Source organism: Lolium perenne, chromosome 4 (genome assembly GCF_019359855.2).
Source record: "Lolium perenne isolate Kyuss_39 chromosome 4, Kyuss_2.0, whole genome shotgun sequence".
Lineage (NCBI taxonomy): Eukaryota > Viridiplantae > Streptophyta > Magnoliopsida > Poales > Poaceae > Lolium > Lolium perenne.
The window spans coordinates 175,099,324-175,170,702 of record NC_067247.2 but is presented as its reverse complement, the minus strand read 5'-3'; the positions used below and the strand labels follow the sequence as shown (position 1 = coordinate 175,170,702).

At 46.6% G+C, this 71,379-nt stretch overlaps 4 protein-coding genes across 4 annotated transcripts; 1 reads left to right on the top strand and 3 right to left on the bottom strand.

Annotated features, from left to right (window-relative positions):
* The first annotated feature begins 6,648 nt into the window (after positions 1-6,648).
* Positions 6,649-9,106, top strand: LOC127294623 (uncharacterized). The gene is made up of 4 exons (XM_051324475.2): positions 6,649-7,104; positions 8,293-8,389; positions 8,503-8,562; positions 8,772-9,106. The coding sequence occupies exons 1-4, from the start codon at positions 6,713-6,715 to the stop codon at positions 8,850-8,852; spliced, it is 630 nt and encodes a 209-aa protein (XP_051180435.1). The 5' UTR covers positions 6,649-6,712; the 3' UTR covers positions 8,853-9,106.
* A 10,919-nt stretch (positions 9,107-20,025) lies between these two features.
* LOC127348775 (uncharacterized) lies at positions 20,026-22,688 on the bottom strand. The gene is made up of 7 exons (XM_051374684.2): positions 22,327-22,688; positions 21,395-21,661; positions 21,082-21,259; positions 20,770-20,968; positions 20,444-20,586; positions 20,321-20,359; positions 20,026-20,234 (listed from the first exon to the last, which is right to left on the bottom strand). Exons 1-7 carry the CDS (start codon positions 22,590-22,592, stop codon positions 20,187-20,189), a joined length of 1,140 nt encoding a protein of 379 aa, XP_051230644.1. The 5' UTR covers positions 22,593-22,688; the 3' UTR covers positions 20,026-20,186.
* Positions 22,689-30,671: 7,983 nt separating this feature from the next.
* LOC139838780 (uncharacterized) lies at positions 30,672-31,877 on the bottom strand. Its single transcript, XM_071828828.1, has 2 exons — positions 31,166-31,877; positions 30,672-31,091 (listed from the first exon to the last, which is right to left on the bottom strand). Exons 1-2 carry the CDS (start codon positions 31,382-31,384, stop codon positions 30,711-30,713), a joined length of 600 nt encoding a protein of 199 aa, XP_071684929.1. The 5' UTR covers positions 31,385-31,877; the 3' UTR covers positions 30,672-30,710.
* A 17,327-nt stretch (positions 31,878-49,204) lies between these two features.
* LOC127294624 (uncharacterized) lies at positions 49,205-52,365 on the bottom strand. The gene is made up of 7 exons (XM_051324476.2): positions 51,997-52,365; positions 51,335-51,631; positions 51,069-51,246; positions 50,125-50,320; positions 49,671-49,813; positions 49,548-49,586; positions 49,205-49,460 (listed from the first exon to the last, which is right to left on the bottom strand). The coding sequence occupies exons 1-7, from the start codon at positions 52,266-52,268 to the stop codon at positions 49,392-49,394; spliced, it is 1,194 nt and encodes a 397-aa protein (XP_051180436.1). The 5' UTR covers positions 52,269-52,365; the 3' UTR covers positions 49,205-49,391.
* Positions 52,366-71,379: the final 19,014 nt, after the last annotated feature.

Genomic DNA, 71,379 nt, shown 5'->3' with positions numbered 1-71,379 from the left:
TGACAAATAAAGAGGGCATGACCATGCACATACATGATATGATGAGTATTGTGAGATTTAATTGGGCATTACGACAAAGTACATAGACCGCTATCCAGCATGCATCTATGCCTAAAAAGTCCACCTTCAGGTTATCATCCGAACCCCTTCCAGTATTAAGTTGAAAACAACAGACAATTGCATTAAGTATGGTGCGTAATGTAATCAATAACTACATCCTCGGACATAGCATCGATGTTTTATCCCTAGTGGCAACAGCACATCCACAACCTTAGAACTTTCTGTCACTGTCCCAGATTTAATGGAGGCATGAACCCACTATCGAGTATAAATACTCCCTCTTGGAGTTAAGAGTAAAAACTTGGCCAGAGCCTCTACTAATAACGGAGAGCATGCAAGATCATAAACAACACATAGGTAATAGATTGATAATCAACATAGCATAGTATTCTCTATCCATCAGATCCCAACAAACACAACATATAGCATTACAGATAGATGATCTTGATCATGTTAGGCAGCTCACAAGACCCGACAATGAAGCATAATTAGGAGAAGACGACCATCTAGCTACTGCTATGGACCCATAGTCCAGGGGTGCACTACTCACTCATCACTCCGGAGGCGACCATGGCGGTGAAGAGTCCTCCGGGAGATGATTCCCCTCTCCGGCAGGGTGCCGGAGGCGATCTCCTGAATCCCCCGAGATGGGATTGGCGGCGGCGGCGTCTCTGGAAGGTTTTCCGTATCGTGGCTCTCGGTACTGGGGGTTTCGCGACGAAGGCTATTTGTAGGCGGAAGGGCAGGTCAGGGGGCCACACGAGGGGCCCAGGAGACAGGCCGGCGCGGCCAGGGCTTGGGCCGCGCCGCCCTACCTCCTGGCCACCTCGTGGCCCCACTTCGTTGACTCTTCGGTCTTCTGGAAGCTTCGTGTGAAAATAGGCCCCTAGGCGTTGATTTCGTCCAATTCCGAGAATATTTCCTTACTAGGATTTCTGAAACCCAAAACAGTAGAAAACAGCAACTGGCTCTTCGGCATCTTGTTAATAGGTTAGTTCCAGAAAATGTATAAATATGATGTAAAGTATGCATAAAACATGTAGATATCATCAATAATGTGGCATGGAACATAAGAAATTATCGATACGTCGGAGACGTATCACTAGTTACGGTACCTGGGCGGTGCCGTGAGCGGTACTACCGCTCCAGGTACTGCAGAGGTACCGCAACTCGTATTCTGGGTCAATATCAGCGCATAACTCAGAGCGATACCGTGGGGCGGTACCTATAGGGGTAGCGGTACTACCGCTACAGGTACCGGTAGTACCGGTCTGGATAAAACTGGTTTTCTCCCCTTTTTCTCTCCAGCCATGTCACCTCGCGATACACACACAAAATCAGAAAACCTATAAACTACGCTTCAGTCTTCCGATCTTGACGTGTCCAGCGAGGTCACCGTGCACTTGCAAATCTAACAATGATACTTCAAGGCACACGGTGAGATTACTCAAGTGTTGTCATCAAACACACAAAACCCGGGGTTTATACTTTGCTCTTTCACCAACACTTCTGAACATTACCCAAGGCTACTGAAAGTTAATGGAGCAAAGAAATCCATTCAAACACAGTAAAAGAGGCAATGTGAAATAAAAGGCAGAATCTGTCAAAACAGAACAGTCCGTAAAGAAGAATTTTTTCGAGGCACTTAACATGCTCATATGAAGAAGCTCAAATTGAATGAAAGTTGCGTACATATCTGAGAATCACTCATGAATTTTCTCAGATTTTTCTGAGTTTCCTACAGAGAGACCTACTCAAATTCGTGACAGCTAGAAATCTGTTTCTGCGCAGAAATCCAAATCTAGTATCAACCTTATTACCAAAGACTTTACTTGGCACAACAATGCAATAAAGTAAAGATAAGGAGAGGTTGCTACAGTAGTAACAACTTTCAAGACACAAATATAAAACAAAAATTGCAGAAGTAAAATAATGGGTTGTCTCCCATAAGCGCTTTTCTTTAACGCCTTTCAGCTAGGTGCAGAAAGTGTAAATCAAGTATTATCAAGAGATGAAGCATCAACATAGGAGTTTGGAGTTTTCTCAACTATGCATTGTATCTTATCTATGTAAGAAACTCCTCTTTCATTACTCTTAGGCTTACTATCCTCCTCAAACAAATTTTCAGGAACAATCCAAGCAAAATTCTTTTCTAGTGCCTCATGCATTCCTAAGAGTTTATTAGGTCTTGGTATTTTAATCTCCCCCTCACAATTGACTTTATTAGTGTATTTTAGCATATCTTTTCCATCTTTTCAAGGGTATTTGCAAAATTGGTATAAAAGCCAAGCCTCTTATGTTTAATAAAGACTTTCCTAGCTTCTCTAGCTACGTCACCAAATTCTCTAAGAAGGGTTTCTAAAATAAAATCTTTCTTTTCTCCTTCTTCCATATCACAAAGTGTAAGAAACATATGTTGAATTATAGGATTAAAATTAACAAATCTAGCTTCCAACATGTGTACTAAAGAGGCAGTAGCAATTTCATAAGTAGGAGCAAGTTCTACCAAGTGTCCATCTTCAAAATCTTTAACTGTACTAACATGAGTGAAAAATTCTTCTATATTATCTCTTCCAATGATAGACCCATGCCCTACTGATATATCTTTCAAAGTGAACTTAGGGGGAAACATGATGAAATAAACAAAAAGTAAATAAAGTAAATGCAAGTAACTATTTTTTTTGTTTTTTATATGAAGAAAGCAAACAAGACAGAGAATAAAATAAAATAAAGCAAGAGAATAAACAAAGTAAAGAGATTGGATGTGAAAGACTCCCCTTGCAGCGTGTCTTGATCTCCCCAGCAACGGCGCCAGAAAACAGTCTTGATGGCGTGTGATGCACACGTCCGTTGGGAACCCCAAGAGGAAGGTGTGATGCGCACATCAGCAAGTTTTACCTCAGAAAGAAACCAAGGTTATCGAACCAGTAGGAGATGAAGGCCACGTGAAGGTTGTTGGTGACGGAGTGTAGTGCGGCGCAACACCAGGGATTCCGGCGCTAATGTGGAACCTGCACAACACAATCAAAATACTTTGCCCCAACTTAACAGTGAGGTTGTCAATCTCACCGGCTTGCTGTAAACAAAGGATTAAACGTATGGTGTGGAGAATGATGTTTGTTTGCAAAGAACAGCAGAGAACAATGATTGCAGTAGATTGTATTTCAGATGTAAAAGAATGGACCGGGTCCACAGTTCACTAGTGGTGTCTCTCCAATAAGATAAATAGCATGTTGGGTGAACAAATTACAGTTGGGCAATTGACAAATAGAGAGGGCATAGCAATGCACATACATATCATGATGACTAATATGAGATTACTTAGGGCATTACGACAAAGAACATAGACCACTATCCAGCATGCATCTATGCCTAAAAAGTCCACCTTCGGGTTAGCATCCATACCCCTTCCAGTATTAAGTTGCAAACAACAGATAATTGCATTAAGTACTGTGTGTAATGTAAACAATACAATATCCTTAGACAAAGCATTGTTGTTTTTATCCCTAGTGGCAATAACACATCCATAACCTTAGAACTTTCTGTCACTGTCCCAGATTCAATGGAGGCATGAACCCACTATCGAGCATAAATACTCCCTCTTGGAGTCACAAGTATCAACTTGGCCAGAGCCTCTACTAGCAACGGAGAGCATGCAAGATCATAAACAACACATATATGATAGATCAATAATCAACTTGACATAGTATTCCATATTCATCGGATCCCAACAAACACAACATGTAGCATTACAAATAGATGATCTTGATCATGATAGGCAGCTCACAAGATCTAAACATGATAGCACAAGAGGAGAAGACAACCATCTAGCTACTGCTATGGACCCATAGTCCAAGGATGAACTACTCACGCATCAGTCCGGAGGCGGGCATGATGATGTAGAGTCCTCCGGTGATGATTCCCCTCTCCGGCAGGGTGCCGGAGGCGATCTCCTGAATCCCCCGAGATGGGATTGGTAGCGGCGGCGTCTCTGGAACTTTTCTCGTATCGTGGCTCTCGGTCATAGGGTTTTCGCGATGGAGAGAATATATAGGCGAAGGGGCAGAGTCGGGGGACGCTCGAGGGGCCCACCCCATAGGGCGGCGCGGCCAGGGGTGGGGCCGCGCCCCCTAGGGTGTGGCCGCCTCGTCGCCCCTCTTCGTCACCTCTTCGGACTTCTGGAAGGCTCCGTGGAAAATAAGACCGTGGGCTTTTGTTTCGTCCAATTCCGAGAATATTTCCTGTGTAGAATTTCTAAAACCAAAAACAGCAGAAAACAGGAACTGGCGCTTCGGCATCTTGTTAATAGGTTAGTGCCGGAAAATGCATCAAAATGATATAAAGTGTATATAAAACATGTGAGTATTGTCATAAAACTAGCATGGAACATAAGAAATTATAGATACGTTTGAGACGTATCAACCTCCGGGAGCATTTGCTGATCATCGCATCCCTCCAGGACATGCTTGACGCCGAGGCAGAGAAGAGGAAGAGGCCGCGCTGCGGAGGATCAAGGCTGGGGAGAAAGAAGTCGAAACCCCGACAGAGGAAGGAGGGGCATACCATGCTGCACAACGACTACTTCGCAGATGACGCGGCATCGGTATAGGATGAGCAAGGGTCTGTTGATGAATATCCTCCACGGTGTTCGAGAGTTCGACCCCCTACTTCAAGCTCAAGCACGACGCTGTAGGCGTTGTCGGGTTCTCATCGATTCAGAAGTGCATCGTCGTCATGATGATGCTTGCATACGGAGCACCTGCCGATACACATGAAGACTACCTTCGCATGAGTGAGTCTACTGCCGTTGAGTGCATGTATAAGTTTTGCCAAGTTGTGGTGGGAAAGTTTGGCAAATACTACTTGAGAGGGCCAATTGAGGAAGAGTCTGCAAGGATCATGTCACAAAATGCTGCCAGAGGATTACCTGGAATGCTTGGAAGCATCGATTGCATGCACTGGTCATGGAAGAAGTGCCTGTTTGCTTAGCAAGGTATATACAAAGGGCGTCATGGATATTGCAGTGTGGTGCTTGCAGCTGTGGCAGATTATGACTTGTGGATTTAGCATTCTTTCTTTGGCATGGCGGGATCACACAATGACATCAACGTGTTGCACCAGTCTCCAGTGTTCAACAGACTAGTGGAAGGGCTGCTCCACCATGCAACTATGAGATCAATGGCCGCCAATATACCAAAGGCTATTATCTAGCCGATGGTATATATCCAAAATGGTCCACTTTTATCAAAACAATCTCGAATCCATCAGGTCAAAAGAATTTCCACTTTGCTACGCGACAGGAGGCTTGCAGGAAGGATGTCGAGCGGTCATTTGGTGTGCTTCAAGCTCAATTTGCAATTGTCCGGTACCCTGCTCTAAGCTGGTCTCACGACCAAATATGAGAGGTGATGCAGACTTGTGTGATCATGCACAACATGATCATCAAGGATGACCGCAAGAATCATGGCAGGAGACATGTTGGTCCCTATGAGTGCGAGGGTCCTCTTGGGGATTTTACTGATTTCCTCCCCATGCACGCATAGATCCGTGATAGCAATGTTCATGATCAACTTCAAGCTGATCTCGTTGAGCATTTGTGGAGGATCAAAGGATTATCAACAAATGCGGCGACACCTTTATCTAGCCCTATTTATTACATTTGTTTAGTTGTTTTATTGTTTGTTGTATTTTAATTTGAAAACAATTTCCGCAAACATATTTATTTGTATGCTATATTTGATAAATGGTTGTGTTTTCAAAAATCCTTATTTAGTGTTTGGGGGCGGCGTTTGGGGGATGCGACTGGGGAGCGACGTCCCCCAAACGCAGCACAAACAAAACACGTCCCTCAAACGCTCAATCCGACGCCGTTTGGGGGACGATTTGGAGGACGTTACTGGAGATGCTCTTACAATACCTAAACAACAATCGAGATCTTTATATTTCTCCTCCCTTTCCATGCTTTCTCAGACTACATAAAGCAAACATTTTTTTCCTTTTATTGAAAGTAGCAACACACTTCCTAGCCTTGTCGTGGGCACTGTCAGGTCCTTGAGCATGATCATTGAAAGTTTCAAGACCCCCTCTCCAATTAACATAACCATATTTAGTGAATTTATAATTTCCGATCCTAGATGTTCAAAGAGAGAACAATAGAAAGAATAAGCTACATCTCTCCTTGCACACTATAGTATAGCAAATCAAATCTTCCAAACTATGCTTTTTATAAATCCCCTCATCCAACCCACTTGCAATTTCCCAATGTGTCTTCTTCTCTATGGAAATTTATCGAAGTATTTGTTTACAAAATTTAAACACTTTCTTGGGCGACTTTTTTTTATCTGCTATTCACTGGACATTGTGTTTTGTTTTGAGAATCATTCATGCGGCATTGCTTAACACACATAAGTAGTACAACGTGGGTTGTGGAGAGAAATAGGCCCACGTATGCTCCTTCATCTCCCGCCGCCTCAAAAGTCTAAAACCCAATAGGCGGGAAACGCTCTTCCTATCCCGCCCTTTTCGCAATCTTCTCCTAGAAGATTCTCATTTTCTGTAGGCCAATCTTCTCCTATAAGATACTCCAATCTTTCCCCTTCCCGGAAACCGACGAGCCGAAACCAAAGGACACCACCCCCAACCACAACCAGCGATGGCTCCCAAGCGCAAGTCCCCAGCGGCGGCGGCGGCACCCGCGATGCCGTCGAGGATCACCAGGAGCATGGCAGCCGGGAAGCAGGCCGCGGACGCGCCGCCCAAGAAGGAGGAGGCTGAGGCGGTGCCGGTTCCGCCTGCGGCCCCCGCCGGCCAGAAGGGGAGGAAGAAGGCCAAGAAGGAGGAGGTTGTGGAGGAGGTGGAGGCGGTGCTGTCGCCTCCGCCGGCGGCCAAGGGGAAGGGGAAGGGCAGGAAGAACGCCAAGAAGGAGGTGGCGCCCGCTCCTGCGCCGGCACCGGCGCCGGCGAAGGAGGAAGAGGAGGAGGCGGAGGAGGAGGTGGATGACAGCCCTTTCGTCGAAGACGGGAAGCGCGTCGTCGTCGAGGCATGGTGAGTATGCTGCGCCCCTGCACGTGCACGTGACGGTTAGGGTTTTCCCATCTGGGTCCAGCAAGATTTTGACTAGTTTAAGGACAGATTTTTGCGGTGTTTATGATTAATGGATGAGAAAGATCGAGTTTTTAGATTAGTATTTCTGGTCTAGATCAGGATTAACTTATTTTCGAGGTGAGATGGCCTGACAGATATTCAGCTGACATCTTCGTTTCGATCTTGTTACTAGTTTACTCTGCTTGCGTAGTAAATATCCTAGTATCTCTGGGTCTATTGATTGATTCGTTAAGGAACCAAAAGGAATCATAAGTCGTTCCACCTGTATTGAATTGTATCACCTTTTCAATCTACTCCAGAAATAAATTAACCTGTTTGCTTATTTCTGAGATGTATTGATTCATGATCAGTTAGGTGTATAAATAAATACAGGAGTCACAAGCCTAAATATATCAAGTTACTCTTCTAAAACTTAATTATGTGTGTGCAAACATAAACTGAAAAAATAACCTTCCTCATGCAGTTGCCATCTTCACCACTGTCAGATCATTATGTTGGAACCAATATTTCCATTAAACTGGCCTGGAAAATCACATATTTTCACAAAACACTTACTAACTTGTTGAATACAGGTTTTAACCATAACTTGTTGAATGGTTAGTACCAAAAGACGAGTGAGCCATTTACTTTTCTGGTTCTCAATATTGCTCTCATTGGATGGCTGTTCTATAGCAGGGTGTTTTCCCAATTTAAGTCGAAGATTAAATTCTTTCGGATAACAAAAGCTGTATCAACTCATTCCTGTTTTTAGTGGAACCTTGTTTGCTTCATTGCTGTTCTACAGAAGGGAACTAGAAGCAAAAGATGCTTTTTATTGCTTCTTGGACATAGCGAACCACAAGCAGAACCTCTTTATTGCTTACTGGAGATGTACCCTTTTCTTATGATTTCTTATGTAGGAATCTTGTAGTTTTTAGTAGAGGGATGCAACCATTGTTTTGTACTGTACTCAAAATATTTCTGCCTTGATTACATTTCATCCAAACTTGTCTGTCCATATACTCAAAACTCCTTGGCCAATTCAATGCTCTTGCAAGTCTCAACTCAATATGATTTTGTATTCAATTTGGTAATGCTGGTTGCACTTCTCTTATGCTCTTACCTCTTGCTTCTTTGTTGAACTCTCAGCACGCAGTGCCAACAGTTTAAGAAGAGAGCTGTGAAGGTGAAGGAAGATCTGGAAAGTGCTGTACCTGGTGTATCCGTGACAATCAACCCTGAAAAGGTATTTCACCATGTTACATCTTCTTAATCATCATAAACTTTGTTACATGTTGCTGGCCTTTATTGTGTGCATCTTGCCTTTCTTGACTGGCATCCTGTTTGTTTAATTCTCAGCCACGCCGTGGGTGCCTTGAGATCCGTGAGGAAGGTGGCGAAGTCTTCCTTTCGCTGCGGGTAATTTGGTTAACTGTCGGAGTTTATATCTGTATCATATTAAACTGCTCAGTTAACTGTAAACCTTGTTTTCATTTGAAAGCTGGCTAGTGACAGTTCATGCAAAAGTGCACAACTAGACCTGCTGCACAGATTAATGCCATTCTAAATACATTTATGATTTACGATATTGGTTATGATTGACCATAATGTTGAAAATTGACATGCAGGACATGAAGCGGCCTTTCAACCCAATGAGGGAGCTTGACATGGACAAGGTCATCCACGACATCGTCAAGAAAATCTCTTGAAGCTGATCTGGCCTTAATGTAAGGATGGGCCCCTATTGCAATGAAAAACTTCAGGGGTAGTTTTGGGTAGGAAGTTGATATGGCAGTGGCCATAGAAGTTGGATTGCCGTTCTGTTCCGTGTCCTATGTAGCTAAGACATGCTGAATTAATCGTTGTGGCAATGGTGTAATTGCTGTCATCTGGTGCTTCGTTTTGTGTGCTTTCTGTGCTGAATCCTTGAGTGCTCGCTGATATTGCATTACCTGAATTGTTCTATGATTTCATCTGATCGCAATGCTGAATTTGCTTTAGTGGTAGGAGGCTATTGGCACTTCTAAATTTCAGATTCAGCCACTTCATTCTGTTAATCCTGTGGTATGAAGTCTCTCTTCCCTTAATGGAAGGAAGAAATGATGAAATAAAAGTACAATTGCAGGGCGGGCTCTGCCTTCACGTGTTTAATTGGTGTTACAGATTCTTACGTGATAATGATCGGGATGACTTGTTCCTCTTCTGCATCCACTTGGCTGACTAAACAAATGAACGCCTAGGATCAAAGGGATCAACTTTGTTTTAATGGATCCTAAATCCCATAGGCTTGTAGAACAAAATCTTATATTGACTCTACTTTGGTGTTTGTTGCCACTAGCAGGAAACTTTGCTTGTGTATCGCCATGTAGAGAGATACCAATGTGCATGGAGAGAAGACATGATAGGATTAAGTATAGGGGACTTCTGAAAGGAGTTCATCATGATCTTCTCCAAGTTGCACACACGAGTGTAGCAACAATAAGACCATCTCAAAAAGGCGCACGCTAAAAACTTTTACAGTGCCTGATTTGCCTTTTTTTTTTAAAGGAGCGCTTCACCAAGCACGTTAAGAGCATCTTCACCGGCAGCCCTCAAATAGTCACCGCCTCACCGGCAGGGCACCGACACTGCTGTATGGGGGGTGTCGGCACTGCATCCTCCATTTAGGGACGCCGTTCCCACACCAGCGCCTCCCAAACTCCCAAACGGCGACCCCCAATTTTTTTTATTTTTTTTACAATATTTTGAAACAACATATTAATCACATTTTATTCATACAATCACATAATTAGAATTAAATTATTCATGCAATCAAACAAATAGTACTTAAATTATTCATACAATCAATCAAACAAATAGTACTTAAATTATTTATACAACCAAACAAACAAATAGTACTTAAATTATCATACGACCAAACAAATAGAAATAAAATAATGTATTGTTGACGGCTCCTCTCCTCGCCCAAAAATGCGCAGCTAGATCCGCCTTCAGCTGTGCATGGACATCTGCATCTCGAATTTCATTGTGCATATGAAGAAAAAGCGGCAAATTCTTGGGGTACATGCTCTACCTCATCGAGTGGCCCTTGATAATCAAATGGTTGCGCTCGCTCTTAATGATCATGTTGTGCATGATCACACAGATGTTCATCACCTCCCACATCTGAGACTCAGACTAAGTGAGAGCAGGGTACCTGACAATGGCGAAACACTACTGAAGCACCCCAAAAGCACGCTCAACATCCTTGCGTGCTGCTTCTTGGCATGTTGCAAAATAAGCTTCCATATCGTTTTCCGGAGAGGGAATTGTCTTCACAAATGTAGCAGACGTCGGATAGATACCATCAGCTAGATAATACCCCTTGTTGTATGCGTGGCCGTTTACCTTAAAGTTCACGGCAGGAGCTTGTCCCTCAGCTAGCCTGGCAAACACCGGAGAGCGCTGCAACACGTTGATATAATTGTTTGTTCCTGCCATGCCAAAAAATGCATGCCAAATCCAAAGCTCATGGTCTGCCGCCTCAAGAATGACAGTGCACTCACCAGTATGGCCCTTGTAGATCCCCTGCCAAGCAAAAGGGCAATTCTTCTAGCCCAATGCATACAGTCAATGCTTCCGAGCATCCTAGGAAACCCTCTTGCTGCATTCTTTTGCAAGATCCGAGCTATATCATCTTCTCTTGGTGCTATCAAACAGTATTTTACCAAACACCGCTATGACGGCTCGGCAAAACCTGTAGAGAGTCTCTGTACATGTCGACTCTGCCATCCGTAGGTAGTCATTGGTTGTATCTGGAGGAGCTCCTTATGTAAGACAACACATTGCAACAGTGCACTTCTGAATTGAGGTGAAGCCCCACAAACCTGTGCAATATTGCTTGGCCATGAAGTACTTGTCGTACTCCCTGACGCCGTGGATAATCTTCAAGAACAGATCCTTGTTCATCCTAAACTGGCGCCGAAATTCCTTCGGCGAATGAGTCGTGTCGTCGTTGAAATAGTCGGCGTCAAGCAGCATTGCGCCGGCTTGATGATGCCGGTTGATGTTCCTCCTCTTGCCTGACTTTGAGCCGTCCCGCCGAGGCACGACGAAGAAAGGCTGGCGAACGCGCAACATGTTCACCAGAATCAACTGCTGCTGTTGCCGCCGAACAGCCTGATCGTTCTGCTCCTCCGTGAACAGCTGCACCATCATCAAGTCGTCGCTGTCCATCGCGGCAATCAGACGAACACCTTGCGGGCGGGGCGGTTGTGCCGCGGTGGCGGTGAGCTCTGTTCCGGGCGAAACAGCGGCCGCCGGTCGAGGGGGTGGCGGTCGTGTCGATGGACGTCGGTTCCTAGACAGGCGGCGATGTCTATTGCAAGCAGGGGCACGGCAGCGACAACGACGGTGGCGACCTAGAGGGGTGGGAGTCGGCTCGGGCGCGGGTAGGAGGTGGGAAATCGGTGTGTCTGGTTGCCAGGTGGAGCCCACACTCGTTTTCAGACGTGCCGCGAGGCGCCGGCGCGTCCGATTCGTGCCTTGGTGAAGGGACCAGCACGGGGTTGCCGACGATTCTATTGAGCTCGAAGATTGGCTGGCGCTGTTTCGCTGCTAGCCCCCAAAACGCTATCGGAGCCGTGGTGGAGATGCTCTAAAATACAACGCCACAAACAAAATTTTCAAACAAACATCAAAGGGATACAAATGTAATAAACTTAAACAGTGAAATATGATAATCTAAAACCTAAAACATCTAATCGTCGAACTTGATGTCGGAGTCTGACGAACTCGGCACGGTGGACGAATACAGATCCACCCACCGAGGATCGTCGCCATCGGTGGTGCTCAGGCCTTCCATGGATGAACGCCTTGTGCGCTCGTTTTGCTTGCCTCGCGGCCTTGTGCTCCGCCCGCTGCTGCTTGAAGAACTCATTCTCGTCGACGAGGTCTTCGGGGAAGTTCTCATGCCACGCTGCATGGAATGCTCGTCCTCCGCTGCACTAGCGGTGTCGCTGCCTCTTCTCGTTGGTGACAAGGCGCGGTGGGGGATCCAATATCTCCGCTTGAGCGGCGGAGTTGATGTCGTGGAAGTTGAGGTCGCCGTGCGGACGGCCGAGCCGCCACACGGTAGGTGCGCGTGGCCTTGTGCCCGGTCTCAAACGTCCTGAGGGTCAGGCGGTAGCCAACGACATGGATCTCGGCATAGAAGTTGCCCGCCGGCCAGGCATGCACACCACGGTAGCCGGAGGAGCGGCAGCGAGGAGGCATGGCGGCGTGGAGGGGGGAGACTTGGAGCGGCACGATTCGATGGTGGAGCGGTGGAGCCGTTGGTGTGCGCACACGAACCTCCGACACTGTAAATTTAGCGCGTGGTTTGCTGCTTTTTGCCGCACACGGAAACATTTTCCTGCGTGCTCTACTTTCGCAGGTGAGTGTGTCGAAAAACGGAGTAGTTTTTTCGGTGCGGGTGTGTTTTTCCGTGGCACGTTGGAGTTGCTCTAAGGCTTGGTTGTGTCATGTACTCATGTGTGTAAAGTGTATAACCAAAGTAATCAATTAGCCGCGCCCCAGGTTACACGCAATTCGAGCTACTGAGGCCGAGACTGTTGGAAGATCTCTTTTAGTTTTTTCAGAAAGACCAAGATTTTCCATCAGCGCGTTAGGTTAGGTTAGCCCCGCTCCTCCTCGCCCCGCGCCGCCGCCCTCACGGCGCCGGCGTCCCTCCCCTCCTCGCTGCCTCCGGTAGCCGCCATGGACAGCCACGTTGTCCTCTCGGACTCGGACCTGAGCATGGACTCGGTCACCTCGCGCGCACCTGCACCTGCCGCTGCCCCTGCACCTGCGCCTCTCCTCCGCTCCATGGTCGTTGCCCCTGCGGGCCTGGGGCTGGGGTCGAGAGGCTGGGACGCAGGCGCCGGCCCTAGCCGTCCGGCGCCGGCGCCGGTTGTGGGTGCCCCTCCGGCCGCCCAGGACTCCGTGCCGGGGGCTTGGCAGACGAGGGTGAGTCGCCATGCTCGCCGTGCTCGTGCACGTGAGCAACCTCGCCATTCTGTGGCCCGCCGGGCCGAGCCGTTGCCGCCGCGGCGTATCTTGCCGACCGCCAGACCGCCGGTAGGCCGCATTCCGGCGGCGCTGCATGGGTGCTGCTACAACTGCGGGGAGGAGGATCACATTGCCTCCCAATGCAAGAATGACACCGTTTGTGTGAGGTGCGGAGGCACGCAACACATCTCCAAGGACTGCAAGCGGCCCCGCAGTAGCTCCGGCTCGCCGCCGATGCGTGCCGACGCTCCTGCTGCTCGCGTCCAGCGCGGTGCGGCCCAGGCACCTGCGGATGCTCCGCCGCCAGCGGCGCCCGTGCTGCCTGTGGCCGGCGGTGGCCGCTCTTGGCGTGACATCGTCAGCTCCGGCGGGTCGCGCGGCTGCCCGTCGGATCCTGTGGACTTCTCCGCGCCGTTCGCTTCATCATCGCCGGCGCCTTCCGTGGATGAACCTCCTGCGCGGCCAGCCTCTCCCGGCGTGGAGGATGTGTGCTACCTCATGCCTTCCGCGGGGAACGTGCAGCTTGAGGCGGACCTGGAGCGTGCGGTCATGGTCACGATCGTCGGCACCAGGCCGGAGGTGTCGCTGGATGAGGCTGCTGCGGCCATCCATGCCCAGCTTCGGCTCTCCTCGCTGGACTTCTCCATCCGCGCCTTCCACCCTGCGGATTTTCTCATCCTTTGCCGCGACATGGTGGTGCGTGACCAGTTGGTGGCTGCCGGCTTGGTGACCTCCCCGCGCTGCTCCCTCAAGCTAGCGCCGTGGTCGAGGCGCGCTGGCGCGCTGCTGCGGGAAGCCCCGTTCTTGGCCGAGGTGGACATTACTGGCATCCCTGCGCATGCATGGGCGGAACGCACTGCCGTGAAGCTGTTCGACGGGAGCGGCATGGTGGATGCGGTTGATCCGGAGACGGCCAACCGGAATGACATGTCGCGCTTTCGTGTCTCTGTTTGGACGCATGATGTTGCGGCCCTTCCTGCGGCTCGCTGGCTCGCGGTGCCGGAGCCGGGGCACGGTGACCGGCTCATTGTGGCGGATGGCCGGCGCCGCCCACGCACGGACGCTCCCAGGGTCCTGTGGTACCGCATCAGGTTCTGGGTCTCCAGTTGGCTGATCGGCGACGTTGATAGCCCAGCCGACGACCCTGGCCGCCGCGGGCCGCCGCGCCCCGATGAAGCTCCGGATGCTTCGATGGATGGCGGCGCTGGGGGCTTGGATGGTGCGGGTGGCCCTGCCCGCAGGAGACGCCGTCGTCGGGCGCCAAGAAGGAGGAGGGCGCGTGCCGCCCATGTGTCTGCGGCCGAGGATGCGGCCCCGGAGCCGCTTGCTGCGGCCCATCTCCAGCCTGCGGCGCTGGCCCCTGTGGATCGGCTCGAGCGATGGTCGCCGGAGTGCAGCGTCGCCGGTGTTGGGGAAGGAGGTGCCCGGGGTGACGTCCGTGTGATCGTCAGCCCTAGCAGGGCTGGTATCCTGCTGGTGGGTCCGCCTGCCGCGACTTCGATCCTCTCGCCGCGCGTGACCGCCAGTATGGGCTCGGCCTGCTCTGTGGTTTGGCCGGTGCGGCCGCCCATGTCCTGTGCTGCGGGTTTTACGTCGCCCTTGGGGCCTTCCCGTGGTGCCCTGCCCGACAGTCAACGGCTTGCTTCGGTGGGGTCTTCATGCAGCAGCGTCGCAGCAGGTTCCGCCGCGTCTGCTTTCCTCCGGGGAAACGCTGCTGCGATCGAGGCGGCCGAGTCCTTTCTGTCGGAGAGGAGAGTCTCCTGCGGGCCGGCGGTCGAGGCTCTGGGCTTTCCCCTTCAGGGAGGCACGAGCGCTGGTGGGTCAGCTGATGGGCACGCCGCGCTGGGGCATGTCTCTGCCACACCGCGTGGCTCCGCTGACCTCGCATGTCGGAGCCCGCTGGCTTCAGGTTCACGGGAGCGGTTTCAGGCCGGTGCAGTGCATGTGGGGGCAGGATCGCAGCCGCCCGTTTCGCATGCAGCGACCCTGGTTGCTCCTGACCAGCCCCTTGTGCATGAGGAGCTCGGTGGGAGTTCGCTGACGCTCAGTGCGCTGCTGCGCCAGTTTCGGCAGCGCTTGGATGATCCTTTGCTTGCGTTGCCGGACCCTAAGCTGGTCAGGAGAAGGCTCTTCCACGTCCAACCATCTGCTAGGCGCAGCAGGCGGCTGGCGGCGAAAGGAATCTGCACGCCCGCAATCAAGCGTGCCCAGCGTATTCTTATGGAGAAGCTCGGTGTCTGCCGCGCGGAAGAGCAATTGTCCGCGGCGCAGCTCAAGGAGTATGCCGCCATCTTCGCATCACCGCTGGGGCCTGAGCAGGTCTCTGCCATTGCTTCCCTTTTTGGGTTGGCATGTGGTTCTGGAGATGAGGATGCTCTTGTGGAGGCCGCGGAGGTCTAGGTGGTGTCTTCGTGGCTGTAGGTGGGTCTGCCCAATGGATATACAAACTAAGAACCTTAATGTGGAGGTGTGGAACGTGAGGGGTCTCAACTCCCATGCTCGTAGAGCTGCTGCTAGGATCGCCGTTTCTGAGGCGGGTGCCTCCGTTGTATGCGTCTCCGAGTCAAAGCTCGATGTTGTAACCCCTTTCATCATAGTGGAATCTTTCGGGTCCGGCTTCGACCGGTTCGCGTACTTGCCCTCCCTTGGTACGGCTGGTGGGGTTATTGTTGCGTGGAAAGCTGAGGACGTCTCCGTGCTCGCGCAGAGGGTGGATCAATTTTCCGTATCCGTTCTTTTGTCGCAGCCGGGTGGTGGTGAGCCTTGGTGGCTTACGGCTGTCTATGGCCCTAGCACCGTGGAGCTGAAGCCTGCGTTCCTCCTTGAGCTTCGGATGCTCCGTGCCGCCCTCACGGGGCCATGGGCAATCGCCGGGGATTTCAACTTAATCCTTGAAGCGAGGGATAAAAACAATGGCAACGTTAATCGGCGATCTATGGCCGCCTTCCGTCGTCTCGTTAATGACCTTGAGCTCAAGGATTCTCCACTCCTTGGCCGGCGTTTTACGTGGAGTAATGAACGAGCTGCACCAACCCTCGAGCGGATCGACAGGTGGTTGTGCTCCGTTGAGTGGGACGCGTTGCATCCGTCTGCTTCACTCTCGGCGCTCTCGTCCTCGCTCTCTGACCATGCCCCTCTCCTCATGTCGACCGCGGTTGGCTTCCCTACCAAGCGGCGTTTCAGGTTCGAGAGGTTTTGGGTCAAGCTGGGCGGGTTCCAACAAGCCGTCGTGGAGTCCTGGGAGCGTGATGTGCCCGCGCGCTTCGGCCCGCTCGAGCGGCTCGATCATAAGCTCAAGCGTGTGGCGCGCGATCTTCAGCGTTGGAGCTCCCTTCGTGTGGGCAATATTCGGGATCAGCTCCTGGTGGCTAATGAAGTCATTCTGCAGCTCGACAAGGCCCAGGAGGCCCGGCAGCTTGATCCTGTCGAGCTCGCGCTCCGACGAGGGCTCAAGCGCCGCGTGTTAGGCCTCGCTTCTCTCCAGAGGACCATTGCCCGACAACGAGCGAGGGTCGATGGGGTCAAGGACACGGATGCGTCTGTTCAGTTCTTTCGCATCCAAGCCTCTAAGCGGCGGCGGCGCAATCACATTGCAGTCCTCAAAGACGGAGTGACGGCAGCGTTTGAGCAGCACGACAAGGAGGCGATGGCCACTAGTTTCTACGTGGATTTGGTGGGACGCCCGCTCCCTAGGGTGCATGATCTCGATCTGGCTGGCATTGGGCTAAACCCCGTCGACTTGGCCGGGCTCGAGGCCCAATTTACCGAGGAGGAGGTCTGGTGCGCCGTCAAGGCGATGCCTGCGAACAAGTCGCCCGGGCCGGATGGGCTGACCTAGGAGTTTTTTCGCGCGTGTTGGCCTGTGATCAAGGCGGATATCATGGCTGCTGTTCTGGCTGTGTTCCTCGGTAGGGACCGTGCTTTTGATCTCCTCAATTCTGCCCTCATCACGTTGCTGCCAAAGAAAGTGGATGCTGTGGATATCCGGGACTTCCGGCCAATTAGCCTTGTGCATAGCTTTGCTAAGCTAGTCACCAAAGTGATGGCTCTTCGGTTGGCGCCGCGGATGGTCGAGCTTGTGGGGTGCAACCAAAGTGCTTTCATTCGCGGAAGATGTATTCACGACAACTTTGTCCTTGTTCAGCAGTCCGCCCTTCTACTGCATCGCAAGAAGGTGCCGGCGCTCCTCCTCAAGCTGGACGTGGCTAGAGCCTTCGATAGCGTATCTTGGTCCTTTCTCCTGAGTGTGCTGCGGCAGCGGGGGTTCGGCCCCAGGTGGATCGGGTGGCTTATGTTGTTGCTTCGGACGGCGTCCACGAGTGTGCTTGTCAATGGCGCAGCCGGACCAGCCTTCTTTCACGGTCGAGGTCTCCGTCAAGGGGATCCGCTGTCCCCGCTACTGTTCGTCCTGGTCATGGATGTTTTGGACGCTATGTTCCGCGCGGCCGAGCGTGCCGGGGTTCTGGTGGACTTGGCGGTGGATGGGCTGAAGCATCGCGTATCTCTGTATGCCGATGATGTTGTGGTTTTTGCCAGGCCTGAGGAGCGGGAGTTGACTGCCGTGAAGGAGATCCTCGCATGCTTCGGGGCTGCTTCTGGCCTCCTCGTAAACTATGGCAAAAGCGCAGCTGTTCCGATCAGATGCGATGAAGCTTCACGGCTCGCTGTTGCTCCGTTCCTTGATTGTCAGTTCCAGGAGCTGCCATTGAAGTATTTAGGGCTGCCTATGTCGCTTCGTAAGCCCTCCAAGGCCGATCTCCAGCCCGTGATTGACAAGCTCGCCAACAAGCTGGCGTTTTGGAAGGCTAGGCTCATGTCACGCGATGGCAGGGTGGCGTATGTGCGTGCGGTTATGGCTGCATCGGTGGTGTACCAACTGCTGGCTCTTGACGTCGATCCCTGGTTCCTCCAGGCGGTGGACAAGCTTCGGCGCGGCTTCTTGTGGGCCGGTAAGAATGAGGCGCATGGCGGCAATTGCTTGGTCGCTTGGGATGCCGTGTGTGCACCTAAGCATCTGGGAGGACTTGGCCTTCCGAATTTACGGTGGATGCATGCGGCGCTGCGCGCTCGCTGGATGTGGTTGCAACGCACAGATCTCACCAAGTCTTGGACAGGGTTTAGGTTCGCCGTTCGGGCGGATGCTGCTGCCATGTTCAATGCTTCGGTGGTCATCTCTGTTGGCTCCGGCGCTAGCCTCTTGTTTTGGGAGGACCCCTGGATCCAAGGCCTCTCTGTCGCAGCTGTGGCTCCGGAGGTGCTCAAGCTTGTTAGGCCGGGTGTCGTCAAGCGAAGATCTGTGCGGGATTGGCTCCTCAACCATGCATGGGCGGCTGATATTGGGGGAGAGTTGTCGGTCGATGCAGTTGTGCAGTATCTACGGCTCTGGGCCGCCGTTGCTGCCGTCCCCATCAACGGCGGGGCTGACACTTTCCGGTGGAAGTGGACGGAAGACGGCACTTTCACGGTGCGGTCCGCGTATCGTATGTTCTTTCACGGCACGACCACCCTCCCCGGTGCGGTGCATGTCTGGAATTCCTTCGCGCCGTACAAATTCCGCTTCCATGCGTGGCTTTCTCTTCGTGGGAGGTGTTGGACGGCGGACCGTCGGCTTCGGCGAGGCCTTCCCTCTCACGTATTGTGTCCCCTCTGCTCCGTCGCCGCGGAGACGGCGGACCATCTTTCTCTGCACTGTCCCTTCGCTAGATTGGTTTGGGATGGCTTCTCGAGGCGCGCTGGAGTGCAGATTCCGGCGCCTACGGCCGGCAGTAGGTTGCCGGCATGGTGGTCGAGTGCGGTGGAGGGGCTGCCTAAGGCAGATGCTAGAGTCACCAACTCCGCTATCATGCTCATCCTGAGATCCCTGTGGCTCGAGCGGAACGCCAGAGTCTTCGAGGATACTGCCTCTACGGTCGATCATGTTATCGATGTAGTTTGCCAGGATTGGGGCTTGTGGCTTTCTTGTAGGCGTGGGCTAGCGAGAGGAGTAGTGTAGGTGTTGTCCGCCGCTTTTATGCGGCATGGTGGATGTTCTGAGCCCATGGTTCGGGTGTAATCGTTTTCCCCCTTAATCTTAATGAAATGACGCGCAGATCTCCTGCGGGTTCTCGAAAAAAAAAAAGTTTTTTCAGAAAGTCTGGATAATATTGATTCATAAAGAGATTTTTCCAATCCCTATGTTCATGGTAGGATGGAGACTTGGGTACTTGGTGCATGATATTCTCGTGTTCCACTGAAGCTCTATATCGCCTTATTTCCATTTTAGGCAGGTAACTATATGTTGTTTAAAGATCACATTTATCAAGATTTGAAGTGTCGCCCAGATTTAACTGATTTCGAGAGTGAACCGGATCTGAATGTTGTTGTACGATATTGAGAGAGAGAGAGAGAGAGAGAGAGAGAGAGCCAACACTGAATGAGCTGGGAAGGCTCGCTGAAATGGGTGTTTACATTGGGCCTTTCTGTAAGATGTTCAAGGAAGAGTCTTTGGCATTGCTGAAATGGGTGTTTACATTGGGTTCTCTGCTGGATTATGCTGATTCTTTAGCGGTTATGGGGACGTTCCTGGGCCGAAGCATTCAATGGAATACATCTGAATGAGCTGGGAAGGCTCGCAACTGTTCATGATCACACCTTCCACTCAGCTGCTCGGCTAATGTGGTGGGGGCTGGTAATGCCGATCTGGGAGTGGATTCAGTTGATGTTTCGGCCCAAGTTTTGATAGCTCTGTTTTGAAATTTCGATCTACAGTCTGATCAGTCGAGTAGTTCTCTCGAATCCCAGGAGGAAGGATTCATCACATGCGAATGTCACGAAAACACAAACACAAAATTTATGGCCAAATATACATGTCACACCCTTCAACTTTTCCCCTATCTCTTTTTCTCATTGTTACAATCTTACATCCGGAGCTGTTTATATTTTTTTCTTTCGAAAATTCAAATTAGTTGTGATGTATAATGTCGGTGGGACTTCTCACTGCTCTACTTCAGAGGTCCTCTTAGGTCTTCAATGTAGCTTCAAGAGTAAGGGAAGTGCTCCGCCATAAAACTTGGGTCATCAAAGCACTAAAAATACACAAAAACTTAATCAAGTAACCAAAATCATGTTGCTAATTTAAATGGTACGAGATACCATATATGCCATTATTTACCTCATATTGACTTCTTAGCCGTTCCTCTTCGTCTTCAACCTGTAGATGAGGGTAAACATATATATCATAGTTAACCACAAAAAAAGTATGAAACACATTTTGCTAGAAAAAAGATCACCGTACACTTTCAGTTAAGTAGCTTTGCTCTATATGATATCCACCCAAGCAGGGCATATATTCATCAACTTGTCCACGACAATATGCATTAGCTTTGTTTGGGTGCTTCATATCAACTGCTCCATTATTCTGACAGCCATAGCAGCGACCTTCATTAAAGAGAGAGGGGCAATTATCACTTAACTGACACATAACGTATAAGGCACAAATATGTAATAGTAGTAGAATCATTGTAAGGTAAAAAATGCACCGAATACACATTATCATAGGTAAAAAAATGGGGTGAATTGAACGATACTTAGAGTAAAACAGAGACTTTAGAGGGAAAATACCATTATCATTAGGTTTAACAACGCAGAAACAGCTGACCACAATTTCCTCATGCTCTCCGTCGTCTGTACATTGGACTTCAGCAAAGAAAGAATCAATAACTCCCTCAGTCCTTGCAGTGAAATTGAAATGGTTGTACGTATTGCCCTTAGAAAAAAAGAACCGCTCCCGCTGGACATCCTTGAGTTGAAGTGCATGATTCTAAAACACAGAGAATGGATCATATCAGCAACCATTACAAGAGTAAGACAACAAGACATAGCACAACCCTGGTTAAAGAGATGGGAGTGAGGGCAGAAGGAGAGAGAGCAAACCCCCAAAAGATTGTGATCCTCGTTATACTGATCCACTAAAGCTTCAAGCAGCAGGTGAACTTCATCTTCGCTTTCGTCTGGCGGTTCCAAACATTTCTTCCTAGTGCCATCAGGCCAGTAGAGAGATTCTCGCACGGCACGCTCCTTTAGGGAAAGCTTGTCTAATGAGTCACTGGACCTAGATTAGATGAAAGCATTGTATATCATTAGTATATGTTCTGGGAAGATATGTACACAATTATGTTTGAATCGTTGATCCGAAAAAATATATGCTTTTTTTGCGGGTATAAAAAAGTTTGAATCAGAGCCATACATTTTTGGATCCTCGAGGTCATGAAGGTGGCGATCGATAGCATTGTCAGCTTCCTGTAAGGTCTTGAATGGCCCGTGCACATCAGGATATGTATGGTAAAATCCTTGGAGATCGGTCCTGATGTAAAATGTGAAGTACCAGTCCTCAGGTTTCCGGACCAAGATGGGAGACGAAGTGGCCGTGACAGGCGATTCCTTCAGTGTTGTTTTGCCCCGCAACTTGTCCAGCCTTTGTGCAGATGGAGGCAGATCAGAATGTTCCTGACGCCTGAATTATGAGGAAAAGTTAAGCAGCCTAGATGATTAAGATTAAGAGCAACTTATTTTTATCCAAAGAGTTGAACACATAGTATAACCCTCGTGTTATGGGAAAGATGATTAGTAAAAAAATAACAGTTCTTTACTTTTGATTTCTATGAAATTAAAGAAAAAAAGTTCATAGAATCTATCGGTAACATTTAATCCAAGATCGAGAAATCCAAGTGAAAGAGTTCCTCCGTCTAATAAAGATATATTAGAATTTATTAGTGTCTAGATATAAGTACTTAAACTTAGACAAAGTTAAAGACCGAGTATTATGTATATATGGATCTCTCTGACCAGCTAACTACGATGGGACATAGAGCAACCTAGTATCTTTATCCAAAGAGTTGGACACATAGTATAACCGTCGTGGCTCGTGGCCTCGTGCTATGGGCATTGGGCAAGATGATGAGAAAAAAAATCACTTCTTTACTTTCGATTTTTGTGAAAAAAAAAAACAAAAGTTGATAGATTTCTACCAGTAATGTTCAATCCAAGATCGAGAAATCCGAGTGAAATAGTACATACTGGATCTACCTGGCCAGCTACTGCCGACTACGATGAGACAAAGAGAAGGAAGATTTTTCTTGACGAAAAGAAAAGGAAGATTGAAAGCGAGAGTCGACATACCGGACATGTTCACCGCCATGGCGTGAGTCTGGAGGGCCGGCGCGACCGCGACCGCGAGCGTTAAAGCCACGGCCACCACTGCGGCCAGCGCCGCCGCGGGAGGGTTGATTGCGGTAGGGATCATGCTCGGCGTGACCGGAACGCTCGCCGGTAGCACGGTTCTGCGACGTTTCATCAACCCCCGCTACGCGATCCCGAGGCAGCCACACCCACACAGGTTGCCGGCCCCGGCCTCCGCCATGGCGGCCGCGGCCGCGTGCTGGCATGGGGTATTGTACTGTTTGTCGGCGGTGCGCCTAAAACGAAAGTGACCTGCGAAAACCTCGCCGAGTCCTCCCGTAACCGATGCCTGTCGGAGCTAGATCCAGCGGGGATTCTGAATAAGCCCAAAGTTTGTGTTTGGCGTCAAAGTATTTTTCAAGTATTTTGAGAATACTTCGGTTTCTAAAAATATCATGGAAAAAAATAGCGCGATATTTAGGCGTTAATAGCACGCTATAGCGTTTTTGGACATGCCACGCTATAGCGTATATTTTGTTATAGCGCGCTATTTTTTCCTTGAAAAATATTGATAGTAAATACTATGTTAGGTTTTTTTTAGCGAAACTATATAAGATATTCGGATTCAGAGAATACTGCGATTTTAAAAACGGAAGTATTTTCCAAAACTGTAGTTTTTATTTTGCATTATTGAACACTTCGTCCTGATTTTTTAAAACTGAATTATTCTCCAAATCAGCAGTTTTCCTTGCCAAGGCACTAAAATACATTGTTTTTTTTTTGGAATACCACGGTTTTGAAAATACGGTGCTCCCAGACGGAGCTGGAATATTTTGTGGGTTCGAAGAAGACATAAAAAAGTTTGAGAGAAGTCCAAGTTAACCCCTTGAACTTGTCTCAGAGCTCACTTTAGAACCCTTAACTCCGAGTAGATTCAACTTTCACCCTTAAAATCCAAAAACCGTTCAAACTAGCCCCTTAAAAAACCGTTCAAACTAGCCCCTTAAGCAGTTTGCAAGTTATGATCTGGGTTATTTTAGCCACGTCAGCGGGTTTTCTGAATCCGAGAAACATATGTTTATTTGTTTCTTGAACTGGCCTAGAAACATATGTGAAAAATGACATTACGCGGTACATGTAGTAGTATAGTACATGCATGCATACCTTCTTGGCATGTCTCTCTTCCCATCTGTTTGTTGTTCCTGCATGGAATCAGGATACGGGAGATCGGTGATCGAGCAGCGCCTCCACCGTACAAGCTAGGATGCACTCGATGCCGGCGAATTTTTTTTAAATAATACACTTTTTAATATTAATTCCAGAAATAATAGCCGTTTTTAGCAATTTTCAGAAATAATACACCGTCGGGACCCGTGAACCCGAAATTTGAAAATCGGGGTCAGCGAACCCGAAGTGCAGGGAATCTCCTGCCGGCCACGCGGACAAGGCCATTTTCGGGCTCAGCACGCCCGATTCAGCTTTGTCGGGCTCAGCGCGCCCGAGGCGCTTTTGTCGGCCACGCGCTGCCGCTGTCGGGCTGTCTCCTGGCCAGGAGCAGGCCGAGTCGGGGAGGGCCATCCCGAAGCGGGCGATTCGGGGAACCTGCGCCCGAAATTGCAGGGCAATAAATCCCGGCCGACGCACGGTGCAGCTCGCCCAGCTCTTCTTCCTCCTGCAGCACAGCTCATTCAGTTCATCTCAGGTCTCTCTCATTTGCTCTCAGTCCAGCAGCTAAATGTCTCATTTCTGAGCCATTTTTCCAGCCATTTGTTGTAGTTTGACCACCAAAAGTTGTAGAATCACCTGATCTATACATGGGTTAGTTTTTGAGGCGTTTTGGTGGAGGTGCTGTTGGTGGTGGTGGTGGTGGTGGAGGAGCTGGTGGTGGTGTTGTTGTTGTTGCTGCTACTGCTGCGTGGTGGTGCAGCTGCTGCGTGGTGGAGGAGCTGAGCTGCTGACGGAGGTGTTTGGCACGCTTCAAGGGTAAACCCTAATTCCTGGTATTAGATGGTGTACTCATAATGCATGTTGCGTTCGTTAGCTGCGCACATTAGTTACTGAAATATGTACCGGTAGATAGTATTTATTTAGGACTGCAGGTGCTAGATTTTTATTTATTTTAGAGTGTAGGTGCTAGATTTTTTTGACGAGTATGTAATTTTTATAGGTGAGCAGATATGTCAGATAGATTAAAATTCGTTGTTTACTTCGGTCATGGCACGGTCCGAACAACTCCGATGGGAGCTGATCTGAGCGAGTTTCAGTACGAGGAGTTGCATCTGACAAACCCAAAAACATGGCGAGTTAGTCAGTTGAAGGAGTGGTTGACCGTGAATTTCGGGCTTAATCCCGAAGCATACACTGTTGGTGTGCATGCTTTGTGGAGCAGCTCCGGTACCAGATTTTACGGCGGTTGTAGCCGATTGAGCGGACCTCTCGGTGGGTGCACTGGTTGGAAGCGTGCGGCGCAGGGGAACTCACCCCATCGCCTTAATGCTTCCGAGGCGAAGGTGGTGAATTTCCAAGAAAGGCGAGGGTGCGTTCCATCCGAGCCGTAGCGATCAAAGTTACGATGCGGCGGCAGCGGATTTCCAATCCGGGCGAGTAGCCATGCGGCGGGTGGTCATGACGATGCGTTGAGCTTGAAAGCGTGGACGAAGAAGAAGAACAGATGCGAACATGATGGACGAGGAAGACGAGGATGGAGTGGACAATGAGGTTGACTCGAGATGAATCCGGTGGATCCGATACTTGAGATGATAACGAAGAGGCGGATCCGATCCCTCTTCTTGGAACCATGATTTGTCGGAGGCAATGATAGTCGATGATCGGCACGATTCTGCACAGGAGTACGGCATGAACACCATCTCGGTTGGTGCTAGATATGCTGACAAGAAACATCTGCGAGGAAGCAATCACTCGATGGGCAATGAACACGCAAAGGGTATTCAGAACCACCGTTTCAAGTCGAAATTCTTGACGGTGGTCTGCAGCGATGCTAGATGTCCATCAAGGGTGCATGGGTACTGTCCGAAGTATGACACAACATGGGTGGTGAGCGACTTCGTGCCGCACACATGTGTCCTTAAGAGTATGTTGAAGGATCACCAAAACCTTACATCCACTCTTATTGCTCGCCTGTTCTACAAGGAGATTGTAGAGAATACAGCAATGGGGGTTAAAGCCATCCAGAAAAGAGTTCACCTTCAATATAAGTATGTAATTGAATATGGCAAGGCATGGAGGGCTAAGCAGGCAGCTGACCTTTGGAGAACAGATTCGGGACCTTCTATGATGCTTATGACGGTGTCGTCCGTCTCCTGCAGACATTGAAGGACCGGAATCCGAGCACCCATGTGGACATACAAGACTTTGTGATACCGAGTTCCCTAATGTCGGGGTTACGCACAGGTGTTTTTCGCATTCAGCATATGCATCGAGGCTTTCATGCTTTGTCGTCAGGTGATGTGTGTAGATGGAACTTTTCTAGCTGGGAGGTACAAGGGACAGATTCGACAGCAATTGGAGTGGATGGCAACAATCGATGTGTGCCTCTCGCATTTGCATTTGTTGAGAGCGAGAACACTGCTAGCTGGTTATGGTTCTTCAGGCAGTTAAAAAAATCGATAGTGAAAGATCGCGAAAATGTGTGCGTGCTACATGATAGGCATGCAGGTATACTTGCGGCTATCAAGACTCTGGTAGAAGCCGGACCTGATGAAGAGACACCATGGCAGGATATGCAGAGTAGGTGGTGCATGCGCCACCTGGGGGCCAATTTCTTCTCGCAGTTTAGGAGCAAGGGTCTTATGAATCTGTTCAAGAAGTTGTGCAAGCAGAATCAAGAATGCAAGTACACTTTTCTCCGCGGCAAGCTGGATGAGTTCACTAAGGACCATGTGCGGCACAGGTTAGCCGCCCGAGCTGCATTAGTAGCAGCTCATGCAGCAGCTGTGGCACAGGGTACACGGAGTTCCGTAGGCCCGAGCCAGATCCTATTGGGCTATGTGACCTGCCTGGATTTGACCCACCCAATACTAGAAGGAGGCCTGGACGACGGATTAAATTTTTTGCAGAGTGGATAGAGCACGAGCCATTAGAAAGGTGGTCTTTGCTGCATGACACACATGGAGCTAGGTATGGTGTGATGACTACCAACCTAGCCGAGTCATACAACTTCGTGCTTAGGGGAAATAGGGCATTGCCGCTGACAGCCCTTGTGGAGGGTATTTTATATGGCACTATGAATTATTTCAAAGAGAGACGGGAGTTGGCTTTGAGCCATATGCTTGAAAATCCAAACACTCCTTACTGTAAGGCCATTATGGAATATATGAATGTCAAGATGAAGAAGGGTATGTCACACACTGTTCTGGCCATCGGTAATCAGGAAAGGAGGTTTGAGGTGCGCTTACCAACCGACAAGTTTGGTTGTGTGAATGCGGTGAGAACACATGAGGTCAGAATTGGAAATGAAGAATGGCCATCGTGTGACTGCACATGCAACAAACCGAGGTTGCTTCACCTTCCATGCTCCCATGTCTTTGGCAGCTACCGAGATAACTAGGGCTGGACTCAATCTCTTTCGTCTCTCCATATTACGCGAAAGAGGCTGTCTTTACACCTGGACCGGCGAGATGGTCGGATACAGAGTTGTGGGGAAATTTTACTACGGTGATACCAAATGAAAGACGGTACATCCCTGACCCAAGATCATTGCGGACGAACAGGTCGACGGGAGACAAGGCGCATTAGAAATGATATGGATGAAGCGAAGCGGGTGGTCCAACTAGGCAATGTTTTACGTGCAACCAATTTGGACACGGGGACCCCCTATGTCCCACTTTCTACCCAGCAGCAGCGGCGGCGGCTAACCGTGGGCGAGGCAACCGAGGAAGGCGTGGGAGGGGAAGAAATAGAGGGAGATAGTAATATTTGTAATACTTATGAAGTATGCTTTAATTTGTAATATTTATGAACTATGCTTTAATTTGTAATATTTGTGAACTATGCTATAATTTGTAATATTTATGAACTATGCTACAATTTGTAATATTTATGAACTATGCTTTAATTTATAATATTTGTGAACTATGTTATAATTTGTAATATTTATGAACTATGCAGCAATTTGTGATATCTTTATGCAGATATGGCGGCTCGATCGTTGTTCGATCCACTTATTGATCAGAAACATCGTGCATCGCACTTGGAGGCTGACCCGCAGAGCATGGAGCCACTGCAGACCCGTACTCCAAAGAAGAACTGGATGATACACCCTCAATGGGAAGACAGGTACTTGTTCAATTGTTTTGTCTCAAATTTATAAGAACTACATTGGACCTGCTTTAGCTTGTGTATTATTTGTTTTGCAGGTTGAAGTGGGCAGGACTACTACCTTTCGCTCGATTAGTGGAGGCCCGAGATCACATTTCGCGCCTGAACTACGATGCTGCTTTGATCACCTGCTTAGTGGATCGATGGAGGCCCGAGACCCACACGTTCCACTTTCGCTGGGGTGAGATGGCGCCTACTCTACAGGACGTGTCTATGTTGCTTTGGGCCTTGGTTGGCAGGTGAGCCCATAGGCCCATTGGAGGAAACCGTGGGCTGGATGCACAGCATGGATGCACGTTTCCAGGGTGTTCGTGCAGACGTTGGGCCTATGACTTTTGAGGCTCACGGGCCTCGCCAGGCATGGCTACACGAGTTTCAGGTCCGTAATAGTTTCGTCTTTTTTATCACAACTTATTTACCTCATAATATGTAAGTTCTAACATTGAAATATACCTTGACAGATCGAGCAGTTCGGATTCCCAGATGTACCGATGACTGCGGTTCAGATCACTCGCAGCTTGGAGGCGTACCTCATGTGGCTACTCGGGAAGACGATGTTCACGGACAATCACGGGAACACGATCAGTGCGCGGTACATCCCTATAGCTCAGGAGATAGCAGAGGCCACCGAAGCAGAGCACATCACACAGAGGAGCTGGGGTTCTGCGGTCTTAGCCGCTACGTACCGAGGTATGTGTAAGGGTTGCCAGCTAACCTCGCATGGTTCTGGCATTGTTGGTTGTCCACTCCTGTTGCAGCTCTAGTCATGGGCGAGGTTTCCCATCGGCCGTCCTGAGATTAGTGGTGGATCTTGGCCGCCAGACGAGTTGTACGACGCAGAGCGCATCGACATGCCGACGTTTGGTTCTCTATGGACATCGCGGAAGGTATTCGCAATATTTACTCCTTCTTTATATTTTTATATAAGATGTAACACTAACTTAGTTGTGTTATGTTATGCAGAGACATTTTGGGCATAATCAGCTAAGGAATTGCTACCCAGCATTCACAGAGCAGTTTGACCTACTACTAGAGAGCGATGTCACCTGGGAGCCATACAGTGAGGACCACCGCGACGAGGCATACCCAGGCGGTATATCGAACATGTGTACCAGAGATTGGGCCTACTGGATGACGAAGGCGAAGATCATCTTCGATATCTTCGTGGAGGAGATGTCGCAGCAGAGGGTCATGAGACAGTTTGGACAGCGTCAGCTGATCGAGCCACCACCTCCCACAGTTCCTCTACCACCACGCGTCCACGCGTGAGTACAATTTAAATTTATCCAAAGTTATTACATCATGTTGGACAATCATAATTTTATCCTAAGACATGTTCGTCTTCATTTTTCAGGTACAACAGAAAAGGAGCGAATAAGACTGTTGCTGGATGGTTGCAACTCCTCGCTCCATACATCACCGGTTGGGCCAATGCGCCAGCAGTTTCATGGGCCACCATGGAGGCATTTGATCTTCAGGAATTTGAGCACTACTTGCGAGCATACATGCCTAGGACACGACTTCGGCTGAGCCAGGCGTGTGACCCAGTTCAGAGGGATCCCTCGACACAGTGGGACACCTACCCTCGTCACTCCACTTCAGGCAGTCGGCATCACGCAGTAAGTCAAATATTTTTTTTTAACAATTGGCCAACACATAACTAATTTGAGCTCACAATTGTAGGCCGTGTTGACGGCGGAGCTGCAAGATGACACCGCCCAGTATGCACGGTCGCTCTCCACCGGCCCACTTCTTGGACGGTATGAGCACCACGCCTCCTTTGCACAGCGTCTTCAGGACAAACTACGTCGTATCTACGCGACTGTCACATGCACGCGATCTTCGGATGTTGCCGAGTACCGAGCAGCACAGCGGCCACCTCGTCCCTCTTTGCAGGTGCATCAGCCGCGGCACGCCCCGCGCCCACGTATGGAGGTATCGCCGAGCCCGAGGCCACCATCTCCTAACCAGGCAGGAGGTTCTGGGTGGCAAAACCAGCAGCAGCAGGAGCCTACTTACGAGTATTGGCAGCGTGCCGGTTTCGGCATGGAGCAGCAATTTCCCATGCCTAACTTCGGGTGGCGTCCCCGTATGGATGAGCCAGAGGGTACGCAATTCATCACTATCCATATTAATTGTGCACCATGTGTGAATTTCCTCATGATCGACTAACGTTTTTTTTATCTAATCAAAGGTGAGGGACATATGTCGATGGGGTCCGGATCACGATCCTTCTGGTCCAGTGCTCACGATCAGGACGAAACACAGCAGAGCTATCAAGACTGGATTTCAAGTCAACAACAAACTCCACCTCCAGATCCCACGCGATCTGATCGGCCACGAGCGGTACATGCTTCCTCCCCGACATCGCCAGCCACCTGTTCGTATGTACTCGCCGTCACCTTTTCAGGCTCGACCGCCACCGAGGCGAGGTGGAGGGAGGGGCCGTGGTCAGTGAGATGAGTACTATTTGTATGCACCATGTATGAGTACTATTTGTATGCACCATGTATGACTACTATTTGTATGCACCATGTATGACTACTATTTGTCGCTACTGATGAACTCCTCGAATGTCTCTATCTTACTCTCCCTCATCACATAGCGAGCACTATCTAGAAGATATTCGGCCATGAATTCATTGAAAAGATGGGGGGATTCTTATAAGGGGGATCCATCTTGTTGAGAGGCTACACTGAAAGACAAGAAAACGGTGGGGGTATTTATAGGCTACAAGGGATGACTTTCGGCGGGAAGATGTGAGCGGGAAAAAATGGGCGCGAAAGATTGGCGGCAGATTTGGGCGGGAATAAATGGCGGGAACATTGAGCGGGACAAATTGGGCGGGAAAAAGTGGCGGCAAACAATTGAGCCCAAATTTCTGACACAACATTTTCGGGGCAAATTCATTTCACATTAATACTACAACTGAAGTTAAGATACATTGCAGCTGAAATTAAAATACGGCTTAGCACTACAATGGAATTTAAGATACAACGACAAACTAAAACTGAATTTAAGATACATTGCCAGTACGACACATAACTCTACTTTCCCTGCGTCCACCGTGGCCATTTTCCAGACTTGTCACCGCGTTCTTCTGCCGCTTGCGCCTCAGCAGCTCTTTCCCTTAGTCTCTTTCTCTCCGCTTCACGAGCCTCCCTGCGCACCTCTTCCTCTGCAAACCTACGTGCAGCCTCATCATCCATCCTCTTCTGATTCACCTCGCGATTACGAGCTTGTTCCGCCCTAAGTTTCTGTATCTGCCTCTCCCGCTCTGCTTTTTCATTAGCACGAACCTTTTCCCAACGCTCCTCCTCAAAGAACGTTGCCCACGCACGCCGGTGTTTCTCCTCAACCTCCTGACGCGCCCAATCCGGGTGCTCCGTGTCTATCCAGTGAAACCATTTGCATAGGGGCGGGGGAGACTGCAGCACAAACAATAACATTAAATCACATTCATAAATAAATTAATGCCAACATAAATTATGTCCAAACATACCGGCGGCCTGGTGGACGACGAAGCTGAACTACGGGGTGGATCATGCTCATAGCTCGCACACATGAAAAATTTCATGCCGAACTGGTCGGAGAAATCCTCCACCTGCATAACCTTTGCAAGACGGCCGCACCAACACCGCTCCGCAGTCACACCCGGGGGCAAACTTGCAGCCTTCGCCTTCGCCGACCTAAAGTCCTGGTCAGAGCAAGGCACACTCATGATGGCTAAGGGTGAGCAAACAGGATAAAATAGAGATACAAGAACTTGTGCAATCCAGAGTAGCGATGCCTGCTTTTATAGGCAAAAATTCGACAGTGTGGCGGGAAAATTTAGCGGGAGATAGTGGCGGGAGATGATGGCGGGAAGGAGTGGCGGGAAGAAGTGGCGGGAAGGGTGGCGGCAAAGGCGGGAGGGAAACACGGCGGTGCGAACGCGAAAAGGCGGGAAAATTTCGTGCTGGGCAGAATATCGGGTTCAATAAACCCGATTTATTGAAGTCGGGTTCAAATTGCCCGATTATTAGGTATCGGGTTCAACGTGCCCGATTTTCAGAAATCGGGTTCAACCACCCCGATTACTACTTTTTTTATTTTTCTTTTTCCATCACGGCGCAGAAGGCGCAGAAGAATCTTATTTTCGGGTTCCCCAACCCCGATTTTGTGTATTCGGGTTCCTCAAACCCGATTTCATAATTTCGGGTTCCACCACCCCGACGGTGTATTATTTCTGAAATTTACTGAAAACGGCTATTATTCCTGGAATTAATATTAAAAGTGTATTATTTAAAAAAAATTCGCCTCGATGCCGGCGCCATACCCTGCCAGGTCGCTGCTCTCCCCTACCCCGCTCCTGCCCTTAGTGCCTCTAGGCCCGACGCATTTTATTGTCCGTGCGCTTTTGTTTGCGTCAAAATGTATGTTTTTGTGTGTGTGTCTGTTTGCGTCTGGGGTTGGCTCCAGCGAGCGACGCATTTTTTTTCTTGTTTTTTTTCCTCTTCTCCATTTAAACATAGTTTCAAATATTACATATTGAAACATGATTTTACACAAACTAACACATAGTTTGGAACATGGTTTACACAAACTAACACATAGTTTGAACCATGGTTGACACAAAGATAACATTTTAAAAAAAAGAAACCAGTTGTGTTGATTTCCGTATGTTCGCTGCCAAGAAAGAACATTCGAGGGCACACCCAATCACCCAAACTGGAAAATCTAGTGGGAGGAGATGGTGCCCTTGTTGGTTCTATCGAGGAAGAACAGACAGAGACCTCCACTACTGGCTTCGTCTGCCGGATTCGCCGGTGTGGTAGTGGCTACGACAGTCTGTGTCGTCGAACACCTTGACGATCATCTCGTCGTCCAGGTGAGCTGGCAGCCGGGCTCGAGCGCGAGGTCACGGGCGAACTTGTCCCACCCCGTGTGCAGGTACATCTTGCCCTGCCCGTCGAATAGGACCTCCACGGTCCAACGGTAGAAGTTGCAGCTTGCCTCTCGTAGTTGCAAATGCGCCGGCTCGACGCCATCGACGAACTCGGCGAACTTGTCCGGGAGCCGCTTGATGCCGAGTGGGTCGTCGTCGATGCGGAGGAGGAACTCGAATCAGCGGTCCTCCTGCGAAGATGAGGAGGGCGCAGGCGACGGCGAGCGTGGGGCCGTAGCTGCTCCACCACGGCGGCCCCTTCCCCGGCCCCGGGGGCGCCCAGGGCCGCGGCCTCGACCGCCTCGCCGACCACCAGGACCGGCCATGGACTTCCTCGCGGGCCTGGCTGCGTCGCAGGAACACCTAGGCGGCGCTACGGTCGAGCTTTGTGGTGGCTAGGGTTTCTTTAGAGGAGTGGATGAGGAAGAAGAACGCACGCCCCCTTTATATAGGCCGGAGGCATGCGGTGGCCACGGGACGCGTGGTGTCGCTATTAACATGGTTGGCGGAGGTGGGCTGCGGCCGCTCGGCAGCCGAGGCATCGACATTAACATGGCGCAGACTGCCGAAGCGACGCAGCGGCGCCAATCGCTGGCGCGTTTGAGAAGACACATCAATGTAGGGTCGGTGCCAGGCGGGCCCGACGAAACCATCAGACGCGAGCGGACACTTTACGCGTCCGCGCAGCGTCCGCAGAGACGCATCCGAGACACATATTTGGACCAGGTTTGCGTCTCCGCGGACGACCCGGTCACTTTGCGTCGCCCTGCTGTAGGTGGTGCCAGACGCATTTCCGATCACATCGGACGAAAACGGTTGCTAAGCGTCCGTTTAGGTAGCGCCGCTGGAGCAGCTGCCCGCTATTAAGGCTTGGTCGTCGAATAGGGGGATCGAGGAGAAGCGCCTCCGTCGCCAGTAGACGAAACCTGGCGGTTTGGGCGACAGATTGGATGGTGATGACGCCAGGATCTGGCTCACCGACGGAGGAGCACTAGTAGAAAATGGGCCTTTAGTCCCGGTTCACAACGGGCTTTAGTCCCGGTTGTGCAACCGGGACTAAAGGCCCCCTTTAGTCGCGGTTGCTTACGAACCGCGACTAAAAGTCCGTCCACATGGGCGGCTAGCGTGCGCCTGGGCTACCAGGACTAAAGACTATTTCGTTAATTTTTTTTAATTCATTTGGGTTTTTAATTTTTTTCACTCCGTTTTTTTTTCTATTTTTTTTCTTCAGAATTTTTATTATTTCAGTTATTTGCATAGCTTAGTCTCTATCTCTAACTACACTTATCTCTAGTCAAATTACTTACTCGTGGTCAAACTTCCCACTCAGTCACCCATCCTCCCACTACTTCACCTCTAGCACGCTTAACTTCCGAGTTCCATTCCGTCCCGCATCCAAGTGCTACGCGCGTATGTATGTGATACTAGTATCATATCAATCGTATTAACATGTTGGTCGATGTCACATTTTTTTATTGTTTGAATTTCAAATAATTTTTTCATAAACAAAAATAATGATGTAATAATAATCGTAAATAAATATATAAACATTAACTTTTAAATTTTTATTATTTTAATTTTTTAAATTTTATAAATATTTTTTTGCCAAACCTAAAACCTAAAAATTTGAAAATCTAAAAATTGGGTAAAAGTAATAGTAATCTTTATGCTGGATGCAATTATTAATTTTATTTTTTTTGAAAAATTTTAAAAATATAAAATCCGTAATTTATAGAAAAAACTAAAATCTTCCTGCTTTCGTATTTTCATTTGAAATTTTGAGAATCTAAAAATTGGCTAACCGGGTGAACCCGGGTGAATTCTGATGTAACTTTTTCCCAGGATTTTTTTGATATATTAAACGTTTTTTCCCGACATCGTATGCAAAAGTTATTGCGGTTTTACCATCGTGTGTGTGTGTGTGTGTGTGTGTGTGTGTGTGTGTGTGTGTGTGTGCGTGCGTGCGCGTGCGCGTGCGTGCGTGCGTGCGTGCGTGCGTGCGTGTGTGTGTGCAGGGTGCGTGGGAGTAAAAAAACTCGGAAAAACCGTTAGTCGCGGTTGGCCCTTTAGTCCCAGTTGGTGTTACCAACCGCGACTAAAGGGGTACCTTTCGTCTCAGATGGAACATTAGTCGCGGGTCGCCTCTCGAACCGCGACTAAAGCCCCCCTTTAGTCGCGGTTCGAATATTTCCGGGACTAATGAGGATGGACGGAAGCCTCTTTTTCTACTAGTGAGACGGGTCGGATCGTGCCCTCAGTTCGTTCCAATGTTCCAGAGAACACGAACAAAACATCTCAGGAGAATAGAGAGGGAGAGGTATGCTAGGAGAGGTGTACCAGGTGGTAATTAAAAAGACATGTGAGGTCTATTTTCAATACGTATACGTGTATATTGAGATTAGAATGTTAAATACATGAAAACCCCGCTGATGTGATAATAAAAACCATGTCAATCGGTGCAAAGGGGTGTATTATGAACGGTTTTTAGAAATTAGAGGTGAAACTTGAACCAACTAAGAGTTAAGGGTTGTAAGGTGAACTTTGCAACAAGTTTAGGGGGGGGGGGGGTAAATTTGACTTCTCTCAAAAAGTTTAGCCTTCCTATCGGAGCCCCTCAAGACAAACATGTAGTCATGACATAATAATAAATTGGGAAAATTTGCTACAGGACACCGTTATTTTTGGCATTTGCTCAAACACATCGCTTGATTGTATCTTTGTCAGGTACCATTACAATTTTGTGACACATTTGCCAGAACACACCACCTAACTAAAAACGGAAAGTTTTTCACTTTTACGTGGGATGACTGGTTTTGAAGACAAAGGGCAAAACTTTCCGTTTTCAGGTGGTGTGTTCTAGCAAATGTGCCACAAATTTGTAATGGTACCTGGCAAAAATATAATCGAGCGGTGTGTTTTAGCAAATGCCAGAAAATAACAGTGTCCTGTAGCAAATTTTCCCTAACAAATTCCATTGATCAGAATTAGTTGAAACCTTTTATCTTCATCCTCATGTTATGGTGCCACTGAATATGTTGTGGACACTTCGGTACAGATTGCAACTGAATCGACGAGATGTAAAATACATCAACTGTTTTTGCTGTTTTCGGATTTTTACATCACTAAATTTTGTCCTCAAAACTCAGAAGTTGTAAAATACATCACCTCACCTTTGAAAGTTCTCCAACAAATGATGAAAATGACGAGTGACAAGTGTGTGGAGTACAAGACTAGCAGTAGTAGCACACTACACACTACATTGGAAAGAGCTACGGACACGGAGAGTGGACAAATGGAGGCCGAGCTACATGTATCTATTTATTTTAAAAAATTTGGAAATTATAGTTTTAAGTTTCAAAAAACTCTAAAAAAATCCTAGATGTAGCCAATGATGAAATTTACAAACATGAAAAATCTCAATGTGAAATTCTTAGTACTTTAGGCTACACAAAAGTGATAAATGTGTGGATCTCAGAATAGTGAATAGTGCATAATTCAAAACTATAAAACCTGTCAGATTTTGTTATTTCTGTGTAGTCTATAATACAAAGAATTTCACATTGAGATTTTCCAGGTTTGTAGATTTCGTCATTATCTTCATCCAGGATTTTTTCAGATTTTTTTAAAACTTAAAATTAAGATTTTCGAATTTTTCAAAATAAAAGACTACATGTAACTCGGTCTCCGTTTGCAGTTTTCGTACGGACACACAACTTTTGAGAGCCAGAAAGGAAGAAAGACAAGTGGGGCTCATGGTGGAGCTACGGATATGTCATGGTGAAGCCGCCCCAGCCTTGGAGACTGGGATTCGATGCCAACTACACGGTTGATGCATGGGGTCACTCACACAGTCACACTTACAACACATGCTCACACATACACATGCTACTAGTACCATGCTGCAATGGCCAGCCAGCCTTAATTTGCACCATCTTTCTCCGCCTAAGATATCATTTCTGATGAGCAAAAGATGGTATAGGGCTGTTTTAAAACATATGGCTCAAAGAGCCCAGTTTTAAATTAATAAATAAGCATAGAATGTTAAGCCCAAGCCAATGCTAGTCCTAGAGTAGTACTTACAATGAGAGACGTGAGATCGTGTCGTACATGGTGATCATCGATCCACCATGTCTACTCAACCCTAGAGTAGCATTACAATGAGAGACGTGAGATCGTGGCGTACATGGTGACCATCGATCCACCATGTCTACTCAACCCGAGAGTAGCATTACAATGAGAGACATGAGATCGTGACGTACATGGTGACCATCGATCCACCATGTCTACTCAAACCCAGAGTAGCATTATAATGAGAGACATGAGATCGTAGCGTACATGGTGTTCATCGATCCACCATGTCTACTCAACCCCGACACCGCATACGGTGAGATACAATGGGAATATGGGATGGCCTTACGCGCTCGAGCTAGAGCATGCCTTCCGCGATGGAGGCCAGCGCCGTGCTCTCTCCGAGTTGGTCGCCCTCCACCACGGCACCGCCTCCCGATGCTGCAAGCCTGCACGGCGCTTATGGCTAGGATAGGACGGGTGAACTCAGGTTCTAGAGGGTCGTCGAGGCCGCCACCACGGCGTTGGCGTTGACACGAGTCGTGCAGCTCACGGTAGTTGGGCACGCTGGGAGGCGAGGCGACAACGGGTCTAGCTAGCACGTGCTTGAATTCGTTTCACATAGAGTATTTCGCGCGGTGGAAACGCATCAGCGCGAGGTGGGCGACGACGTGCGTCGTGCGCCTGGCACGTTGGAAGAAGCCGAGCCAGGATCAACAGCACTACGAGCACGTTTGGTAGGCTGGGCCAAATTCGTGCACCACTGGCGCAACGAGATGGGTCACGGGCCACATTTGGCCCTGTGTTTGGCAACCTGTGTTGCATCGGCCCGAACAGAAGTGCATGTTGTTTAGATGCCTAGATAAAGTGTTCCATCTTTATGTTTGGTTGCCATTTTAGGCACCCAGACAAAACTTCCTCTCACCACATTCAAATATGGTGACCTTACCATCACACAAGAGCTCAAACACAGACATAAGCACATCACACAGTTATAGAACGAACATAACAAAGTACTTAGTACCTAATCCTATTGTCAGAGTGGTAAGACGCATACTTAAACCTAGGGGCAGACTACCCTGGTCCAAAAGCAATGTTCAACAGCCTCTACATGCCAACATTACAGTCACATATGCACAAAAGTAAGTGTTTAACATCCTCCTAGAGGCGAGAACAACTACTAGCGGCGACGATCAGACAACAGCAGAGACAGGGATCAAGCACCTACACGTTAATGGCGAGGATCAGCATAAGGGCCCTCGTGGTGCCTCTTGCAGCTGAAGATGGTGGAGCACGAAGTATCCTTCCTGAAGACGTCGACCCTGAAGTCGTCGTCCTTAGGGGTGAAGACGATCGTGTAGTCGACACGGAGGAAAAGCATGGCCACGAACTCGCTCCAGGACTTGATGAAGCCGACGCGCTGGCCCGTCCACTGGAGCTACACCTTACACCAAAAACGCTCGCCCATGTACAAGCACACCTTCACATGCGGGTCATTGTTCTTCAGCTTGTACTTGCTGATGAGGAGCTGCTCCATGTAGGGCGACACAACGAGGGCAAGGAGGTACTAGCTCTCCACCTGCACGAAGAACACCGACACCCGCTGCCTGGGAGCGTGCCCCAGGTCAGCCGGACGGCCGACGTGAACCCTTGGCGCGGTGATCCGCCGGTGCGCTTCCATGAACCCTTCATTGGGGTCACGAAGCTGCACCCGGACGGCCATGTCCCTTGTGTCCAGTATGGGCCCTTCCGGGAAGGTTTCCAGGAAGAGCCAGTTCTGCAGATGCAATGACAATGCCAAGTGTTAGCCATACTTGCGTTGTCAGCACCAGAGACAGGGATCAAATCCATGATGGCCATGACAATCACAACAGGATCGTCGTGCCAATGCCAATGTCCATCATGGAGCTCCATCATAGGGCATGCCAATGCCAATGGCAATGGCAATGTCAAGCTCCATCATAGGGCATGCCAATGACAAGTCCATGATGTAGTGCATGCCAATGTCAAGCACTGTCATGGACTTGACAATGTCAAGAGGCCATGACAAGCTCAAGCTCCATCATGGACTTGACATTGTGATGGTGCTCCGGTGATGGCGATAGACAATCTTGCTGAGCGTTGTGTGGAAGCGGTTGGGAAACCCCAAGAGCAAGGTGTGATGATCACAACAACAAGTTTTCCCTCAGTACATGACAAGTAGGAGAAAGGCGTGACTTCTGAAGGTGTTGCTATCTAACTAGTGGCAGGGCGCACTACCGGCGTTAGCAACAACGTGGAACATGCACGCAACACAACCAAAGTACTTTGCCCCAACTTACAGTGAGGTTGTCAATCTCACCGGTTTGCTGAACACAAAGGATTAGACGTATCGAGTGAAAATAGATGTTTGCAGTAATTAAAGAGAACATGAATTGCAGTAAGTAAATAGAACAAGATGATTGTATCGGTGTAAAAGAAAGGACGGGGGTCCACAGTTCAGTAGAGGTGTCACTCTATAAAGATAAATAGCATGCTGGGTGAACAAATTACAGCTGGGCAATTGACAGAATATCGACCATACATGACAAGATGATTAGTATGAGATTTGATTGGGCATTACAACATAATACATAGACCATAATCCAACTGCGTCTATGACTAATAATCCACCTCGGTTATCATCCGAACCCCTTTCAATATTAAGTTGCAAGCAACCGATTATCGCATTAAAAAATAGAATTACTCTTGGATAAAACATTTTTGTTTTCTCCCTAGTAGCAACAACACATCAACAATCTTAGAATTTCCTGTAACTCACTCAGATTACTAGATGCATGAACCTACTATCGAGCATAAATACCCCCACTTGGAGTCACAAGCATCTACTTGACCAGAATATCTACTAGCAACGGAGAGCATGCAAGATCAAAAATAACATATGACATGAATATATATAATCAACCTCAACATAGTATACAATATTCATCGGATCTCAGCAAATACAACATGCATGATTACATAAAAATGATCTTGATCATGTAGGGCAGCTCACAAGATCTATACATGAAGCACAAATTAAAGAAGACAACCATCTAGCTACTGATGTGGACCCATAGTCCAGGGATGAACTACTCACACATCACTTCGGAGGCGGGCATGTCGATGTAAATGCCTTCGGCGATGATTTACCCCTCCGACAGGGTGCCAGGAAGAGCTTCAGAATCCCCAGAGATGGGTTCTGCGATGGCGGTCTCGACGGAACTTTTCGTGGATGGAGGCTCGGGTGTCCAGGGTTTTCCCGAGAAGATATATAAATAGGCGGATGATTTAGGTCGTTGGGGTGCCTGGGGGCCCACACGATGCCTTGGTGCGGGCCCAAGCTTGGCCGCGCCAAGGGCAGGTGTGGCCGCCCTGTGGCGCCACTTCGTCCCTCCTCTGGACTTCGTCTTTGTTTCGGTAAAATATTGACTTCGGCTTTTGTTTCGTCCAATTCCGAGAATATTTTCTGTACAACTTTTCTGAAATACAAAACAGTAGAAAACAGGGAACTGGCACTGTGACATCTTGTTAACAGGTTAGTGCCAAAAATCATATAAAAGTGCATCAAAATGTAAGCAAAACATATATGAATTGGTGTAAAACAAGCATAGAGCATCAAAAATTATAGATACATTTGAGACGTATCACATTGTCATGTCCATGACATGCAACAGACATTAACATTAATTCTATCTACATTCACATCAATCGGAGCAGCGGGACAACTATCTGATCTACAATGTAATCGAATCGATCTACACTAGCATCTATCAGATGGGCGAGCGAGTGAGAGTACTTACGATGGGGTGGAGTGAAAGCGGCCCGGTCGGAGGAGGAGGAGGAGGAGGACAGACACTGGCACCGACATGTCCTTGAGGAGGTCGCACTCCAAATCCGGGTGGAGGAGGAGGCGGAGCCAGAGCAACGGTCATCTGGTAGGGCGCCGGTGCCGCGCTCGGAAGCGGAGCGCCGATGAAGCTGTCGGCTGCTGACGAGCACGTGGTCGGCCGAACGGCAGCGCGATGTGCGGCGCGCCATTCGGAGCTACCGGATGTGGCATACCCCATGGCATCGGCGCGTGCATCGAGGTCGACGCGAACCCCGGTAGGGGCTCCATCTCCCTGCTGGAGCCCGGTGCACCTACCGCCATTGCCGCTGCCCTTGCCGGCAGAAACCCTAGGGGGCAGGAGTCAAAAACCCCTGGAGTCGAGGAATCCGCCGGTGGAATCCCGGCGGCTTGAAGAGCGGCGATGGCCGCGCTGCGAGTTGCGATGCCGGCCGGCCTCGTACTCGCGAACGGCGACAGCCGATTCAACACCAGTACGCGACTGACATCGATCTGCGTCGCCGAATCGCGGCCGCCGGCCTCGTACTCGCGGACGATGCGCAGGAGCGCCTCGTTGGATCTCGTGACCGTCGGCCGGACGGTTGGATTCATCGACGCTGGAGCGGAAGGAGGCGGTGAAGGCCATGGGCGGCGGTTGATGCGACAGGGCTGTGAGTGTCAGTGAGAAAGTGAATGGGGAGAGAGGAGGGAACTGGTGACTGAAAGTGGGGAGCGAGGGACAAGACAACGCTGTGTTTCCCGCGCTTTTCCACGTGTGCAACCGCAGCACGAGGACGTGTAAAATGGCTCGACAACGGGACATGCCTGCTGAAAACTGCTGATTCAAGCGTTTCTCCAGGCTGTCCTAGGGATGCTTTTAGAACCGATTGAGCCACAACGCTAAAAGCTTACATGCAACTAAATAGACCGATTTTTGCTGAACCGTTGCGAGCCGGAAACGTGCAGCCTACCAACCGCGCCCTACTTGAATCTGCCGACTGCCGGATACATGAAAGAGAACTCGACATTGTGGACGTGCAAATCGTGGATCGAATCATCTACGTATTCAAGATAATACGGTTAACTTGGTATGGTAGTTCGTATGGATGCGATAGAATCTGCAAAGTTCAAGTTCGGAGTAGTGATGTGTCTCATATGCCACTAAATACAACTTTGGTCTGCACTATTTTCTTGACATTGCCTTGTCCGGTAGTCTTCTTCTTCAACAACGTAAGTATGTACTTGAGCATCTTTCTCGTGCTGATATGTTGAGGTGCACTCCAGTAACTACATCCATATCATTTTCTGAGCGTCTTTGTTATCAAAGAGGCCACTTAGCATTGTTGGTGGCCTTCAGTATCTTACAGTGACACGACATGACTTGTCCTTTGTTGTGAATAAGGTGTATCAGTATCTACAAGAGCCTCATATATCTTATTGGTCTGCTGTCAAACGCATCTTGCGTTATGTTCCCTATTCACAGTGTATGCGGCTTCAGTCTTCTTCTTCTACATTGTTGTCAGGTTTTTCAGATGCAGACTGGACTGGCAGTATGGATGATCAGCGATCCACGGAGGGATATGTTATCTTTTATGGAGGAGATTTGATTGTCTGGAGTGCTCGTAGGCAGTCTACTGAGTCAGAGTACACGGATCTTGCTAATTGGGTACAATAATACTGAAGGAACTTGGTGTTGTTCAAGCTCAACCTCCAATTTTGTGGTGTGACAATATTGGTGCTACATATTTATCATTAAACTCAATCTTTCATGCGCGGACGAAGCACATTGAGGTTAATTTCCACTTTGTTCGAGAGCGTGTGACACAGAAGCAACTGCAGATTCGGTTCATCTCTTCAAAGGAGCAACGACATTTTTACTAAGCCTCTTCTTTTACCTACATACGAGAATTATAAACGCAATCTCAATCTTTCATTAGTTGAGATTAAGAGAGTGTGTTAAATAATACGTACGTACACGATATGTGTATGTATCTGTATAGATATAGATCTCTTTATTATACCCACTATATAATGATAAGGAAACCTACCTGACAAGGCACGTTGGGCCGGCATACGTATCTCTTCATTTAGTTTTACAAATCATCCTCTAGGACTACACACTATACATGTTTACTGTAGATATATATGCTCATGACTGCAAGTGAAGAACAATTGCATGGACAATATGGTAGGTTTAATTTCCTCTAACGTGAAGCAGTACATGATATCCGAGTGACATACCCAAAGTTTTGGCACGTGGAAGCATATGCTTCCTTTATATTCTGGAGATGCACATATAGATTTCTTTATCAAAAAAATTCGACATTTTGAAATATAAATTTTTGGTAGAGAGAGCATACGCACTCAGGAGCCGAACTGAATTTCCGATACCCAAAGTTCAACCAATCTGTATAGATCCTTTTTACATCAAGTTGTTCAATAAATTACTCAATGGAAGAACACCAAGAAAGCATCCTGTATCATTGCAATATGAGAAATTATTGCAGAAACTCAATTCGGCTCTCGGGTGCATATGTTTTCTCTACCAAAAATTATATTTTGAAATGTTCAAAAAATTGACAAAAAATTATTCATGTACATCTCCACAATATATGTGTGTTCCGTCAAGTTTCATGAGAAACTGATAATTTTTGTGCTCTATGTAAAAAAAAGAAAACAATTCTTATGAAAAGTCTTATTTTTAGAACCGAATTTTGTCTTTTTATAGATACTATGCAATAAATCGATTTTTCATGAAACTACTTTACAATCATGTAGCACGTGAAGACGTATGTGCGAATTTTTTGTTTTAATTTTTTTTGATATTTAAAATGTGTTTAAGGTGCATTTTAAAATAAAGGGAGCATATGCTTACATGTGTCAAAACATCACTGTTGCAACTATGTAGTAGTAATTTCATTATACAACAAGGCGAACCACTTACCATGCTCATTTTGGACTCGATGAGGTTTTTGGGATGAATGAAGTGAGAGGTATATCTGCTGGTCCATCCACCCAACAAACTCACGAAAGTAGCGCTTCACTATATCTTAAACAATTAGTATCTCTCTAATTACAACAAACTTCACACCTAACGGTCGTCCCGAATATAAACAATCTACGCACGATGTGGTGTTTTGCATCTTGTGACTCTTTCTTTTGCACCACAAATGAATAATCATATGGAATTATAGAACATGAAGCCTTGCCACATGGCTAAATCTATTCAAATATCCTACGATAGCAAAGCAATTTCCAAGGATGTATCAATCATTTCACTACAGCCGCTACACTTTCTGCTCCTTGAATTCGCAATCTTAGCTAGTACTTCTCTACTGTGCAAAATAAATTAAAATAAATATACCGTTATCTGAAATCATCTCTGGTTTTTTACTAAAGAGAATAGCTTCACGCATTCGGTAAACTTGAAGCTGGGATAAACAATATATCAAGTAATTGAAAGGTGGTCGATTCAGAATATCATCAAGAAGGCACACTTAACATTTACAACAATTGCTTATTTAGCGAAGAAATATGTAACACCTTTAATATCACAATTTGAATAGGCAGGACCAAATTATAGGAAAATATATAAATTTCATAAAAGGATCCTTCTACCTACCCAATTCTGTCACCTGAAAATTACTAATATATAATTTTCAGTTTATAGAAATCTCTCTTCCTAGTACTATAGTACACACTAGCAAATCAGGACGAATCATTTAGTATAAGAATAGTATAATGTTTCTTTAGCCTAACAAATAGAAAGCACGAGGATGCTCTGCGTGTCAAACCATCTAATTTAGATACCTCTTTATGTTGGTTATACGTTTTTCCCCTATAATATTGTTGGGTATTCAGGTTAATAGAAATTGAACAAACAAATAGTGGCAAATGATAATAGGTGTTGGGCAGGAGCCATTCACCGTTGCCCTCTGCTCTCGCGACCCTCTCCCCCGAACCCTAGGTTTGCCGCCGCCGGCTCCCTCACCCGGTGCCCCCAGCTCCCTCCCCCAGCACCCCTAGTGCCTCCTCCCTCCTTGCCGCTGCCGGGGGGCTCCGTTGGGAAAAGCCCAGTTGGGGATGGCGGCGGCGGGGTCTCCCCCCCCCCCCCCCCCCGGGGCAGCGACCCGTTGTAGACGGCGGCGACGCGCCTCCCCGTCTAGATCTGGCGCCGCATAGCAGCAGGATCTCGGCAGTTGGTGGCTCGACAACGACGGAGATGAGGATCCCGAACCCCTTCTCCAGTCCAACTTCGGCAAATCGGGGCCACGATGTTTGTCCGGGGTGAAAACCCTGCTCGACGGCGACCGATGCTGGCCAAGGCGACTCCTGTGGGCGCCATTCCCTTCTTGGAGGCGTGTTCATGCCCCTCACCGTGCCTCTCCTCCCCTCGGATGACGGGGGAAACCCTAGGTCCAGTTCACCGGACTAGGCTGCAGTGCCACGGTGTCGTTATCTTCTTGAAGACGTCGTCTTGGCCATCTTGAGGGAGGCCGATGCAGCATTTGGAGTCTGGGGGCGATGTGTTGTGCTGCCGATGTTGGCTACTACCCGAGGCTTGGGCTCTAGGGGCGCTATGTACGACATGTTGTTCGGCGTATTTCTCGAGTCCATCAGTACCCTACCTTTTTCTCGCTGTCTCTTCAAGCGCATGGGGGAGGGGGGGGGGGGGGGGTACGTTGGTCCTGGTGCCCTCGAAGTGGAGGTCGAGCTTCAGTGGTGTCTTGCTTGGTTCGTGACGCGGCCCGGATGCTATGTGCTCCTTCTCCTCGCCACCTGTGGCTGGATGTTGGGCAAAGCGGGTAATTTATCTTCGAGTATGTAGAGGTTGTGTTGCTTGCCGCTCGGCCATGATGTTGGTGTGGAGTTGTAGCCTTCTCGGTGTTGTATCATGGTGCGTGTGAAATAGTAGCCTTTTTGGCGTTGTTTCTCTCGCCTTGGATTTTTTTCCTATATGATTGATACACCTTTCAGGGTGTATCCTCGAAAAAAAAGTGTTGGGCAGGAAAAGAACTACACGTGAAATCTGCAACAAAGACACAACAGTCTGTCTAGATAAGCATTCAGAGGCGGCACAATGAGAGAATTTGGAAGGGGTGGCGCCGAACTGTGGGGGACTTGTAGCCGAGCGAGGGGCGAGGACGGGCGAGGTGGAAGACGCAGGCGACGACGGTGATGGAAATCTAAACAGGAAGACTGGACCCATACAATGATACAACAATAAACTGAAACAAAACAGGCACAGAACAACCGCGGCCAGCTGGCCCCACCACCGGAACCAACCTCCGCAACGATATTGAATAAGACTAGTCATAATGGGAAGTATCATACACTAGTATCATGCACATGATACTAGTTTATGATACTAACCCCACAATGCATAGTATCATAAGATAGTATCATAGTATCATCATATTTAATTTTTGTAGAATCTCAATATAAATGTGTGTACATGATGTGTTTGTCATTAAGTTTTTTAGTTTTACGTGCTATGATACCGTATCATATTATGATACCACTCTCATCTCTCAGCTCATTAATTGGTGCGCCACATCAGATTTTTAACAATATGGCATACATGATATTACTTATGATACTCCTATTGTGACTAGTCTAAAAATGCAGGAGATAGAGAAACGAACCAGAGCGAGGAACAGGCGAGCGCCGAATGAAGAGGGGAAACCGCCGCCACGAAAGAGAGATAAAACCAGTTTTGGTCGCCCGCCATCTTTGCAGGTACAATTTTGGAGGCAAAGCTGAGCGAAATTGACAAACCCATTTAAACCGATCAAGCTTGTCGGAGCGGACACGCCCCGCACTTTTGCCGCGAGATTCGCCGGAATTTCCCTCGCGCTAACGCCTTGGTCGGGATGCAGGCCATGCGCGGTTTGCCCTCGCAATTTGTGTATCTTCGGGTGAAAATGAAATCCACTCCGCATAATAACCGCTGTTTTTTTTGGGTTGGAGTCGAAAAAAGGAACCGTTTAGAAACCACATCGGACCCATACCAAAAAAAAAATCCGGGCTATCCCCAAGTTCCCGGGTTGGGGAGGCTGTGCGAGCGTGAACCCCATCTCCTTTTTCGTGTTGGTGCGAAGGAAGTTTCAGCTCGCACATTCCGGCTTCCGCCCCACCTACCGCTCCCGATTCCGCCGCTCCTAGCCCTCTCCGGCCACCGTAGCCCCCACGTCCGGACCGGCATGGACGCAATAAACCCGCCGCTGCTCCCGGGCCAGACCGCGCCGCGCGGACCAGCTCCACCGGCCGCATCTGGATCCAGCACCATTGCGGCAGCCGCTCAGAAGGCGTCGTGGTCGACACGCCGCCCGCTGTTGCTGCTCTCGGAAAGCGGAAGCGGCTGGGGAAGCACGTCGTCCCCGCCCCTCCCGCTGCAGTTGCCCCTCCCGCTCTAGCCAAGTGGGTGAAGCGGCCGAGCAGCAAGGTGTCGGCCCCGGCCCCGGCACCGACGCAGAAGAAGGTGACTCCAAAGAAGGCTGTGAAGAAGCCACCCGCTGCCAAGATGGCGTCGCTGACTGCCTTGACGGCGGCGATGGTGAAGGCGCTGCCGGAGTCGGCTAATGCCCGCAAGGTGGTCGCCGAAAGTCCCGCAGTTGATGTCGCACCGGAGTCGTACGTTGACATGCTCAACGATGCTTCCATCGACATCGACTCGCCGCCGCTTGCGGATTACGGTGACTACAACGACGAATTGGAGGAGGGACTCGAGGGCGAGGAGTTTGAGGAGGAAGAAGAAGCCGACGGCGAGGAGGAAGATGAGTTGGAAGAGATCGAGGAGGGGGTGTTCGATGGGGCGGTGGCCAAGGCGAAGGGGAGATCGATCTGATCCGGCAACTACACCGAATTTGAAGACATGATCTTGATCCATGCTTGGGAGGCAGTTTCGATGGATGTCGTGACCGGCACCGACCAAACCGACAAGAGGTATTGGTAACGCATCGAGGATAAATTCTTCCAATTGATGCCACCTCTCTCTTCTACTCCGACCTGCTCCTACCGCTCGCTCCAAGGACGATGGGACACCATCAAGACGGCGTGCAACCGGTGGGTAGGTTGCATCGAGGTTGTGAGGAACGCGCCACCGAGCGGCACCACCACCGGCGATTGGGAAGCTATTGCACAACAAATGTTTCGGGAAATGCCGGGTTTGAAAAACATACCTTTCAAATTCGCTCATTGCTATACCCTTCTTGAGCACAATCCAAAATGGAAGTTGAGGGAGCAAGAGGCGCCACCGCCAAAGCATAAGCTTTTCGAGTTGGAGGATGCGAAGGAGGACGATGTGCTTGAGAGCAAGAAGAACAAGAAGAGGCCGGATGGATGCAAGGCAACTAAGGACAAGATTAAGAAACTGGGAGAGGCCGCATCATTGTCTCTCAAGATCGATGTCATGGTCAAATCCAAAGAGGCGTTGTTGATGAAAACTTTAGAGGCAAAGAAGGAGATGATGGAGGCGAAGGCCAGGGAGGAGGAGGCAAAATGGACTACACTCCTGAGGATGCAAAGCGCAAGACCGACATTGAGGAGGGGAGAGCACGCGCCGAGGAGCACCGCGCTATGGCGGAGCTCATCGCGGCGGAGAATGCTACTATGATGCTGAACCCGACCGGCATGGATGAGGCTAGCCTTGAGTAGTGGAAGCTTACGAAGAAGCAGATCTTGGCGCGAAGGAGGGAAGCTGCACGTGCTGCCATGGCTGCCACAATAACTGCCGATGGTGAAGACGCTACGGCAAGTGGTGGCGGCCATGTCGATGCGCCGACAACCGAAGGTGACGCGTGATCACTTCCCTCTTTCATGATGTGATGTTCGATCTTCTTTTGGTGACGTGTTTCATGTATGGTTGAGTACTTTGATCAATCTATTTTACATGATTATGTTGCTATATTTGAGAATTATCGGATGATTTGGATAAACCATGTGTTTGTGATTTTTGGTTGCGGGCCGAAAAACACAAGGTTTATCCAAACCATCCGATAATTCTTAAATATAGCAACATAATCATGTCAAATAGATTATGCTAATTTCAGCCTCCAAAACGCGTTTAGGGTGGCTTGGATACGCCGATTTGGGGTTTACGGTTTAGGGTTCTGGTAGAGTCTAGAGATGCTCTAAGTCGCCAAACACATAGGACCAACGCCCGGAGCAACCATAGCGAAAGCTCTTTCAAGATGACCAAAATAAAATAAACATTGAACTTCAGGACATGTTACAGGATTGGACTAGTCTTTGGCTCCATTGGTAGGACTTCTCTTCATTCAACTGTGATATATGCCGGATATAGGGAATAACAAAACTTCAAGCGCAGCTAGCTAGCACCAATACATGAAAGATGGTAATAAATCCTCTTTTGTGATAATGATCTCCAACCAAGCTATATAGAGCTGTCTCTCTTCCTCTGCTCTTCTGGATGAAACTAAACGAATGAATGATGAGATCCCCGTCATGAAACTATGTTGCGAATTTTGATATCGCTAGCATTAGAGATTAGGTTTCCTTTATCTTTTTCTTTTTTTGCATTTTGGCCCAAGATTACTATACATTACACCACGTAGGATCAAATTCAACCTTGTTTCAGTGGACACCAAAGAGGTGTTCTCAGGTACAGACACCTTTCCTGCTAACCAAGCAAATTAGTCTTTCCATCAGGAAAATCCTGCCACAATCACGGAGAACAGTTTTCAGAAACGACTTAACTTGTTATAGATTGGTCCATCTCAAACCAAGCAATTCGTGTCTTGGAACAAGTCATAGCAAGGTACTTGAGTTTACAGCTTAGGAAGATCAATAAATAGGAAATTTACTAGTGGCAAAAACAGATATCCAGTCACAAGGAAGCGCAAGTGCTCTACTTCGGCGAGCCTCTTATATCTTCACCGTCCGCTTGACACAGTTAGGGAAGTGCTTCGCCATAAAACTTGGGTCATCAAGGCACTAAAAATACACACGTACTCAATCAAGTGAACAATCATGTTGCTAATTAAAATGATATATGAAGACAATATGTGTACACTTAATTACCTCGTATTGATATCTTAGCCGTGCCTTCTCCTCTTCAACCTGTAGATGAGGGGAAACAGACATATCATAGTTAATAACAAAAGAAGTATGAAAAACATTTTGCTAGAAAAAAGATCACCGTACACTTTCAGTCAAGAAGCTCTGCTCTATATGATATCCACCCAAACAGGGCATATATTCATCAACGCGTCCACGACAATATGCATCAGCTTTGTTCGGGTGCTTCATACCAACTGCTCCATTATTCTGACAACCATAGCAGCAACCTTCATTAAAGAGAGAGGGGAGATTATCACTAAACTGACACATAATGAACAAGGCACAGCACATAATAATAGTTGAATCATTGAAGGTAAAAAATGCAGCGAATACACATCGATTACATGAACAAGTCTGGGACTTGCATGTGCAAGCTCAAGGATATTAGGGAAACATTACACAAGAGGTAAACAAATAATCATGTAGTACAATGTAAAAATACCGAGAAACAAATCTACTTTTATATCTACTAGACAAGTGTTGATTCTGGTGAAGTGAGAAATACTTAAAAGTAAAATAGAGACTTTAGAGGGAATACCATTATCATAAGGTTTAACAACGCAGAAACAGCAGACCACCATTTCCTCATGCTCTCCTTGTGTACGTCGAACTTCAGCAAAGAAAGAATCAACAACTCCTTCAGTTATTGCGGTGAAATTGAAATGGTAGTACTGATCGCCCTTAGTAAAGAAGAATCGCTGCCGCTGGACATCCTTGAGTTGAAGTGCATGATCCTAAAACACGGAGAATGGATCAGATCAGAATGCGAGAGACCGGAAGAAGCTCATGGAAAAGGAAAGAAAACCGCGTCAAAAAGAAAAGGAAAGAAAAAGAATGATACTCAAATGGAATTGAATGCAGCATACAGGTTGAAAGAAAAAGAGAGAGCTTATGAATACATCGCAGATTAGTTTTACCAGCCTGGAATTCCCTCAAATGCTACACCATGATTCATTTGATCTAATGCTAGAAGCTGGTGAACAATATGGCCCACGATTGAAGAAACCTTCACCTTATCAGCTTGGCACTTCTTCACTAGAGAACGGAGTCAGATCACCTTATCAGTTTGAGCTCTCAAACTGCATATCGAGTTTATTAGTGTGTGTGTTAAGCTGTTAATTTGTCTCATGGCTTGCTTTTTTTATTGTCGTTTTGGAGCTGTCGATACAAATTAAAGTTACATGCATGCAAATTATGCTTCATATACGTTGGTTCAGCCTGTAGGTTCATTTTTACCTACATTGTTAATTCTACTTTGTGTTGCAAATGCATGATATTTATATCAACATTTATAACAATAGATAAATAAAAAACTAGATATCATTTCGAGTTTCCAATATGACTACATAACGTCCAATATATCTGATATCTGATAAATCGAGGGCAATCCAACATGAACCCAACATCCGCAATTTTAAATCTTGAGTAAGACAACAAGACATAGTACATGAGCTCAGAGTGAGGGCAGGAGAGAGAACAAACCCCCAAAAGTTTGTGATCCTCGTTATACTGGTCGACTAAAGCTTGAACCAACAGGTGAACTTCATCTTCAGTTTTGTCTGGTGGTTCAAAACATTTCTTCCTAGTGCCATCAGGCCAGTAGAGAGATTCTTGTATAGCACGCTCCATTATGGAAAGCTTGTCTAATGCTTCATCAGACCTAGTATGGATCAAAGCATTGTATATCATTAGTAGATTGTATGTTCTGGGAAGACATGCACAATATTATGTTTGAACCAAAGGCATACATTTTGGGATCCTCGAGGTCATGAAGATGGCGATTGATAGCATTGTCAGCTTCCTGTAGGCTCTTGAAAGGCCCGGACAGATCAGGATATGTATGGAAAGATCCCCCGAGATCTTTCCTGATGTAAAATGTGAAGTACCAGTCATCAGGTTTCCGGACCAAGATGGGCGAGGAAATGGCGACAGACGAGGAAGTGGTGGCGGCAGACGATTCCTTCAGTGTTGTATTGCCCAGCAACACGTCCAGGTACGAGACAGCAGGTAGTGCAGCTGGAGGCAAAGGCACATTGTCCTGACACCTGAATTATGTGGAAAAATCAAGCAGGCTTGATGATTAGAATTAGGATCAACTTATCTTTATCCTTAGAGTTGATTGGATAATAACAGTATAGTACATATAATCATCGAGCTATGGACGAGATGATGAGGGGAAAAAAGCACCCTTTTTTCTTTACTTGTTTGAAAAAACAAAAATCGATAGATTCCAATCGGTAACTTGCAATCTCATATCCGGAAATCAGAGTGAAATACTAGTACTAGTACATCTTTCTAACGGAGGAACCATCCCTCCCGAGCCAACCAGATAAGTAGAAGAGAAACAACAAATTCGCCCCGACTAGGATGAGAAATAGAGAAGGAAGATTGAAAGAGAGAGTGGACGTACGGGACAGGTTCGGCGCCAGGGCGCGAGGGGCGAGGAGGGATGGTGCGACCGCCAGCGCCACCACGGGAGGGTCGATTGCGGTAGGCATCATGTTCAGCGCGAGCGGAAGGGACCGCGCGAGGAGAGGACGGCCCGGAGGCGACCATACGTTCGGCCGCAGCACGGGTCTGCGACGTTTCATCCTCCGTCAAGAGAGCCCGAGGCTGCAGAGGCACGGGTAGCCTGCCACGGCCTCCGCCATGGCGGCCGCGTCCCCTTCCGCGTCTTGGCATGGCGGACGACAAGGACAAGGGGGAGGGGAAAGGAGAAGCGATGTGCCTAAAACAAACCCAAGACCTCGCCCAGTTCTCACTTCTCAGTTTCTCTCACTCACAGTCTCAGTCTCACACCACATAAGCGATCCATCCTTTTTTATTTAGTTCTATGATGGAGACGAGGGACAGAGATTTGGTGTACATGGGACATGGGTGATCCTGGTTCTAAAAAAAAAACTATATTTTTGAGTTTCAAAAATTTCTGAAAATAAATTCGTATATAGTTAAGGGATTTCTATTTTCGTGCCCCTGCTTCGTAAGTTGTACTTAGTTTTCCCCAGCTCGTTAGTTTTTCCTCAGCTTTCCCCTCCCTCTAGTTTGAAACCCCTCGAAGACGCGGGTTGCCGTCAGGTCAGAGGCCTTACCGTTACCGTTAATCTGACGGGTGGGGCTGCACAGAGGTGGGGCTGCATAGAGGGCAGTTCCTCTCTGACCGTCTCGTGCTGACGCGTGTAGCCATCCATCTACCGCTAACGCGTGGGCCGTTTTATTTCCTGATTGTATACGCGGTGCTGCCAATGACAAATGGGGCCGCTCTATGGGGCTGCCGCAGCCAATGACCAGTGGGTCGTCTATTTATTTATAGAAAATTATATTGCCGCTCTGTGGGGCCTCCGCAGCCAATGACCGCTGTGGCAGGTGACTATTTTCGCAGCTTAATCTGAAGTGACTCTTATGCTAAATATTGTGCATCCCGACGTTGACCTAGCAGTGGCGGCGAGCATAGCCGTTCTGACCATGCCGATATCGGCATCGGCATCGGCATCGTTTGGAGGATGTGGTGCTCGAATAATAGTGGAAATGCGATATTATCTTTTACATGCATAATATATAGAAAATAGTTCGATCTCTAAATCGATGCTTATGAAGCTACATATATATTCTTGGTCATAATCCCCTTATCTAAAGGGGATGGATGCATGGCTTCACGTCGTCGTCGCTTTCATCGTCAGTATCTTCGTCGTCCGAGTAGTAGTACTTCCTGCACATTGTTCCGTCGAACACCTTCACTGTGAGCACATCATCGCCTTCATATTTGAAGTGTACGAAGCAGCCGAAATCCACACCGTGCGCGATGGCGAAATTCTCCCAGCCCTTGTCGAGGTACATCCGGCCTTGACCGTCAAATAGGACCTCCACGGTCCAGAGACGAGGACCACGATCACTGCTCGCAGATACACCTTAGCTGGCTCCTGGCCGTCAAGATAGTCCGCAAACTTTTTTGGGAGAGCCTGCAAAGAGATCGAGCGCCGATCATTTGAAATTAAAGGTTTTTTAGAACATGCCCATAATTAATCACATGCATCATATATGTGGGAACGCGTACGTACCTTCTTGACCAAAGGGTCTTCATAGACGACGATGAAGAACTCCTCTATGATCAATGGCAGTGTTGACGGTGGTGGTGGCAATGATGATGATCCACTTCCCCTTCCCCTTCCCCTTCCCCTTCCGGTCCGCGTCCGAGACGTGGAAGCCATGGCAATGGATCAAGTGTATGTGAACGAAGAAGAGAGAGGCAGAACCTATTGACACAAGGGATGGCCGTGTGGGTGTTTATAAGGGAGAGATGACCGTTGTAGGGGTTACACAATAAAATAAGGATGAGGTGAACGTTGGTGGGGGTTTACACAATAAATTAAGGAGGAGATGACCGTTGTGGGGGTTTACACAATAAATTAAGGAGGAGACGACCGTTGTGGGGGTATATATCTCAACAAAAAAGTAATGCGGACTATCTTGACGGAAATGGAACTTCGTGATATAGTTTATCATTTTACCGTGAAAAGTAATGCCTAAAAGAAATGGTAATTCGTGATAGTTTATCATTTACCGTAATGGCTACAACAAATCGTTGATGGTTTATCATTTTTTGCGTGAAAAGTAATGGCTACAAGAAATGGGTGATGGTGTATCATTTTTTGCGTGAAAAGTAATGGCTACAACAAAATCGGTGATGGTTTATCGTTTTTTGCGTGAAAAGTAATGGCTACAAGAAATGGGTGATGGTGTATCATTTTTTGCGTGAAAAGTAATGTCTACAACAAAATCGGTGATGGTTTATCGTTTTTTTGCGTGAAAAGTAATGGCTACAAGAAATGGGTGATGGTGTATCATTTTGCGTGAAAAGTAATGGCTACAACAAAATCGGTGATGGTTTATCGTTTTTTGCGTGAAAAGTAATGGCTACAAGAAATGGGTGATGGTGTATCATTTTTTGCGTGAAAAGTAATGGCTACAACAAAATCGGTGATGATTTATCGTTTTTTGCGTGAAAAGTAATGGCTACAACAAATCGGTGATGGTGTATGATTTTTTTGCATGAAAAGTAATGGCTACAACAAATCGGTGATGGTTTATCATTTTTTGCGTGAAACGTAATGCCTAAAAAGAGTTTATAATTTAGCTCGTGAAAAATAATGCAGAAAACCAAACTTTGCGTGAAGCTAACCGACGACAGAGAGAGAGAGGGTGGTGGCCCCGACCAGAGAGAGAGATAGGGGTTATCCTGCCCGTTAGATCATACGATCAACGATCGGCGGGCACGATCCGCGTGACATGGGCTAGACCAATCAGGGCAATGTTGGGCGTCTATGAGAGTTTGTGAAGGGAGAGGGCAAAATTGAGTAGTATCAAGAAACCAAGGGCAAGTGAGTAGTAAACAGACTATGGGATTCAAATATGAGATTTAAAAAATGGAAAATGCGTGTTTTGTACAATGAAACCCATCTTGGCCTACCTCAAACTATTTGCAATACAAATCTACACGAGTGTGAAAATTATGGCCTCATTCAGACAAAGTATGTTTTGGGGAAAGCTGTTTTGGGTAGGGCTTATTATAGAAAACCATGCACCTTCATAGCTACTAGGTGATTTGAGAAGTGGCAATTTGTGGTGAAACTTGATTTATCTATGATTTATCTATGATTTGAGAAGTGGCAACTTGTGGTAAATACTCAATGAGTAAGTGCCACACTTTTTCGGAATTTTTTGCACATTAAATAACTCATTTAACTAGTTAATCCCATTTGTTGACTCTCTGTTGACCAGCCACTTGAGGGTAAAACTGAATATATTGCACTAGCCAGTATTAGCACTCAAGGGGAAAACTGAGCACACAAAAAATGCTAGTATATGACTCGAGGGTATACCTGAGTATATCTAAATTTCCAGGGTTAGACCCGAGGACGCGTGTTGCGATGCAGAAGTGGAAGACGTGCCATTATTGACGCGTGTCGCGGTGCAGACGTGCAAATAGTGGACGCGTAGGACGCGGGTCGCATTTAGGATGGGTAAGCCCCTCCCTCCCTCCCTCTGCACACAGTCGTCTCATTCTCGCTCACGCACGAAACCACCCCTCTCACGTCCCATCAACTTCTCCAAATCGAAAAAACCCCAACCGCCGTACGCACGCTACCCTGCCGGCGATGGAGAAGAAGAATGCGCCGGCGGCCGTCGCCTCCGCGCCCGTCGCCTCCGAGCCCGTCGCCGCCGAGCGCGTCGCCGCCGAGCGCGTCGCCTCCGAGGGCGGCGCATCCAAGCGCGGCGCCTCCATGAACTGGGCCTCTCTCTCGGCTGATGGACCACTTCACAAGATCGGCGAATGCTTACTGGCGAACGAGGAGTACGCCGACACCTACTCTGCTATGAGGCAAGTCTGTAGAAATTGGCGCTCAGGTTTGCTTGAGCCCGACATGCACCTGGACGAATGGATCATGCTAGACCACGCCCTTCCACGCGTCGCTGAGTTCACCTTCCTCCAACTCGGCACATCATGCTACGTCACCATAGATCTATCGGAAGTTCATACAAGGTTCAAATTCCTCCATATCTACCTTTTTATTTTCAATCTTAAACATCTTAGTGCTGAATGTTATCTTCATCAATATATTTTAGATACTACTTCGTCGGCTTTTGCCGTGGCGTCATCGTGCTTGCCCAGAAGAACCCACCGCACAAGATACGGCTGCTGAACCCACTCGCAAAGAAATCGAACACTATGTTTGAGGCGCAGATGCCATCTGTTTTTCTGAAATCAGTCGCTGTTATCAAATCCCCGACTATGGTCTTCGTTTCCGCACATTACCCGCCGGAAATTGGTGGGTCGATGAGAGCACTCCAACTAAGGATATAAATGAAGATTGGGGAGAAGGAAGATTTTCGATCAAGAACCATTGTCTGCGTTGCATTACCCCGTTCAATGGTGAACTGTATGCAGTAGCTGCGGACAATTTTGAGATCGGAAGAATAGTGTGCACCAATGTACAGTTGCAGCAGCGCGCGAGCACTGTCAAGATGGAGACACTAATTTCATTTCCAGAACTTGGACGTCAGAAGTTCTACCTTGTGAAGTCGGATGGTGATCTGCTGCTTGTGTTGTTGGTCAGCGAGGCTTTGGCGGGCAAACCATTGGTGTACCGTGTGGACACTCAGAGCCGCTCTCTCGATCCGGTCAGTAACATTGGCAGTAATGCCTTCTTCGTGAATTATATCCGGTGTATCTCCGTCGATACCAGAGTGTACCCGACACTTCAACCTGGCAGCATCTACTACACGGATTTGGGTTATATCAGAGAGTACTCTCATGATACAAAGGCCTGAGATGAGTGGCCACTACGTGTGGATAGAATAGGACTCTACGGTTTGAGAAATGAACACAGGCCATACCGTTTGGAGGATGTGTTGGCCTCACACTGCAGACGGAAGGAGTTCAATGCATATTTCCTTGTGGTAATGCACGAATGGAGGGAGGAAGAAATATATGGGGAGGAATGAAGAACAAATTCATTCATCCTGGGGTCCCTATCCTAATCTTCTTGTTGTCCACACATTGCGTGCGTCTTGTATATTTTTCAGCTTAGTTTGTCGTGAACATTAACAACGTTATTGGCTGCTTTTGGCTGCTGTATGCAGTTTATGTATTATACTTAGTTTTCTGATTATGCTGTTGTGAATTTATCATATACTAGCTTCTAGATTTGCTGCCATATTGGGCAAAAAACGAGGGCCAAAAGGCATAAATAATCCCAGAGATTTGCTACTAGATTTGCTACTAGATTTGCTGCCATATTGAAGAAAGACAGAAATAGAAGCTTCTCTAGATTTGATACTAATTTGGTGAAAAAGACAGAGAGAGAAAGAGGGGAAAAGGTGCTCTTAAAAATGCCAATTTGGGCCGAGAGAGACAAAACCCAGCTCCTGCTCACGTGCAACCAAACGCTTCTCGTCCTGTCCCACGCGGTCTCTTTCTACCAGCCCCACGCGACGCGGCCCCACAGGACGCGGCCACACACGACGCGGCCCCACAGATGACGCGGCGCAACACGTCAGCACAGAACGTCCAAATAGACGGATTCCTTCCGTCTGAGCTCCTTCTGCGGGTTTCAGACATAGGCTTGGGGAAAACTGAGGAAAAACTAATGGGCTGGGGAAAACTGAGTACAACTAACGAAGCGGGGGCACGAAAATAGAAATCCCTATAGTTAATGTTGTATTCCACAAACATGTACTCCCTCCGGTTCATATTAATGGACTCAATTTTATCAAGATACACATGCATCTAGTTTAAAAACTTAACTAGACACATATGAATCTAGACAAAGTGAAGTTCATTAATATGGATCGGAGGGAGTAAAATATTAACTTCAAATACTTTATATTCTGATCTACATAAAAATGACAAAAGTGTGGATCTGAGTAGTCATTTTCAAATCTCCCAAACATATCAGATTTTGTCATTTTTATCTAGCATAAAATAAAACAAATTTTGGGTTAAGATTTTGCATGGTTGTAAGATGTATCATTGATAATCCCTAAAATTATTTTCAGAGTTTTTAGTAACTTGTAAAAATATCATTTTTTATTTTAAATAGCAGAAGCACTAGACCTCGGGATCCAAAAACACTTTCCATATAATGGATATTTCTCTTTTGCTGGCGACGGCCGACCAGCGTGGCATGTGAGGCGCCGACAGGTAGAGCTTGCATAGAACGGCATATCCTCTATTCATACCGATTTATTAGGCATTATATTTGTTTATAAAAGTAATATTTAATTCAGTTCATAAATTATAGTATATATATCATAAAAATAATACCATTGTTTCTTTTGCCAAATGGACAAGTTTTGTGTCCTCTAAATTGCGTAGAAGAATTTTAGTACTAATTTAATTATATTTTAATCTTATGAAAAGCAACTATATGGTAGTACCTTGCTTCTTAATCAAATAGTCTGCAAGCATATCAATCCTTGCTAGAAAAATGCATGTTTTAAGAGGGAATCGTATAGTTAGTCACAGAAATTACCATATATGTCATTTTAGGCACTGAACTTCACAAAAGAGATTTATGAGCAAACTAGTCACTCCCCTCACAGCGACGCTAGTCGTGATGATGTGGCACATCGACTAGGTAGTTGACCGGAGACCGTGGACTATTTCTTTTTTTTCTTTCTCTTTATTTCCCTCACTAACAAACAGTCCCACCGGGCTGAAAATTTTAAATATCAGACATCGAGATCTACCTATCAGAGTTTTAATATTTACAAGAAAAAACTTTTCGAACAGAATAAAAGAGGGATCATAGCGGGAGCTCCCCCGCCAACTTTTTGATGGAGGGGGGAATGCGGGGCTGCACAACCTAGAGCGTTAGAAGGAGAGGAGCAAGGTGAAGCTAGTGGTGCATCGCCACTAGGAAATGTTCGTTGGAGCAACGTTGAAGACGAGGCCGAGCGGCGGTACAAGAAGATGCACATCACGACGTCACTACAAAAAGCGGGTGAGATAAAGGAGCGGTCCTAAACGACCAGAAGCATTTTGTGGCATCGGGGACGGCAGATGTCGGAGACGACGGGCTTGATTCGGACAAGTGGGGGGCTTCTAGGCCGAGCTGCGGTACAAGAGGATGCACATCGCGGCGTCACTACAAGAAGCGGGTGAGATAGAGGAGCGGTCCTAAACGACCAGAAGCATGTTCTGGCATCGGTGGCGGCCGATGTCGGAGACGACGGGCTTGATTCGGACAATTGGGGGGCTTCTCACCTAGCTCGGCTTGGTGGAGAAGATGCTGAAGTACAAAACAAGATTTGGAGATTCTCGTCGGAGCTCCTCCTCAAAATAGGCTTTCATCCTACTATATTAATATAGCAACCACATGGTACAACTCTGTTGGGCATCAGCACAAGCACGCCTAAAAGAACACACAAAAGAAAGAGAAGAGAAACTAATGTCGACAAGGTCGGATCGACAAAAATGAAAATGTCTCGCAACCGCTGCGCCCTTCGGAGATTTCCCACCATGCTCCTAGCACACTGAAGTGTCGCGTACCAAGCAGCACCTTCAGGAAGGCATGAGATGACGCGTTGTTGCCCGGACGAGTCCTAGGGTTCCCTCGGTACGCACAGGGAAACGGAAGGAGAGCTTCACCCAACGCCCTTTAGGAAGGAAGGGTGGCACACGCGGACATAACCACATCGGTGTCGGCCAAACCATCGTGCTAAACGACACTTGCCGCCCACCAGCACGTGCCACCATGGCCTTGCAGCCATCAACGCCACATCACCGCGGACATCGAAACGAGGCCAGAAGGATCAAGAAGGCCCAATCGGGAGCGAGATGTAGCATGCCAGCAACCACGCGGGAGGGAACTACCTCCACCGGCACCTGCGGAAACCGGCCGGAAGCATCGACCGAAGCACACTAGGCCCTCCTAGCCCGGCCGAGCCCAAGCTGGCTCATGAAGTTCTCGCCTCCGCGCTGCAGCACACGCAACACCGACACCATCACCTCCTCTGCCCGCCCATCCGTCCATTGGAAGCAAAACCGCCGCACCCGAGCCTAGATGGGGCCCGAAGATCCCAGATGTCGGTCAGGTGGGTGCCTCCACGAGCCACCAAGTCTCCCCGCGACCAAGCAACCGTGCCGCCCAGGAGGGCTCGTCGGAGCTTGAGGAGGCATGTACTGGCAGGGCTACGTGAAAGTCATAGCTAGGGTTTGGGGGAGCTTGCCCCCCCCCCCCTCGCCTCTCGAGTGTGACACAGTGCCAAGCAAGCCTCACCAAGAAGAAGAGGGAGATGAACCTAACATGGTTTGTCACAAAAAGATTTGATCATCGAGGGGTACAATTGCTATGGTTTTCGAGTCTACATGTTGTTTTGCACGAAAAAAAGGCTTTAGTCAACTGCCTAGTGACATAGGCATCTCGAATGGGCTTGCCAAAGAAGGTATCCGGGGATTACTGAAGGCCCAGAACCCGAAGATTACAAACCCCGGAAGCCCAATAAAGCGTCGGTATGGAAGATGGAGATAGATTAGGAATAAAGAGATTTGTAATTATACGGGACGAACTCAAAGATTCTCTCGTTTATTTTGTAACTTGTATGATACGAAAGCCTTGGGTCCACCTCTTATATAAAGGGGATCCGAGGGAGAAAGAAAGGATCGAATCATTGTCAACACAACCCTAGTTTTTAACAGTCGAGCACCTTTTCGGCTGTAACCTTCGAGATCTACTTGCCCTCTACTTTCCGTGAAACCCTACTCTACAACTTGTAGGCATTGAAAAGTTAATACCTTGTCATCAAGCTAAAGACATAAACCCGGCTAAGGTGGAGATCCCTCCGGTGGTGACCCCGGCAGGAAAAAAAGTTCCCCATCCAATCTTCTCTGCTGCAGCCTCTGTTTTGGTGTTTCTATCTTTCTGCGGCGCTCTCTCCCCGAGAACTCTTGGGAGTCATATGTATAGTCATTTTTAGGAAAAAATACGTCGGTGGGCGAAAGAATCAGTGCAATCGGACGATCGAGGAGCGAACAGAGGTGGGTGGCGCGGCCAGACTTCTTGGCCGTGCCACCTATGCTCGTTTGGCCCTCGGGCCTCTCCTGGTGTGCTCCAAAAGTTCATTGTGTTCCTCCCGATGAAAAAATGATGCTCCAAAACTCCCACGAAAATTTGACTCCGTATAGGCCTCTGAAAGTGAAAAATACGCGAAACAGGGTTTTCCTGTTTTGTGGGGTTATAAACTAAATAAAGGGGATCATTGGTAAATCCCCATATATCAATGTAAAACATGGTATTATCATCATATATGTTGCAAATATGTGGGAATTTAATATGATAAAGGATAAAGTTCATGTATGCATTTTACATGCATCAACATCCCCAAGCTTAACCTATGCTCGTCCCGAGCATGAAGGTGACAAAACTAACATCAACTTTGGAGTTTAAAATATATAGCTTCTAAATCATGCAAAGTATCACAAGGTTCAAGCCATAAAAAATAGCAACAAGTAACATGAACTCATCAAGTGATAACTCTTACCTCTGCATAGCATGCATAAGAGTAAATAACATTGTAAGTAATATGAATGACAAGTATTATGAATCATAAAGCATGCTTGAGAAGATCCTATGGAATTGTTGGAAGACTTTGTGTCTTCTCTTTTCAGGAATATTTCTTTGACTCTTGAACACAAGAAAGTAAGCAGGGAATGCATGTGCTAAACCTCCAACAAAATAAAAAGTATAGAGCATAAACATGGTTTTGAGCTATGCAATTCATGTGAACAGTAATAATAAGGATGGGGTACCAAGTATCTCATGTATAAAGATATCTATGTGTCACGAGTTTGACCTCTTATGAGCAAGTGTTGCCTCATTTTCTTGAATGCTAAGGACTACACCTCTTGTTACTCAACTTCGGGTTACCAAGACCATTCGACATACTTGTTTTAACCAAGTGTCGTAATGGGGTACCTTCATGTCACCTGTACAAAGGACCAAAGGACATGTGCATCTAAACTAATAGGCCATCTATACCGGGACAACATGAACAACAGACGTTGAGCATCCTCTCCAACTCTCTCTCATTTTTTTCTCATACTCCTTTTGTTTCTTTTCTCATACTATTTTTCACACAACTATTTTTTCACAACTCTTTTTTCACACAACTCTTTTTTTTCTCTTCCTATTGACGATGCTCGTTGCAGAAACTTCCACCATGATTAAGCATGGCTTCGGTTAGCGGCCCATTACTCTTCTCTAACAATGCATGGTTACTTGCTTAAATAACCTCTACTTATTTCATAAGAGATAGCCATCAACAAAACAAAATAAATGATGATCAACCAAGGGTACAATACCCCAAAAGTGCAATGTTGAAAGGCTTCCCCAGTAAACATTGTTACGGTCTAGATCATTACTCATAATCAGTCAAATCAACAACATGCATAGTGGTATTTCCTACCAAACCTTACTTTCTTATGAGCTTTAAATTACACAAAAAAGAAAATTTAAAAAATGTTGGAGGAAAACACACACATTATACTTCGAATAGAAAGTGCTATGTAGGTAGGTATGATAGACATTGGATATGAGTATAGCTTGGAAAAAGTCTATGTTTGTGTAAGAATTCAAATCTTTTTACTAGCAAGAGGTCTAAAAACATGCAATAGTATCCATAGACTATTCATTCATAATCAAACAATGATACTTAGAGTTAAACATCTATGTATTACCGAATGAGGCACATAAAAAATCATCAATCAATAGAGCATGTGAAACTAGAGATACAATGCACAAAATAAGTTTCAGCTTTTAGGCATTCCTTCTTTTATTTAAGAGCATGCAAATTATTTTACTTTGAACATTCATAGATAAAGAGTTTGGTACAATATGTCATGCATATGCATTATAAAAACTCAATATGACGGTCCTCGCACAAAACAAAACAAAACAAAACAAAACAAAACAAAACTAGAGACAAATAAAACAAGGACACTTCAAGTTTTTGCGAAAAATCTATGTTGCTCAAAAAACAGAGTTTAGAGGTGCTCAAACCAGGGATTTAAAATGAGTCCAGTGGGGTTGCATGGGAATCCGCAAGATTATGATCTTCATCAGATATTCCTCCATTCCCTGCGAAAAAACTTCAACACAAACTTTTATATCCATTCTTTTCTATGGATGACATTAGAGGTACAAATAAATCATTCTTGCTGCTATTTACTTAAGAATAAAATTATATCTTCATGGAACAGAGAGACCATAATGTTCTACTCATTCTAACATATCAAAAGATCCAACTAAAAATCACTTTGATACTCAAGAAAATGTATCTAACAAAACAAGGCAGAATCCGTCCAGAACCTTTGCTGCAGCAAAACTGATTTTTTTTCAACTTAGACAACTCAGAAAATTAAGCAAATTAACGTGAATATAGAGGATGAAAAGTTGCAGCTACAATATTAAGGAAAAAATTCGGAGCTACCAGCAAAAATAGTAAAATCATGCACTAAAAAGTGCAGTACAGGAATCAGCAGCTCCGTATTATGTTTGCAACTTTAAACATCCAAATATGTAAAACTTGATACTTTATTTAAAAACCAGAAAGTAAATTAAAAGAAAACTAACATGATACTACAAGCATGCAAAAATAAAAATCATAAAAACATCTCGGATTGCCTCCCGTAATGCGCTTTCTTTATAGCCATATAGCTAGGCTTACTTACTTCATTCGTGTAGGAGAAATGATCTTGTAAGAGTGATGCTTCTTGATTATCTCCTTCTCATTTTTAGAAATGATATATGAAAACAAGATACCAGGGTCACATGGTGTTATCATACCAATATATTTAACAATTTAAAGGACATTAGCACACAACATGAAATATGCAACAAGTAGTAACGAAGTCTAACTTTCTTCCTATGCATTGGTATTTTATATATGAATGAACTATGATGGACTGTAAGAACAACAGGGTCATTCGTGCAAATTTTTGAGGAAGTATTATTTTCGGTTTTTATATCGTATCCCAACAAGGATCTTAGGAGGATGTTTATCAGCGATGATTCTGTCGCAACCAAGGTGTCACAAGTCTTTAGGTGAATTGACTGCAAGAATTGAAATGGAAGGCAGTGAGTGTGAATAATAAGAGTTTGAAGTATTGATAGTGCAATAAATTAAACTGCATAAAAGTAAAGAACTAATAGGAAATAAACGAGTTTTTGCAGATGAAAAAGTAGGAGCGGGGTGACTCGGTTCATGCTGATAGTGAATGTGCGAGGTGGAATAAATGTGATAAGTGAATATGATTCTTCATATTTATATCTGAGAAGGTAAGCAACCCGTGAGAGAGAAAGACTTCTCTTGGTAGATTTCATCTTCCTCCAATAATCCTTCTGCATGTTACCAAAGCCATGGTTAGCACATCTATTAAGGTGGCTAAACCGGAGTAAATCTTTAAGCTCAGTGGTTCCTTGTGATTCCTCGAGTATTGCTAGATCCTCTTTGATATTGGCCGTGTCACTCGGGGGTCGCCGATTCACTAGCACACAAGTTCCAGTTTATGAGTTCTTGAGATCATGCTATTTGGGCCCTTAAATTAGATAACAACATTAGGTGCACATAAACATTCATACTCATATATGAAATAATCTCAAACATAAGTTCACAAATTAATGGAATAAAGTTGGCACATCACATCTCACCAATCCCCTACATTTCCAACGCCAATGGGATCTACTCACACATGATAGGAGAATAACATAACAACATCATCACAAATTAAATGGAATTCATCTTGATATTACCATAGCAAACCACAATAGTTGAAGATCAAATCAAATACAAACCAGGATGAAATAGAGGTTTCAATCCCTAATCTTACAAGTATGAATCTCTCTCTCTCAGTACAAGTGGGATGAAGTGGATGGGGTGATGATCTTCATGAGATTGATCATCGATGGAGTCAAAGTTGGTCTTCTCCTTCTTCAGATCTGATCTCCTATGTTCTCGTGTGAATGGTGGCTGTTGTGTTCTGTTTTTTATGCTGGTGCCATCATAGAAAAGGTTGGGTTTGATAAGACGAAGGCGGCATAGGTCCGTACGGGCGGACGGTACGGGCAAGCTCCACCCGTACCGATGCCCGTTAAATCCCCTGCGTCGCCAGGATCAAATTGGCCTCAAGAGGAAATTTCTTTATTTCATCGCAATTAGTCCATAAATGTCCTTGGATCCTTCAGATATGATGGTTTCCTGAAATATATAGTTGAAAACATGGTTTTGCTTGGATCGCGATATTATCGTTAGTTGAAACACAAAACCCAATGAAACCAATAAATAGGTGGTGGAAAATCCATAGTAAAATGCATCAAAATTTGCAGCTATCAAACCACAACCAATAAGAGTATACCAAAGCATATATACATTAGGTGCATTTTATAATTACCATTAGTATATAGAGGGTGCTTATATCCTCCTCTTTCATAATAATTGCATTTACTTGAAGGAAAATTAATAGTGTAACTATTTGAATCATGAATCTTAGAGAATTGTGGCATATAAAGAGGATCATTAAATTAATTAAGGGATTCATGATCATGCTTTCCTCTTTCAAAATAATTATAATTACCACTTTTAATCATGGCATCATGGTTGCAACAAAAGATTTGGAACTAAATAAAATTGCAAACCATATAAGTACTTCTTAACATAAGCAAATTTCTCATCTATTGTGTGAATATAAGATTTTAATAACTGATGTCTACGCACGTTCTATTCCTGTAGATAGTGTTGGGCCTCCAAGAGCAGAGGTTTGTAGAACAACAGCAAGTTTCCCTTAAGTAAATCACCCAAGGTTTATCGAACTCAGGGAGGTAGAGGTCAAAGATATCCCTCTCAAGCAACCCTGCAATTAAGATACAAGAAGTCTCTTGTGTCCCCAACACACCTAATACACTTGTCAGATGTATAGGTGCACTAGTTCGGCGAAGAGATAGTGAAATACAAGTAATATGGATGATTATAAGTAGTAATTGCAATCTGAAATAAAGATGGCAGAAAGCAAACATGTAGCAGAACTTGTTGGAAATAGTGTTTCAATGCTTAGAAATAAGGCCTAGGGATCATACTTTCACTAGTGGTTACTCTCAACAATGATATCATAAAGGAATATAAATATAAGCACTTCACTATGCTATTTTGAATTATTCTCTGGCCGGATATCGAACACTAATTCACCGTGTAGGGCTGCAAAAGCAAACCTTAAAGATGTATTCCCAAGTACTAATAAACACCCCACGCTGTCACTTTGAGCATTCATAGGAGGTACTAACACTCCACAATTTCATAGAGACATCCAACTCAAATCATAATTCAGTGAACAAGTATTCTGTGAAATATAGCCTAAGAGACCCACACGGTGCACACACTGTCACCTTTACACACGTGGGACAAGGAGTCTCCGGAGATCACATAAGTAAAATCCACTTGAATAGCATAACGACATCTAGATTACAAAGCTCATCATATGGATCTCAATCATGTAAGGCAGCTCATGAGATCATTGTATTGAAGTACATGGGAGAGAGAGATGAACCACATAGCTACCGGTAGAGCCTCAGCCTCGGGGGAGAACTACTCCCTCCTCATCATGGGAGACAACAATGGCGATGAAGATGGCGGTGGTGTCGATGGAGATGACCCCGGGGGCAATTCCCCATCCCGGCGGCTTGCCAGAACAGACACTTCTGTCCCCCGAAACTTGTCTTCGCGATGGCGGCGGCTACGGAACTCTTCGTGGAATATCGTCGATTGTTTTAGGGTTTTCACATCTGGGAGCATATATAGGCGAAGGTGTGATGTCGGTGGAGTCCCGAGGTGGGTTCCCCACCTGGTGGCGCGGCCAAGGGGTGTCCCGCGCCCCCCTATGGTGTGGGCTCCTCGTGGCCCCCCTTCGTCTCTCCTTCGGACTCCGTGAAGCCCCTGGAAAAATAAGAATGTGGCCTTTTGTTTCGTCCAATTCCGAGAATATTTCCTGTGTAAGATTTCTGAAACAAAAAACAGCAGAAAACAGGAACTGGCGCTTCGGCATCTTGTTAATAGGTTAGTTCCAGAAAATGCATAAAAATGATATAAAGTGTGAACAAAACATGTAGGTATTGTCATAAAACTAGCATGGAACATCAGAAATTATAGATACGTTGGAGACGTATCAAGCATCCCCAAGCTTAGTTCCTACTCGCCCTCGAGTAGGTAAACGATAAAAAGAATAATTTCTGAAGTGCCATGCTACCAACATAATCTTGATCAACACTATTGTAAAGCATATGAGATGAATGAAGTGATTCAAAGCAATCGTAAAGATAATGACTAAACAACTGATTCATATAGCAAAGACTTTTTATGAATAGTACTTTCAAGACAAGCATCAATAAGACTTGCATAAGAGTTAACTCATAAAGCAATAGATTCTTAATAGAAGGTTTTGAAGCAACACAAAGGAAGATTTAAGTTTCAGCAGTTGCTTTCAAATTTAAACATGTATATCTCATGGATAATTGTGAACACAAAGTAATATGATGAGTGCAAATAAGCAAGTATGTAAGAATCAATGCACACAGTTGACACAAGTGTTTGCTTTTAAGATAGAAAGAAGTAGGTAAACTGACTCAACATAAAGTAAAAGAAAGGCCCTTCGCAGAGGGAAGCAGGGATTACTTATGTGCTAGAGCTTTTTATTTTGAAAACATGGAAACAATTTTGTCAACGGTAGTAATAATTCATATGTGTTATGCATAAAACATCCTATAAGTTGCAAGCCTCATGCATCGAATACCAATAGTTCTCGCACCTTGTCCTAATTAGCTCGGATTTCCATGGATTATCATTGCATTACATATGTTTCAACCAAGTGTCACAAAGGGGTAGCTCTATGTCACCTGTACAAAGGTCCAAGGAGATAGATCGCATTTGATTTCTCGTTTTTGATAAATCTCAACTTGAGGACATCCATACCGGGACAACATAGAAAACAAATAATGGACTCCTCTTTAATGCTTAAGCATTCAACAACAGATAATATTCTCATAAGAGATTGAGGATTAATGTCCAAACAGAAACTTCCACCATGATACATGGCTTCGGTTGGCGGCCCAATGTTCTTCTCTAACAATATTCATACTCAAACCATTTAATCATGACAAATCACCCTTACTTCAGACAAGACGAACATGCATAGCATCTCACATGATATTCAACAAAGGTGTAACAGTTGATGGCGTCCCCGGAAACATGGTTACCGCTCAACAAGCAACTTATAAGAAATAAGATACATAAGCGACATATTCTTTACCACAATAGTTTTTAAGCTACTTTCCCATGAGATATATATTGCAAAGACAAGGAATGCAATTTTAAAGGTAGCACGCAAGCAATTTACTTTGGAATGGCAGAGAAATACCACATAGTAGGTAGTTATGGTGGACACAAATGGCATAAGTTTTGGCTCAAGGTTTTGAATGCACGAGAAGCATTCCCTCTCAGTACAAGGCTTTGGCTAGCAAGGTTGTTTGAAGCAAACACAAGTATGAACCGGTACAACAAAACTTACATAAGAACATATTGCAAGCATTATAAGACTCTACATTGTCTTCCTTGTTGTTCAAACACTTTTACCAGAAAATATCTAGACTTTAGAGAGACCGATCATGCAAACCAAATTTCAACAAGCTCTACGGTAGTTCTCCACTAATAGGTTCAAACTACATAATGCAAGAGCTTAAACATGATCTATTTGAGAGCTCAAAACAATTGCCAAGTGATACGTCCAAAACGTATCTACTTTCCCGAACACTTTTGCTATTGTTTTGCCTCTAATTTGTGTATTTTGGATACAACTAACACGGACTAACGCTGTTTTCAGCAGAACTGTTCTGGTGTCTCGTTTTTGTGCAGAAATCCAACTTTCAGGAAAATCCTCGGAATTTATGCGAAAGGTCCTATTTTTCCAGAAGACTCATGGAGCCAGAAGGGCAAGCCAGGTGGAGGCCCGAGGGCCCCACACCCTAGGGCTGCGCGGCCCAGGAGGGGGGCGCGCGGCCCTAGCGTGTGGCCCCCTCGGCCGGCCTCCGATGCCCTCCTCTGGACTACTTAAGGGGTTCGATCTAAAAATCGCGACCAAGAAGTCGAAGTCGCCAGAAACCCTCCAGAACGCCGCCACATCGCGAAACTCCGTCTCGGGAGCCAGAAGTCTCCGTTCTGGCACTCCGCCGGGACGGGGAATTGGAGGAGATCATCGCCGTCATCACCACCGATGCCTCTCCATCGACCAGCCATGTTTCCCCCATCCATGTGTGAGTAATTCCCCCGCTGTAGGCCGAAGGGGATGGTAGGGATTGGATGAGATTGGTCATGTAATAGCATAAGATTGTTAGGGCATAGTGCCTAGTGTCCGTAATTGGTACTTTGATGATATTGTTGCAACTTGTTATGCTTAATGCTTGTCACTAGGGCCCGAGTGCCATGATCTCAGATCTGAACATGTTATTGTTTCATCATGATATTCATTGTTTATGATCTTACCTGCAAGTTGTATACACATGTCGCTGTCCGGAACCAAAGGCCCCGAAGTGACAGAAATCGGGACAACCGGAGGGGATGGTAGTGATGTGAGGATCACATGTGTTCACGGAGTGTTAATTCTTTGCTCCGGTGCTCTATTAAAAGGAGTACCTTAATATCTTGTAGATTCCCTTGAGGCCCGGCTGCCACCGGCTGGTAGGACAAAAGATGTTGTCCAAGTTTCTCATTGCGAGCACGTACGACTATATATGGAACACATGCCTATTGATTGCTTTGTACTTGGACACCGTTTTATTATTATCTGCAAATGCCCTGCTTTGATTGTTACATGAGTTTCTCTCATCCATGCAACGCCCGTTATCCGTCCCCGTGCCTACAGTATTTTAATCCTGCTGTTTACTATAATCACTACTACTGTTTCTGTTACTCTGCTGCTGTTATTTCACTATTGCTACTGCTATAAAACTGTTACTACTGATAAACTCTTGCGAGCAAGTCTGTTTCCAGGTGCAGCTGAATTGACAACTCCGCTGTTAAGGCTTTCAAGTATTCTTTGTCTCCCCTTGTGTCGAATCAATAAATTGGGTTTTACTACCCGCGAAGACTGCTGCGATCCCCTATACTTGTGGGTTATCAAGACTGTTTTCTGGCGCCGTTGCCGGGGAGCATAGCTTTATTTGGAAGTTCACTTGGATTGATATTGTTCGCTGCAAATTCTCCATCATGGGTAAAACTCGCGATCCTAAAGTCGCCATATTACCATCCACTACAAGAAAAGGTACAACCCTGAGTACCTCTGCTACTCTTGATTCACCATCTGTGATAAGTCAACTTGTTTCACCGCCACAAGCTTCACTTGCTGGTACTTCTACTGAATCTGAAAATTCTCATAATATTGATAATGTTTCTGCTGTGCTTGATGATAGTGGTTCATTGGGATCCTTTCTAGATGCTACAATTGCTAGGTCTAGACAAATTGAAAATGCTGAAACTCCTAATGAAAATGCTACTACACCTGTTAATTCACCTGAACTTGATTATTCTAGTGATGATCCTGATGAAGATTATGTGGAGCTTAATGATGATTTTATTAATAGATGCAATGCTACTGCTGATGCAAGAAAAATTAAAAAGTTTCTCGCACAATATACTGTTAGACATAAGCTATCTCCTGATCCTGAATTTGCCACATCTCCTATATGCATTAAGGATAAAGATTATGATTTTTCTCTTGATCTATCTCATATAGCTATTGTAGAGAAAACACCCTTTTGTTGTACTAAAAAAGAAAGTGCTGTAGAACACATGATTGAACTTTCTTCTATGAGTAGTTTGTTTTCTGATGATGTCAAGATGCGTACTTACTTTGTCGCTAAATTTTTTCCTTTCTCATTAAAGGATGATGCTAAAACTTGGTACAATAATTTGCCTCCTGGTTCTATTAAAAGTCCAACTGATTTGCGTGATGTTTTCTTTCGAAAATGCTTTCCTGCTAGTGCTCAACATATTGTTTTACAGAAAATTTATAGATTTGACCAGGGAGATGAAGAGAAATTGCCTGAGGCTTGGGCAAGGTTTTGTTCTCTTATCAGAGCTCGACCTGGACATGATTTAGAAAAGAATGATCTACTTGATATATTTTACAGTGGACTAACCATTGAGTCTAGAGCATATTTGGATAGTTGTGCTGGTTGTGTTTTCAGGAAAAGAACTC

Bases quoted from the DNA above. Each gene is read 5' to 3' on its own strand.
- LOC127294624 (XM_051324476.2), bottom strand. From the start codon at position 52,268: ATGCCAAGACGCGGAAGGGGACGCGGCCGCCATGGCGGAGGCCGTGGC. The intron at 51,247-51,334 runs GTATGCCTTTGG...GATCCATACTAG, and splicing joins GACCTCGAGGATCCCAAAAT to GTCTGATGAAGCATTAGACA. The intron at 49,461-49,547 runs GTAATTAAGTGT...GTGTATTTTTAG, and splicing joins GGCTAAGATATCAATACGAG to TGCCTTGATGACCCAAGTTT.
- LOC127348775 (XM_051374684.2), bottom strand. From the start codon at position 22,592: ATGCCAGCACGCGGCCGCGGCCGCCATGGCGGAGGCCGGGGCCGGCAA. The intron at 21,260-21,394 runs GTATGGCTCTGA...CATCTAATCTAG, and splicing joins GACCTCGAGGATCCAAAAAT to GTCCAGTGACTCATTAGACA. The intron at 20,969-21,081 runs GTTTGCTCTCTC...TCTGTGTTTTAG, and splicing joins AGGATCACAATCTTTTGGGG to AATCATGCACTTCAACTCAA.
- LOC139838780 (XM_071828828.1), bottom strand. From the start codon at position 31,384: ATGAGTGTGCCTTGCTCTGACCAGGACTTTAGGTCGGCGAAGGCGAAG. The intron at 31,092-31,165 runs GTATGTTTGGAC...TTTGTGCTGCAG, and splicing joins CGTCGTCCACCAGGCCGCCG to TCTCCCCCGCCCCTATGCAA.
- LOC127294623 (XM_051324475.2), top strand. From the start codon at position 6,713: ATGGCTCCCAAGCGCAAGTCCCCAGCGGCGGCGGCGGCACCCGCGATG. The intron at 8,390-8,502 runs GTATTTCACCAT...TTTAATTCTCAG, and splicing joins TGACAATCAACCCTGAAAAG to CCACGCCGTGGGTGCCTTGA. The intron at 8,563-8,771 runs GTAATTTGGTTA...ATTGACATGCAG, and splicing joins AAGTCTTCCTTTCGCTGCGG to GACATGAAGCGGCCTTTCAA.